This window comes from Lactuca saligna, chromosome 4 (assembly GCF_052625555.1).
Source record: "Lactuca saligna cultivar CGN05327 chromosome 4, ASM5262555v1, whole genome shotgun sequence".
Lineage (NCBI taxonomy): Eukaryota > Viridiplantae > Streptophyta > Magnoliopsida > Asterales > Asteraceae > Lactuca > Lactuca saligna.
In genome coordinates, this window is record NC_136420.1 from 183,591,286 (window position 1) to 183,663,374 (window position 72,089).

A 72,089-nucleotide genomic window follows, 5' to 3' on the forward strand; every position below is an offset into this window, starting at 1 on the left:
TTAGTCAGCGTTTCATACCAGGCCCTTGGAGCTTGTTTCAGACCATACACGACTTTATCCAAAATGTAACAGTGATCGGGATGCTTTTCATTCACGAATCCAGGAGGCTGCTCCACATACACAGTCTCTTCGAGATCTCCATTGAGAAATGCACACTTGACATCCATTTGAAAGACCTCAAAATTTTTGTGAGCAGCATAAGCAAGAAATATTCTCACTGATTCCACCTAGCTACCAGAGCAAAAGTCTCTTCATAGTCAATGCCTTCCTCCTGACAGTATCCTTTGACGACCAGACGAGCTTTGTTTCTGATAACATTCCCTTCCTTGTCGAGTTTGTTCCGAAAGACCCATCTGAGACCAACAACCAAGGCATGTGGAGGAGTTGGAATAAGACGCCAGACCTTGTTCCTTTCAAATTCATTCAGTTCGTCTTGCATTGCTTGAACCCAATCAGAGTGATCAAGAGCAGTTTTAACTGTCTTTGGTTCAACTTTGGATACGAATGAGTTAAACATGCAGAATTCGACTTTTGAGTACAAGGATGCTTGTTTTGCCTTGAGTTGTGATCGGGTCAGAACTGATTCTGAGATATTCCCGATAACTTGAGAGATAGGATGATTTCTGGTCCATTTGATGAGAGGAGGGAAGTTTAGATCAAAGGATGGATCCAATTCAGCATTTATCATTTCTTCTGGTTCGGACAGACTGTCGAATTCGGATGCCATATCAGCATGCTCCCCCTCAACATGTGATCTTGCAGGAATGTCTTGTAAATCTTGAGCTATAGTGGTTTCCTGAGGTGATGATCTTTCGGGTGTTGATGAACCTATGGTTGGAGAGGCTCTGACGTTTGGTGAGACACTCTCGGTTGGTGAAGCACTCTCGGTTGGTGAAGCACTCTCAGTTGGTGAATCACTCTCGGTTGGAGGTTGAGACCTTAGCTCCCCCTCAACTTGTGAACTTGGCTGGGATGCAGGTGGATCCTCCCCCTCTACTGATGCATTGTGTTGAGGAGGGTCTTGTGAACTCGATTCTTCTTCATTCAGTCTTCTTGCAGCATCGTCAATAAGTTGCTTCAAGTTATCTACCCTGTTGTCTACTGCACTAGCTTCAGAAAGAGTGGCCTTCTCTGGTTCATCAAAAAGCTCCATGAATTTCTTGAATAGATTAGCGATTGAGGCTGTGACTTGGCCAGTTTGAGGAAAGATTTCTCCAGCTGTGTCTTCGTTGGCCTTTAGCTTTTTAACATAGCTATCATCAAAAGTCACGTAGTAAGTTTCTTCGATCTTCTTTGAACGCTTGTTTAACACTCTGTATGCTTTAGAAGTAAGAGAATAACCCAGAAATATCCCTTCGTCAGCTTTGACATCAAACTTGTTGCGGTGTTCTTTGGAATTGAAAATGAAGCATCTGGAACCGAACACATGGAAAAACTTCACATTTGGCTTCCTGTTGTTGATGATCTCATAAGGAGTGAGAGTGAAGCGTTTGTTAAGATACGACATGTTCTGTGTAAAACAAGCAGCAGAAATAGCATCAGCCCAAAAATATAAAGGTAAGGAAGCAAAACTTAGCATTGTTCGGGCAGCTTCACATAAGGATCGGTTTCGTATTTCGACAATTCCATTCTGTTGAGGTGTGTAGGGAGCTGAGAAGTTGTGACCGATCCCCTTTTCTTCCAGGAATTCTTCAAATTCTTTATTTTTGAACTCCAACCCATTGTCACTTCTGATGTTGCGAACGACCTTCTTCAGCTGTACTTCAATCTGCTTGATGAACACTTTTAGCTTGTGAGTCGCTTCAGATTTAAGCTTCAGAAAGAACACCCATGTAAAACATGAAAAGTCATCAACAATAACAAGAATATACTTGCTACCACCAATGCTTTCTACAGAAGATGGACCACATAAATCAATATGAAGTAATTCCAGTGGTTCTACGACTTTAGTGTTTATTATGGATGGATGACTTTGACGACTCTGCTTTCCCATTTCACATGCAGCACACAGATGATCTCTGCGTTTTTGAGCAATGGGAGACCCCTCACATGACTTCCAGTGACAAGTTTGTTGATATCTTTGAAGTTGAGATGAGAGAGTCTTCTGTGCCACAGCCAGCTTTCGTCAGATGGTGCCTTGGATAACAAACAGATGGTTGGGTTTCCTTTGATTGGTTTGAGATTAAGGGGAAACATTTCACCTTTGCGCTCTGATTGGAGAATAACTTTGTTCATCTTTTTGTCGATAATTTCCGAACCTTCATCATCGAATGAGACTTTGAGACCAGTACCTCCAACAAGCTGAGATACACTGATAAGATTGTGTTGTAATCCCTCTACATATGCAACTTTCCTGATTGAGAAATCACCGTTTGTAATCATTTCGTAGCCTTTGATTGTTCCGAAGGAATTGTTCCCAAATTTGACATTACCACCATTGGAAAGAGATCTGAATTCCCTAAGTTCTTCCTTCCTCCCTGTCATGTGACGCGAGCAGCCACTATCAATGTACCATTCTTCGTCATACTGCTCGTCACTAATAACCTGCAAGAATTAAGCAGATTTAGGAACCCAGAGCTTTTTGGGTCCTCGTGAGTTGTTTGCGGGAATAGTAAGAGAGATGTCAACAACATATGTTCTTTTTATTAGTGTTGTATTATCTTTTCTTTTGATGGTGAAAACCTTGATTTTATTTGGATTTGATGGTTTCAGTATTGATTTTGATTCAGTATCTGAAACCTTCTGTTTCCATTTTTGATCAGCTGATGACTGAGATTTTTGAGAAGAAACAGAGTGGACTTGAGGACGAGAAGAGATAGAGGATTGTGAGGAGTTAGAAGAGTTAGAATGAGATGACTTAGAACGGTATGACTTCTTGATTGAAGATTCTGGGTGACTCTTTTGCTTTTGATTAACGGAAGGACCAACTTTAGAGTTTTGACCTCTTTTAATTCCCGAACCGAACCTGTGCTTTTGGTTGAAATCATTCTCTGAACCGAATCTATACGTTCGGTTGTTGTTGTGCTCTGAGCCGAACCTCTGTTTTTGGTTGTTGTTTTGCTCAGAACCGAACCTCTGCTTTCAGTTGTTGCTCTGCTCAGAACCGAACCTCTGCTTTCGGTTGTCGTCTCTCTCCGTCGATCCATCAGGATTTTTCGCTGGTTTTAAATTCCTGTCTTGATGTGAGAAATAGGCATTTTGCGATTGCCAAAACTGTTTTCTTTCGGAGAGATTTTTCCTGTATCTCTGATTCCTTTCCCGTTTTTGACTTCTCATCTGCTTCGGTTGATGATGGACGTTAGCTTTATGTTTTTGATTTTCATTGGTTGAACCACTCAGAACCGATGTTGTTTTGCTTGGAGATGCGACTTCTTTTGCAGGAATTTCTTTCTCTTGAGGGACATCTTTTGTTCCACTGGTACTTGCCATGTTGAAGCAATCAGGTTTATTTAAAGGTTCTGGAACGTATCTGCCTTTGCTTTTCCATGAAGTCCTTTCAGACAGACCTACTGTTTCATCAGCATTGTCAATGGGAGCCGACCAGAAGAACTCATCACAGCTGTCAGCATTGTCTTCGTTCACAATAGCTGTTAGTTCAGCAGTCTGATGTTCGGTTACACCTGTGACTTTGTATACCTGATTCGGAGTGGTCCTAACTTTTTGGTATACAACTGCCTTCTCTACAAGAATCGGGGACTTTTGTTGGGACAACCGAGCGAATTCCACAGAATTTTCTGAGATGAGATTTTTGTGGTTCTCGGGTTCATTTTTGACAAATTCTGAGCAATCAACTGTGTCCTCTACAGAAATTTCACTCATGTTATCGTCCTCATTAAGCTCAGATGCATTTTCAACATCAATTTTATTTTCCGAGCTTAAGTTGACATGCAGTGAGTCAAATTTTTGTGTAGTTTCGGTTCTAAGCTTCAGTTTATCATTTTCATCCAAAAGATTTTTGAGCATATTCTTGTGGTCCTTGGATTTTATGAAAGATTCAATTTTTTCCAGTCCATATAAATATGTTGGATTAACATCCTCAGACGAAATAATACTCTCACAATTAAATGCATCAGCATCAATTTCATCTTCCTTAAACTCAAGAAAGGGTAAAATCATGCGATGAATCTTTTTCCTTATTTCACAATTTAAATGAAGCTGAGTAATATTAGTATAAAGACGTTTGGCAATCAGACAAAAAACATTTCGCTGTTTCAAAAGCTTTAAATTATCTCTTTGCAAATAGATGTTTTCATCTTTTATTTTGATTAACTCTGACTCCTTCAGTTCGATCCACATCCGCCGTTCCTCACTCTTCGAAGACACCCTGCTTAATTGATCAGTTAGGTTAGAATTGGTGACCCGAGTTTGAGTTAAACTACTATCTAGATGAGAGATTCTTGAATTAACACTTTTTAATTCCTTTTCATATGAGCATTGTGGGACTTTAAATGAGACAAAGACTGATTGTACCTTCTTGATCAGTTCATCAAGTTCGCTGAATTGCTCGCTAAGTGGTTTGGCGGTAAAGCATAGATTCTGCTGTTCTTTTTCTTCATTCCCACCATCAGTGTTGTATCCTCTCATCTGAGAAACGTCGGACACCATCAAGCATCTTCCTCCACTGCTCTCTTCTTTCGCTACATAGGCCTTTCCATGTGAAGGCTTCCTCACTTCATCATCTTCAGAGTCGGTTAACGAAACCTCCACGCCACCGAACTCATCATCAGCTACCGAGCCCTGCACAATTAAAGCATTCATGGAAGGGTTAGCAGCAGATTTCTTCTTCCTTAACTCATCAAGCTTTTTCATCAACACAACTTCTTCATCATTTTCTTCATTCTTTTCTGCCATCTTTTTGAGGACGCAATCTTTTGCATAGTGGTTCTTTCCTCCACAATAATAGCAGCTCACTCCAGAATCTCCTTCACCCTTCTGTTCCTTCTTTGCTTCTTCAGCTTTCGGTTCATCTTTGACTTTTTCAGTGCTATAGCTTCCTTGCCAGTTTCGGTTCCTATTGGTGGGGAATCTTTTCTTGATGAATCTCTTAGGGTTTGACACCATCATAGCATAGTCTTCAGATGTGAGATCATAATCTTCCACGTTAAGATCTTCGTCCTCTATCACAGCTTTTCTTTTCGACAGGAGTGCTAATGAACCCAGACTTGAAACCATGGTTTTCTCCTGCAGCACGATCTTTTCCTGAGATTTTAGGATGCCCACCAGTTTCGCCAAAGAATAGGATTTGAATTGCTCGTGTGCTTTAACTGTGGACACAATTGCTCTCCACTCAGACCTGATTCCATTTAAAAAAGTAACCTTCTGTTCAATAAGCTTCCTTTCGATGTCATGTTTGATCATCTTGCTAAGAAGATGATTGAAGCGATCAAACGTTTGAGTCATTGTTTCTTCTGTTCCTTGCTTGAACTCACCAAACTCAGACAAGAGTAAGGTTTGAATGGAGTGTTCAAGGTCTTCATTTGTAGAGTACAATTCACGTAGCCTGTCCCATATCTCTTTAGCAGTTGTGCATGAACTTACCAGCCTAAAGGTATCGGATTGAAGAGCAAATCTAATCAATCTTAGCGCTTTGATATTGCACTGAAATTTAACTTTTTCATCTTGCGCTACATCTTTAACATCTTTCAGGAGATCATTATACTCCTTTTGAGTTTTAATAATCCTTGAAGTTGCTGAATGAGAAAACGGTCCAGAGATAATTGCTTCCCAGATGAGGTATCCATTATCCTCAGATCCTATGACATAATCTTCAAAGTGATTCGCCCAGACTTCATAATCATGGGTGTAGAGGATGGGAATCTTTGTCGTTGATCCAATGCTGTTTGAAATATTGATGGGATTGGATTGTGACTCGTCCATAATTGATCGAATAACCTGTTCAAAGATCAGACTTGTAATATATCGAATTAGGGCAAAGATAATAAATATTGAGATACGTCAATTATGAGATGACGGCTCAATAAATATCAATGAATGCGGAATAACCCTAATCGAAGCTTTTTCACAGAAAAGAAGTGTATGGATTACACAGCCTCCTGCTCTGATACCAATTGATGAGTTTAAAACAAACTTAAAGATCGATTAGATCTATGAAACAGGTAGATGAATGACTAAGTAAACAATTAACAATAAGCTAATGAATCAAAAGATGTTGAATGATTCAATAAACAATCCTCATAAGAGCTCGATAAAGAACGTCAACTGTAGAGGATTTTAGGGTTTACAATATTCAATGAGAGTGACGACCGTTACTATACGCATACATGCATGCATATATTTATAATGAAACCCTAACAGTTTTTCTAAGAAAAGGAAGGCTAATCAAGCTGAACACGGATTGACAAGCCCAATCCGGTTGTAAAACAAAAGGGCCCAAGACGCAACTCTATTATCTTCAACAGGCATTCATGATAAGTTGGATCGTTTGCTTGAAGATAGCAAGGCCTATAGTGGTCTGGTTCTTAAGGATTTTCTCGAGACTGCTATTGAACAATATACCTCATCCATTGAACAATCCATGCCTGCTATTGATACGTCTACTTCTTCCTGTAAAAAGGACCTTACATATGTTACTGAGGTTGTTCATACAACTCAGATTTTTCTGGACTCCTTGAAAAATCATGCCGATACTAATGCAGCGAAAATACAAGCCTCTGTGGATTTGTTTTTGAAATCCCTTCAGGAAGAAAGCACCAAGTTTGAAGCTACAAGATCCTCTCTTCAAACCGAGAACACTTCATTTTTATGTTTAGTGAATTCTCAGTTTTCCTCTCTTCAAGCTGAACTCACAACTGAAAGTGAACTAAAGGCAGATCTTGCTCAACAAGCCTCTACCATTGAAGTCTAGAAGGTGTAGTTAGCCCAAGCAGAGAAAGAAATTTCTTTATTGAAGACCGAAAGGGTTGTATTTCGGAGTTGTGTTGGTGATGTGAAGGACATGTTGCTCAATCTCCTTGGTGCTCATGATCCCATCCTGACTCTCACTATCAGAAATCATCTTACCTCCAAACTGATTCCTGCCCTTGCCATGCTCCATGAAATGAAGGGTGTTTCTAAGAGGTTCGTACCTCCAAAACAAGGGGGAGAAGGTGTTCGTGTTAATCAACCAAAAGTGGTTGTAAAGACAGAAACTGATCAACCGACAGTAACTGTGAAAATTGAAATAGAGACTGTACATCCAACCGAACTGAAGGATAATGTAGCTTCAAGTTCTGGTCCAAATGAGAAGGAAAAGCAGACTGCTGATGACAGTGATAGTGATGTTGGTGAAACTCTTGTTGAAGCTCTTCAAAGGAAGAAAAAGGAACAAGAGAAAGAAGAGGCGGAGGAGAGGGAAAGGAGAAACAAGGAAGAAGAAGATGCTTTGAATTGAAAAAAGTCCTTGTTTCCCTTGTGGACAAAGGAAGTACTTGTCAATCAGGCTATAGAGTTTCCATCTGTCTATTGGTTGGAACCTGTCGCTTCGTTTGACTGTGATAATTCAAAGGACTCACAGTTTGATATGTCGATTACAAGGAAGGCTTTCACATTCCATTGTTTTGATACAACTGTGGAGGTTCCTTTTCCTCATCCAAACATTGATCGTGAGCTTATTGATTTCTATCTCAAGTTTGGTCAACCTCAGTAGCTGACTTGGAGTGCATAGAAGATCATAACAGTCAAGGTTCTCAAACCCTCGCCTGCTGGGAGATTTATAAATGTCAATTTCAAGATCACTCGTGGTACAGCAAACACAGTGTCGACTATCTCTCTTGCAGATCTTCCTAATCTCAATCCCCATGATTGGATTTTGCTATACAACATTTTGCTCACTAATCTAACGGATTATGAGCCAATTCTTGAACACTTGAAGCGAATGTTGGCCTCTTACATTTATGAAGTTGCGACTATGGATCAGGAGATAGCAAAGGTTATGAATAAGAAGCCAACAGTCAAGCCTACACCGAAGCCAAGGGATGTGAACAAAATGAAGTTAGGTCAAACTGATTCAACACATCTCACTGTGATGTTTACCAAAGTAGAAGGTCATAGATTTATGTTTGCTCTTGTAGATAAACACTTCTTCTCTACTGATTGCTTGGAGCACATCATCAACATAATACATCAGTGCAAGAAAAATGCAGAGGCTGACAAGAAGAATTTCACAGATATGCTTCGGTGGTACATTACTTTTTGGTAACATATTTTGGCTATCATACCGAGAGTGTTTAAGACTGTGAAGAAGTCTTCTGTTGCTAAACAGAATTGATGTTTCGGCTCCAAAGACGCAAAGGGGGAGATTGTTAAGTCCATTTATGTTGCGTCTTGGGCCTTATGTTTTGTATCCGGATTAGGCCTGTCCATCCGTGATTTTCTAGATTAATTACTAGGGTTGTTATATATATATATATATATATATATATATATATATATATATGCATGCATGTATGCATTATATAGAGTTGATTTTTACGTTCTTATTTTTGTAACCCTAGAACACCTCTACAGTCGAAGTTCTTAGTCGAGCTCTTCTGAGGTGTAGAAGTATTAATCATACAACTCATTCAAAGCCATACTCATGTTCTTTATTTCATTCTTAATTATTAACTTGCTTAGAATCTATCGATCCTGATAAAACTTTGTTCTAACAGTATACAATTTTAAAAGCATACACATAGCAAGTTCCATATAATCAACAAGGCTCAAATGTAAGTATAACATGGCTAACATATTGGGGAACTACTTACTTGGCTCGACTAATCACGCGCGTTGCACTCTCATCTTTCACTTCTTTTTTAAAACCTTTTTAAGTTACTTTTGAAAACAATATTACCATTTCCTTAGTTTAAGTTCTAACACGCCCGAGAGTGTGCCCGAATCCCTCAAACCAAGGCTCTGATACCAACTTGTAACAACCCAAATTCTCAAAGAAAATTTTTCACTTTTAATTAATAAAACATAATTGCATAAAACATGAATCCCTGGCATAATTGTTTCAAATCAGCGATTCATTAGAACTTATTCAAATCATCAGAGTATCCCCAAACCCTAACTGTGAAAGAGAGAGATTGAGTGCACGCCGCGTCATCAAGCCTTTCCCTTGCCCTTGGGCTCAAATGTACCTGACACAAATCAACAACCTGTAAGCGAAATGCTTACTAAGTTCTCCAAATCATACCACGCACAAAACACATACCCATATCCTGCTAGCTATTTAAAGCTACACATATATCACGTAAGCCAAGCCATGCATACAACATATTAGGATGTTGTGGGCTCGTCCCCAGGGTCTTACTCCGGGATGCCATGGGCTCCCCTACATGGTCTTACACCTAAGTGTCATGGGATCTCCCATGGTCTTTGATAGGAAAGCCATGGGCTCTCCTCATGGTCTTACATCCAAGTGCCATGGGCTCTCCTATTGTCTTTCATACAAAACACACAATCATATAGCATATCAAACACAAAATAACTAACACATATATCAAGGTCACATAATGGGTCGGCCTTGGCGACTTAGACCTATTAGTATGGTGAGAAGACTCACCTTTGTCAGCCGAATACGAAAGCTACTTTCCTAAAAATCTGAAACCTCCTGAGTTGAATAATAATATTAATCAATATTAGGACCTTAGATTGGTCAAAGGAAAACCTAAACTCCAAACCCATCCATGAGGTCCAATCATCCTTCCCTTGCTATTGGGCCCAAGATCCAAGCCCAAAATTACTAATAGGCCTCTTGGCCCAATAAGGCCCAACCAAGAGATTTATGGCCCATAATAGATGAAATAGTCAATAATCCATAGAATACACTAGGACCAATAATCCCATGAGGTCCAAATAGTTCGAGGGCCCAAAACAGATTTGGCGCATCTGCATTGCGTACGCTCGGCATACCATCCTAGTATGTGCGACGTACTGGGATTTGGGAGTACGCACGGCGTACAATAGGTTACGCCCAGCGTACAACCAGATTAAGCACTTTCTCCATTAAATGCTTAATGCCCGATTCCTTTATGTCCAAAAGCTAGATCTGAGCTATTTAATACGTCCTAAGGCATAAAGTTGGCAACTTTATGCCTTTGCATGCTTCATAAACACCCAACACCCCCATTAAGACCTTCCCAAGTTTCTTAACCCATGTATGAGGCCAACTCTTCCACCAAGACTCCATTTTTGTGTTGAAACAGGACTAAGGGGCCTCAAATCTGCCATTTTTGTTCTCTAGAGTTGCTTAACTCCCAAGAAAAGGTCCAAACCAACAAAAAGGGACCAATCTAGAAACCCTAACTAGATCTAAATATTTGAGTGTAAAGATTCAAGATTTTTACCTCTAGGAACTTCTCAAAGTCAACCATAAGCAGATTCTTGAAGCCGAAGACACTCCAAGCTTCCTTGACCACTTCCTTCTTGTTGGATGAACACTAAAAGGACCACAATTTCACTTTCAAGGCTCAATATGTGCTCATAATGGATATTAGGGTTTTCAAAGGCGTTTGAAGATGAAGGAGGTTGTTAAGGGTGAGGCTAAAAGGAGTGAAGGGCGTTTATATAGGTCTCAAGTCCGAACATTAGGGTTTAAACATCCTGGCACGTACGCCCAGCGTACTCCCCGTACGCCCAACGTACGTGTTGTCCCTCCGCAATCCTCCTTGCCAAGTACGCTAAGCGTACTTATAAGTACGCCCAGCGTACTTAAGGGTCTCTTGTGACTTATTAATAATACTTCAAGGGTTACAAGGTCTACCTGATTTAGAGTGTTACATTCTAATAGAATATTACACTGTAAATATTCTAATTGGATTTTCAGAATGTTAGAATATTCTAGTATTTTACTAGATTTGTCAGATATGTAAAATATTCTAATATTCTACTAGAATATTCTAATATTCTACTAGAATATTTCACAAATATTTCAAAAAATCGGTAATTTATTTATTTATTTTTTAAAATTATTTTTGGATAAAAAAATGAAGAAAATAATATTTTAAAATAAAATTTTCGAAAATTTTCAATTATTTTTCATTTTAAAAGTGTTTTTTTTCTACAAGATAAGTGGCTAGGATTGTGTATCTCCGTCTTACAAAATATAATGGTATCATATGAACCTAACCCTATATATATATATATATATATATATATATATATATATATATATATATATATATATATATATATATATATATATATATAAGTTATAAAGGTTATAACTTAGAGTTTATACATGTACTTATGATAATTACTTTGAAACGTACCTCTTTATAAAAACGAGTACATTACACTCTTACGTACAAGGCAAACATACTCGGCTTTTATAAACTTTATGCAATTCATTATGCCTAGTAACTTATCTACATATAAGTTAGGGCTGAGAGCTATTCAAGTGCCATAGTTTAAGGGTGTTACAGTGAGGCATTATTCATTAGCTAAGTCTAAACACTTAGCCTACCCACACAACTATAATCGTTAATCTTTGGAGCGAGATACGTATGTATAGATCTATATGGTGTTGACATCCCCACATACGGTTGCTAGCTACAACCTCAACCGATCAATCGAAGCGGGTGATAAGTATGTACAATCGTTACTACGACATACAATGAAGCGTTGTAAGGGGTATATTCAGTCACATAGCTCAGTTATAGGACTCACTATAAACATAAACTAGAATCTCTCTCTCTCTCTATCTCTCCCTCTCTCTCTATCTATCTATCTATCTATCTATCTATCTCTCTCTCTCACTAAACAATCATATCAGACGACGGATTAGTCATGAATTTCAGGCAATCTATTTTACTAGTTTTGTTATGTCTGCCTACTTGTTTAAGGCAATTCATGTACTATACTATTATATGTAAGAACCGTGTATTCAAACATCAAGATGAAATACAAATGTTGTTTTGTTTATTGTTGTACTTGTACTATATATTCAGTTTACATGTGATCCATGAACTATGTCGCACAGCCCGGCATGTTGTACTTTTACTTTTCATTATTCTTTTATCTAATTTAACCATTGTATATTTTTTTCTCCTTGGCTTATCTATTTTACTTCAAATATAACTCTGATAATTTTTTTCTACTTGATTTTTCATATATGTATTTAAATTTGGTAGAAAAATTGTTTATAGTTTTTATACAATCTATGACTATTTTTATGTCTTTTAAAATCTTTAAGCTTATGTTAGTAAAACTGAAATTTAGAGTTTTTATTTATGTACAAGTTTTCATATTAAAATTAAAAAAAAAAAAAAAAAAAAATCTTTGATTCTCTGCTGGAGATCCCTGGTCCCCGTTGGCGGTGGGATGGGGATTCATTTATATTCCATGATGAGGATGGGGATTGCAATTGGAATAAGGATTTGGGGATGAGGATGGTGATTAGGGTCCCATGTATTCATCCCCCCCCCCCCCTCCCCTCTAATTTTAGTGTTTATGTTTCTAATTTATTAATATTAATTATACATAATGTAACACAAAAAAAAATATATGAAATTTACCAACAGTTTCGAAATTATGTAAAATATATTAGAATTGTTTATAATGTTTTTTATAATACTATTAAAATAATAAACATGTTGAAAAAAATAAAACAAATTTATGTTGAATAATATAACTTAAAGTAGGGGTGAGAAGTGGTTTGAAGAGAAGAGTGTAGTGTTGCGACACACAACACACGAGCAACAACTTTTAATTCAGAAGTCTTAATAACAAACAGTTGCAAAAAGCCAAGTGCGGTGCAGCCAGACAAGTGGTTTTTCGAAGAAAAAAAAAACAACAAACAACCCCTTAGAGCTTGCTCCAAATATGGTCAAAGGCCAGGAAGTCACAAGTTCTAATCCAAGGAGGAACAAAAAACCCTTTTTGGCCATGGAAGTTCACCCATGATGACTTCGCACTACTCGCAAAGCAAGAAATTGCCAGAGACTAGTTGGGTCGCAAAACGTATTGGAAACCTCAGCTCCTAGGAAGCCCAAAAAAAGACTCACATCGGGAAAATCAATGTTTTTTTTAATAAATCGTAAAATGTATGTATTTATACAATTAACCCTATCTCTAATATTCTTATTCTTCTTGTTAGGATCAAATCTAACGTTTCTGCCATAAACAATGGCTGTAAATTCAATGGTAGTCTTTAACGTGTTCGATGAAATGTTTCACAAAAGCGAAGGTTGATCCAAGAATTTTATTGCCAATAATGATTTTGTCAATTTTTCTTGCATTAACATAGGTTACTGAGTTGTAAAGAAATTAAATGAAGATTACCTTCTAATGAATCAAAGCTGGATTCGAATTTTGCTTGTATGGATGTCAATCTTCCTTCCAATTTTCCTAAGCAGTGGAGTTCAGATCTTGTCCCTATTGCTCGAACTTGCTTTGATACCAATTGATAAACAATTTGGATAGAATCTGCTTGTTTTATTGATGTTACTAACTTTCGCGAGGTAGTATCTCTCTTAAAAAAACTAAAACTATTTACAACTCCAAAATGCCCTTCTCTACTATACCTAACCTCTATTTATACCAGACTCAACCTTCTTTCTTAGCTAACATGCACCTAAAAACCTTCCAGTCCCTCCAACCCATTTATACAGAACTTCCCTCAAATCATCCACTTGACCTTTAATTGGTTGACTTAATTAGTTTACTTAATCTTTTTTTGACTCTTTGCCTATTTTAGTTTGATATAGGAAGCTTATCATATTCTAAGGGGATAATATCATTAAAAAACCTTAAGTTTGGCAGAAAATATCGGTTTTACCCTTCGACAGATTTTTGGTTCATTTATACCGCAAACTTGTCATTTTTTTGTCGATTTTGCCCTTGTTACCGGCAATAGCAGGTTTCCAGGTTACTATGAATTATTTTTTGCGAAAAAACCCTTAAGTTTACAAATATTTTGCAAAAAAAACCCTTCAGATTATAAACATATAAAACATAAATATATATTCAAAATTTTATAAAACTAAATAGTTTTCTACTGAAACATATTTTTAGCTTTATGTACGGTAAATTTTATATTTGTTCAATATAAATTTTTATATTTAAATTTTAAAAAAGATACCTAGTTTTATCAAAATTTAAATATATTTGTTAATTAATACTTAAAATTTTCCAAGCAACATTAAAAAAAGTCTGTTAGCTAATAATAATATGATATTAGTTACATTCAATTAATTTTTTTAAAAGAAAAATAAAAATATTTTATATGTTTAAAAGGTTTGTATTTCAGAAATAATAAACTATCATATTTTTATAAAAATAAATATATTTAGATAATAAATTAGACAAATATATTTATATTTTATATGTTTAAAATGTTTATATTTATTTTTGATGTTTAAAATCCTTATGATATTTTTATAAAAAAAATATATGATAATATTATAATGTATTTAAACATATAAAAAATATGATATGTTAGTGTTTATGAAATACAAACCTTTTAAACATATAACATATTTTTATTTCTTTTTAAAAAATTAATTAAATGTACATGATACCATATTATTCATATTAACTATTTTAACATAATTAATTATTAACTAACAAATGTTTTTTAATTTTTGTTTTGAAAAGCTGAAGTATTAATTAAGAAATATATTCAAATTTTATTAAAACTAGATAACTTTTTTAAAATTTAAATATAAAAAGTTTATATCAAACAAATATAAAAGTTACCGTATGCAAAGCTAAAAATATGTTTCAGTAGAAAACTATTTGGTTTTATCAAATTTTGAATATATATTTATATTTTATATGTTTAAAATGTTTATATTTATTTATGATGTTTAAAATTTTTATTATATTTTTATAAAAAAAAAATGTTTATAATCTTAAAGGTTTTTTTGCAAAATATTTGTAAACTTAAGGGTTTTTTCGCAAAAAATAATTAATAGTAACCTTGAAACCTGCTATTGCAGGTAACAAGGGCAAAACCGACAAAAAAATGATAAGTTTGCGGTATAAACGAACCAAAAATCTGCCGAAGGGTAAAACCGACATTTTCTGCCAAACTTAAGGTTTTTTATGATATTATCCCTAACCTGGAAACCTGCTATTGCAGGTAACAAGGGCAAAACCAACAAAAAAAAAAAAAGGCAAATTTGCGGTATAAACGAACTAAAAATCTATCGAAGGGTAAAGCCGACTTTTTCTACCAAACTTAAGGCTTTTTATGATATTATCCCTATTCTAAGCAATAACAAGATCATATTAGACGATCTAAAATAATATTTTGAATACTTCCAACATAACAAACTCCAAAAATTGCATCGTTTATATTTATCATTATAAATCTACAAAGGTAGATAGAATTCTAAAAATTTTAAAATTTCATTGTAAGCAAAAAAAAAAAAAAAAAAAAAAAAAAGTCCATTCGTGCACCTCTAATTCTAGGAGTTGCATAATAGACAATATAACATGAGTAAACATTGGGATAAGATTAAATCAACCTTTATATTACGTTGCATTTTTATTTTAACTAGTAAAAAATCGTGGGCTTCGCCCCGTGCTTTTTTTTTTTTTTTTTTTTTTGTTTTGTAACATCATGAAAACAAAAGTCATAAGTCATAGAAAGATTGTGTTTTTTAGAATGCAACTAATAAGAGATTAAAAGTGTAAAAATTTGGAAAGTGGTTTTGTAAAATAAAGGTCAACAAAAGTTACTAAGAGAATAAAAGTAAAAAGTGTAAAAATTTGGAAAGTGGTGCCACAAAATGATATTTCATTATTATGCTTTTTATATTAAAATTAAATACTTAAATTTATAGCAGTTGGTATAAGCCTTTAAAGTCAAAGGACCGAAGGAGACGAATATAAAAAGTTTTGTAGCCAATCTTCAATAACCACAAATCTACTGTTCCTAAGTTCAATGAACTTTTATATTATATATAATACCATTTCGACTTTATTTCATAATACAAGGCACACGTGTTTAGTTAGAGTACACACCAATGAAATTGGTGAAACGAGACCCCACATAGAGCTTTCCATTCCGTTCTTGAACCAAACTAACTGGCACATTAACATATTCTTTAGCAAACGACACCGTTTGCAACACCACCCCATTTGAATCGAACCGCATCCCTTCAGGTAGAATGACAGGCATTCTTGGAATATATCCAACCGAAATTCCAACCCAAAACTCACCTAATCTTTCTGCTCGCTTTATTTTATTAGGATTCCCTGTGGTATGTATCAAAACTTCCACCGTATTTGCTTTGGGCCCCACCAACCAATATTTAGAAATCCGATTAGCATTAATCTCAGGTACAAGAACAAATGTACCATCCGCACTCACGGCAGGACCACCACCGCCAGAGAGACCACTCAGCAAAACTGACACCTGTCTGGTAAATGGGTTGTAATGCAATAACCTCCCGCTTGAATCCGGTTGAAATCCTGGTTTGGTAATATCTCTGCACCATGTAACATTTGGCTCATATTCCATTGCAATATCATATTTTCATTTAATCTACAACATTTTACTGTTAAAATTTTACTTAATTATGGCCTTTTTGTGTTTGGATTAAAAAAAAAAGGGATTAGAATGCTATAATAAACAAATAAATGAGTATACATTGTTAATTTTTACAACAAAATTAAAGTTAAATTAGTTACCTAATATCATAAGTCAAACTACCATCACTGAAATAAACATTTCCTGTTAATAAGTCAATGTCTATGCCATTAGCATACTTAAATCCCCCCACAAGTTGAGTTGCGAGCCCGCCAGTGGGGCCCACAACTAGAAGTCCCTTAAATGCATCAGCTATGTAAAGAAGGCCGGTTATAGGGTGATAGCTAAGTGCAATTGGTCGTCCACATATTGGTCCTTTCTCTGGATCTGTTGTACCATCACAAAATTGTTTTGTCCTGAAAAAAAAATTCCATATAATATTAACAAAAAAAAATGTCACATACACAATGACCATGTGTTATACTTCAAGTGTCATAAGTTTAATAAATTATACATAATAATTTGAAAAATACCTTGTTGGTGAAGTGTATGCGAAGTCCACAAACCCGATGGTAGGGCCTGCCCATCTTAAAATCCTACCATCAGTGATGGTTGTGAAGGGCCCGTTGGCTAGAAGTCCACCAAATGTGACTGAGCTAGGGCCGGTGACACCCGGAGGTAACACTAACTTATTAAAGTTAGTAAATTGACTAGAAACATAGGTTTTAAAAGCACAAAGAAATATGACCAAAATGGAAAGCATGTGGTATTGCATTCGTGGAGAAGCCATATTTGGATATATGAAGGGAGCAATGAAAGAGTATTGCACAAAGCTTCTATTTATATACGAAAGATATGCATAATTAGCCGTCGTGTTCATTGGGAATGGGTGTCATAACGGCCAGCATGTGATGTATTCGCTAGTCGCCACCATATTGAGAATAAAATACTTTCTAATTTAAGGAAAAACCCAAAAAAATTATCTTATAAAATTTACTTATGGGTTCATATTTAAAATAAGTTTTTTATATAAAGATTAGAAGTCCGGAAACAAACGGATGTGTTCCATAAAACCTTAAGGTTGAGTTTGGCATTTATAAGCTAGCTTATTGCAATTTAATGTTTGGTGAGAGCATAAAAACATTTAATAATAGCTTATAAACTAACATATAGACTAACTCGTTAACATATAAGCTAAATGTTCGTTTTTCAGCTTATATCTCACTAGGCCCAAGCCTCAACTTGTAGTGTTTTTAAAGTTTTTTCTCTTTCAAATTATGTGTAACATACAACGCAAATTATGAAAATCTTAAAGCTACTTAAATAATGCACTAAAAGATATAACATGAATTCTAAAGTTAATTATACATAATAAAAAGAAAATTCCACAAAAATCACTACCATTACACAAAAATTTGATTTTATACTGTGTTACTATATTAACTAGGGTGTTTGCATCGCGGTTTAGACTCAAAACCGCTAACAACACTGCATCTGCGGTTTGAGCTTTTCGGAAACTGCAAACCGCACCGTGAAGATTTTAAACCGCATTATACGTTTGATTAACACTAATATCATGTGACTTGCATATAAACTTCTACATGATTAAATTAATTAATTAGCACCATTAGAATTAGTTTGATCATTAAACATGTAAAACTACATAACGATTATTGGATTCGTTGTTACTCTTATCAAATGACCAGTGTATCTTGCTTATCTTTGCTATAGCATGTAAAATATAATTCTACTAAAAAAATCATTGTTATCTTTAGATATAAACTCATATTAAAATTGTTAAACAGGAAGCATTACTATTGACCATTTTACTAGAGATGATATAATGACATCAAACCAAGCCTTACATCTCATTAACAATAAACAATGGAACTTGAATTGGAGTGATGAATGGTTAGTTTCAGTTTGTTTCCATTAAGAACTTTTAGATCAGAATTCACATCTTCTACTTCAGCCTCTAAAGCAATATTCGCCATTTTACCTTTTTTCAAATCAAATTGGATCCATAACCAGTTATATATAGTTTCAACTTTTTAGGTCTGAAATCAGTTTTAATGGGTAATTAAATTTTACATAAAAAGTTGATTTCCTTGTTTAAAGAGAAGATAGCTTACCATATTATACTCGCATCAAGTGTTGAAACCTGGAAGAAAACCTTCAATTTCTTGTGAGTCTGCATTCGAGAGGCCTACAATTATTATTATTATGATTATTATTACTAATATTATTATATAATAGAAGTCAGAACACCATTTCCATTTCCATTTCACTACCAAAAAACATATAATAGAATTTACATTACCATTTCCACCAATTATCCTTAACAAATCCTCATTCCATAAACGCACTTTCTGATGTTCACTTTCATCTTCCTTTTCTGTCTTTAGCTTCTCCACTTTCATGCGTAATTCTATTGCAAGTTTTTGTAGCTCTGCAACAACCAATAAATATATTTAATGATTTGTAATGTTGTTGCATTTTATTTTAAATCTTCCAAGAAAAATTACGGGACAATTTACAGAAGAAGCAAGGACATTGGAATGCATCATTCTCAGATAGCTTTGTTAATTCACTAATTAAAGCTGCTTGATGGTTGTTAATAGCAGATTGTCTTTCCAATGCTTGTATCTCTCTCTTCAATTGAACAGACTCCTGTTCAGCCTTTTTACAAAACACAAAACTTATTATTTATCAAACATAACAAGGAACAATATAGATTAACATAAGTAATTGCATACTACCATGGTTTTAATTGTATTACCAAAGTAAGTTTTGTTCTCAAGGAATCCAAGTGTGCATCAAGATCAGGGTTACTAACAGCATCCACATCCATTACATCACTACCAGATTCCTCATCCTGAAGACATATATGATACAACAGATCAGATATTGTATTGAACTTTAAAAAAAAAAATGTTTAAATGGATCAGATTTTTGGAATATGTTGCTCCAATTACATAATATGAGGTAAATCCTATCCATATAAATCAAATAATTGCTAACGCAAAGGCAAGCAATAACAGAAGTCTATACTCTACCTAGATACCCTTACCTATACAAATTGTAAATCGTTTTTCTCCTAAGTGGAAGCATGAAATGTTTTCAAACTAAGTCGAGCTTCTAAGTTTTTTCATCACCATGCAGATTGTATCTTCACAAAGATATGGGCTATTGAAATGTTCATATTACTGTTTAAACAAACCACGTAAGTTATTAAATGCGACGTAGCAATGATTTAGAAGAACGAGTCAAGAGACGCACATCTTTTGGCAGTGAAAATCCTTCTGGAACCACAGACAAACGTAGGAAACAATAATTCTCCCACATAGTCAAGCGCTTGTCCATGGAAGATTGAATTGTGTTTCGGATATAATCCAAACCCAAATTGACAATCAGAATGGTACAAAACCGTTTAGCCAAATAATCAACAGCCTGTGAGCTTAAATTCATATGCACCAACAGTTGCGGAGGCGAAAACCAAAGACAAAAGGGAGTTGGAAAACAAAAACAAATGGTAGAGCTTGGTTAAATCCTCCGCCATATGTAACATCCGGATATCCAAGTATGGGAATTTGAGTAATTTATATTGGGGAATGAGGAGACTCGGCGAGTACACGCCTCAACTCGTCGAGTAGGATCGCGTTTTGGGGACCAGTTTAATGAAGGGACTTGACGAGTCGGCGCTGTCAAGGAAAACCCTAATTGTCCGGGTTTGGGATCTATCTAAAGCCCCTTATGGCTTTCAGTGGCGGCCACCTACACCTTTGAGAGACTCCTATCGAACCAGAGAGCTGAGAGAGTGAACAAGAGCCATTTTGGAGCATTCTTGAGGTGGTTGTGCAATGGAGTAGTCATTTCCAGCAAAGGGAGGTCAAGGGGGTGTCGATTCAGAGCTTCTGAGCTTTCATCTTCACCATAGAGGTATCAAATCGTTCTCCCTTTTCTGTTTTGGGTAAGATTGGTGATTTTAGGGTTTTCTAGCTTCTTTTATGGCTTGATTGTGGAGTATAGTGTCCCATTGAGTGTGAAGCCATAGATCTGGACCCAAAGAGGTCTAGAGAGTCCCTTCCATCCTGCTTTATGCATTCTATTTGGAGTTTTAAGCTAGGGTTGTTATGTAATGAAGGGTTTCACCCAAATGAGCTTGTAGAACCTTGCATGAGTGCCCAAGGTTCGACCTTTTCATGGTTATTGGCTTTGAGGGAGTTAGATCTATGGTTTGGTGAAGCAGATTTGACCTCAGAAGGTCAGATGAAGGATGGGAGCAACTCGCCGATCCCATGGGCAGACTCGACAAGTCGAGTCAGGGTTGCCCCGCGATTCGTTGCCGAGTAACTCGACGAGTGGAGAGGGAACTCGTCGTGTCTAAGAGGTTTAAAAAGGATTTAGAGAACCCGCATGGACTCGCCGAGTCACTCTTGTGTACTCGCCAAGTCTGGTCAGTGTTGACCGTTGACTTGAGTTGTCTCATGTTGACTTTAGGAGTTTTGGTCAACAGAGGTAATAGAGGTCAGGGAGGGGTAAAATGGTCTTTTACCCATTACCTGACTAGAGAGAGAAAGAGTAATCGCCGGTTAATTAGAGTTGGGACTTCGAGTATTAATTAGAGATATTTGCCTTATGTGTTAGGCGGTGGCGAGTCCGAGGTTCGCATGTGCAGATAATTGCTTTCTGATTGTCAGGTAAGTCTTCTCACTATACTTTACCTTGAGTAGGTAACCAGAGTTATGTGACAGAGTATTTCTATGCTATGTATGTTATGTGTTGTACTGCATTATTTCTATGTGATTTATGTTGTGCATGTTTACAGAGTTAGGACCGGAAGGTTCCCAGAGTTAGAACCGGAAGGTTCACATAATTAGAACCAAAAGGTTCACAGAGTAGGGTCCAAGGACCCACAAAGTTATAGCCTCGAGTGGCTAATATGTGTTATGTGTGGTATTTTGGGGAACTCACTAAGCTCCGTGCTTATAGTGTTTTGTATTATGTGTTTTAGGTTTCTCTCAGGATCACGGGACGGCACCGGCTCGATTGTACACACCAGAGAAAGAGTCACGTTTTGAGGATCCTGGTTTATTATGCAAGTGAAAATGGAGTTATGTTTTGTAATTCGATTACGATTGGGATTTTAAGAAAAGTGTTTTTAAGAATTAAACAATTATTTTTAAATGAAAAATTGTTTTGAAATTACGGTGTTACAAGTTGGTATCAGAGCCTTGGTTTGATGGATTCGGATGCACCTTCGGGTAAATCTGGACTGAAACTGAGGATTTAAGACAATTTTTTCAAAAAGAAATGTGTTTTTATAAAGCGAATAAGAGTTTCAAAGAGAAAGCAAAAAGAGCAGTGTGTACAATCAGCTAGAGCCCGAACGGTGATTTCCCAAAACACCCTTATTTTGTGTTATGAGATATTTGTGATACATTTTATGAGATATTATGCATGCTAGAGGCAGACTAGGCAATTCATATTTTAGGACTAGAGTGGCCTGATTTGTGATGAATTAGCCTAGGGTTGCTGATATATGTGATGTGCTTTCGAGTACGTGCTGAGGGAGAGTGTCCAGGTGGAAAAAAAATTTAGGGGATTCGAGTAAGGGAGTAATAGGGAAGAGGTATCTATATGAGCATATGAGGAGCTTGCTGAGAGGGTAGCCAGATGCCCACGTGGGGTGGAGTTGTTAGAGTTCAGTGATAGCCATCACGTGTGAGGAAAGCGAGTGGATAATAACCTAAGGAGGTTTTTCGTGCTGAAGGGGACGCTTCAATTCCCGAATGCTGATTGCTTCGTGCTTTGTGGAGCTCTCAATGATGGGAGTCAGCTACTAAGTGAATATGACGATATTCAGGAGGTAGATGGCTGGCATCATTAGGAGCTCTCTAGCAGCTGATGGCAGAAAAGTGTGGGAATCTAGGAAGAGCCTAGGGAGTAACCTTAGCCAGATGAGTGTGCTGGCAGAGTAGAGAATTTTGCTGGGGAGCGAGCACGCGCGACGGGATTGGTGAACGAGAAGGTGGAGCAGCTACTTAGGAGCTCCGGGATAGTCCGTGTGGAAAGTATGGTTAGATGTGGTAGGTAGTATGGGCCCGTACTACTGAAAGCAGAGGACCCATACTTGATATAGGGAGTATTTTGAAGGTTCTAATGAGCGGATTGAGGAGTGATGTTATGGTTCGAGTACCATACATGGGAGTGGATTGAGGAGTGATGTTATGGTTCGAGTATCATACATCGGAGCGGATTAAGGAGTTATGTTATGGTTCGAGTACCACACATCGAATCGGATTGAGGAGCGATGTTATGGTTCGAGTACCATACATTGGAGCGGATTGAGGAGTGATGTTATGGTTCGGGTACCATACATCAGAGCGGATGGAGGAGTAATGGTTATGGTTCGAGTACCATACATCGGAACAGATGGAGGAGTGATGCTATGGTTCGGGTACCATACACCGGAGCATATTGAGAAGAGATGTCATGGGATGAGTACCATGGTTCATAGTGAATGATGCTTGTGGTTCTCTGGTTATCCAGTCATGATTGAGTTCGAAGATGCGTCCCTTGAGAGGGGGGTCGAGAGCCTTTTAGAGTATTTTGGTAGGGAGTCAGAGGGTGGGGAGAATTTCGGTCTGAGTTGAGCAATCAGTCGATAGAGGAGATGTCACCTTCTATGACCTGGGTGGTGTTATTTATGTTCGTGTGCGAAACATGAGAGGCATGATGTTTAAGTTTTGGGTTTGGGGGGGGGGGGGGGGGGAGGGGGGTAAACCCTGCAGATTGTCATTGATGATGATTTTCCACCAGAGTATCAGGTAGCATGTGTGCCGCGAGGCAGTGATTTATCATGAGCAGATAGTCAGTTGGGACTGAGTTAGTCGAGGACCACGTTACTGATGGGTTTTCTACAAACAATCCTATGTGTACATGCAACCCTAGCATTGGATCTATGTTTTCACTATTAGATACACAACATTATGAACACATAATAAAACCCTAAAGATGATTGCTATTTTTCGAAATTAACCAAGAAGGTTAGACTACATACCTCTTGTTGTTATATTGTAATAACAACTTGAATCTTCAAACCCTAAGTCTTGAAAGCAAGCACCACAAGTGTAGTGCCCCTAATGGCTCACAAACACCAAGAGCAATTGGAGAGGCTATAGAGAAAGAAGGAGAGGTATAAATTTCGTCCCTAAGAAGCCTTGGGAAGGTATGGATGAATTCATGAGCCAAAGGGGTGTTTATATAGGTGTAGAGATAGGGTTTCAGTCCTTATCCTTATCTAGTTGCTTTCCCACCAAGCAAACCATAAGATAAGCCTTGAATCCTTATCATGGACAAATTCTAAGGCCTTATCACCTTAAATTCGTCCAACCTATCCTTAGGATAATCCTTACCCTATTTTGTAACTATCACATAATTACAATTCAGCCCCTCTAGTTTAATTAATTACATTTGATCACAAAATTAATTTTTAATTAATTATTGACCAATATTAATTAAACAAATATGATTTCTCCTTTAATATATTATTCTTATAACATATTAATAAATCATAATAACCTCTCTCTCTCTCTCTTTATTATTTCTCCAGTTAAGTTGCTTTGGTGAAGGCAACCCAAAAGGACCATGCACAATCGGGTCAAGTACTTACCAATTATTGTTACAAGCTTAAACACTAATCCAACAGTCTCCCACTTGGATAAGTCTAGTAACTATAAATGTAAGTACACCTCGATTTGCAATCGTAGCTCTCAAAGACATTATCAAACTCTGATCTTATCAGTAACCTGTCCTTCAGATAAGGGATCATATATTCCTCCATTCTAGATATCGTATAGACACGAGACATGGATTAAAATCATTCTCTCAGTCTATGTGTTGTTTCTCGATTTCCAATTTACGATGACCGACTAATTGAACAAATCAAATTAGCCCTAACCCGGCCGAGCATTTACGTTTGTCATCACTAAATCATCGAGGAGCCCACAGATATCGCTTTTATCCCACTCTGGGTAAAAGGAACGGATAAACTTCGACTTAATGTTTTCTTGCACTCATTCACCAAATCACACACAACATTAAGTTTTATAACACCGAGTTACTGGTGCATTTACATATTATCAATGTGCAACCGATTCGCAAGATACAACTCACACATCTTGGTTTCAAGAATACAAGATATTATCGTCTCACCAATCGCTCATGATAAAATCCATGAAGCGATCCAAGTGAACGTGGGTTTAATCCAATGCTCAAAATCATATTCATAAGCACTCATGAACGATGTAGCAAACCTTTGCTATGTCTAATACGCTTTAGACAATCTACAACCAATTCATGACAGTCTTCATTCATACCTACTTCCAATGTATGATTAACTGTGGTCCGTTTGAATAATTCAATTATTCTTAATAAACTCAATTATTCTGGAAGTCAAAACATGAAAAGTGAAACACAAAGGTAATACTAATCCTATATGGTCCCAAACCCTTGAGTATAAATAAAACACCTTTATTTAATCACCATATTGATTACTCATTATCCCTTGTTTAACGTTTCAGATAATCAACTTTATAACTCGAATTATAACCACAATTATCCCATGCTCCAAGTATGCACACTTTGGTTTTCTATGGTTTATCACTTCGTGAAATAGATCAAGTGAACACATTTTCAATCATTCTCATTTCACAAATCCCAATTCTTTATCATAAGCACAAGAATATCAAATTCTTGTCACTTATATAATATGTCAAATTCTAATATTTTATGCAATGATCCTCTTGTGAAGTTACGGCACAAAATCACAAAGATGCGGCCATCGAAATCACAAGGTACTCTATCAAAATAGTTACAAAACTATTCTATAGATGTGATGTCTCTCACTCAAAGTACATTCTTTGAACATCCTTTTGCATAAAATTTTCTAATTTAGACATAAATTCTTAATTTCCAACTCCCATTTATGGAAACATTTCCATATTTACTATATGACAACTCATTCTTAACAGAATCTTATCTATTCATAATGATGTCGATATGGTCCATTCAATGTCATACTTCCAACTACTCACAAGCGACCAATTCTCAGCGAGCTTTGAATCGTCCTTTGATAGTTGTTTAATTATCTTTAGTCAAAACCAATTCTTGTCCTTTTTCTCTCTTAATGCGATAGACATTTGGAAAATTTTAGAATGGTCAAATATTATAGCATTTGCAATCGATCCTATACCCGAAGCATATGGGACACAATGCATAATGTCTTACATGAAGATACGATACTCTTTTAATCTTCTGCCATAACATTTTATGTGTCACGTTCTTACAATTCAAACTATGAAGAGGGATACCGTAATCATAATCAAAATTTAAGAACACACTATGTATCCTTTGACTAAATTTATTAAAATTTCTCAATCTAAGCTTTAGATTATGAAACGAAGTACAATATTCTCTCCCTTAATTATAGCAAAACAACTTTTCAACTCTTACGACATTGCAAAGTACAACACTTGTTATCTATAATTAATTTTGCTAACTTGCAATACTTACCATAATAATCATGCTCCCACTTACATGATGATTATTTCTTTACCAGCATAACACTTATGCTCCCACTAGCTTTGACATGTATTCAGAAATCAGCTGAACTTCTAGAAAACAATTTCTTAAGTTCATATTTCTAGATGCTTCGATAAGAATCTTATCTAAGCTTCTTAAACTCATACACCTTTCCTTGGACAGCTCATATGTATATGTCTAAATGATTCTAGGACTCATATCAATAAGTTTAAGATGTTCAGACCTATTTTCCATTTCCCACAATTCGAACTATGAAGAGGTATGCCGTAATCAAAGTTGAATTTGAGAAACCCAAATCATATAATGTTATCTTCAAAATCTCTCTTAGTGAAAGTGTTTCCTTACAATCATTCTTATGAATGAAAGAAACCTTATGACACTTAGATTTTGTGGTGTAATCATTCTCATCCATGTGAATTTGTCATAACCATAATCACAAGATAATGTTAGTGACAAATCCAAACTCTTATGGATAGAACTTGCTCTTCTTAATTTCTTGCCATGAAGGGTCCCACCATTACTTCCAAGTTATGTAGCAGCTCACCCCTTCATTTCAATATACTTTCCATTGAACAAGGTGCCTTGCCCCTATACAATCCATTGAGAACTTGTAGAACTCACTTGCATAATTAACTCAATTCGGAATGGAACAGAAACAAAATAGTGTCAACATGATAGGTCGTAAACCTCAAGTCGTGTGCTAGTGTTGTATTATAAGGTCTATTCTTGATTTGTTCTTGAAACCTTTCAAGACCATTAAGACTCCCACTGACTCCTTGACATATAAGATTCCTTTGTTAAGAAACATTTCTTGACAAACAAATATTCAAGAGTTAGTGCAGCCTTTATCAAGACAAAACTCTTCACATAATTGGTCCTAGTTGGTCTTTGTCTTATCCAAAACATCACAACTTACCAATTTCAAATGTGCAAGAACAAGAAAAACCCTTTTTCTAAACTTCACATTTGACGAATGTTATAAACCTTCTTAAGACTTATCACCTAATTCACAATCTTGGAGTATAACTCTAAGACTTGACATTGGAAGGAAGCATGATTGACTTCTTGATTTAACCATTTTCACAATTCTCGTCTCCTCTTCTTAGACATACAAATTGTACTAAGAATCACTTAGAGGATCAATTGAGATATGGTTCTTAATCATTAAGTCCATAAAAGGTACTCTCCCTTCTTCTTAGAACGGAGAAACTTTTATCTTTCTGCCTACTTGATTCTTCTTATTCGTTTTGCTATTGATTGAAACTCTTTTAATCAATTCAGAATTATACTCAATCTTATTATAACCATATTTACTAAACTTTAGTAAATCATGAAAAATATCTTGTCACTCTTGTGGTGGACTTGATCAACACACAACTTTGTGTACTTGATCTCATAGTCCTTCACTTGACACTTTGTCAAAGACTAGTCTAAATTTCCCAAATTTGATAGTTTTTCATTCATCATGCAATACTTGTTGCACGATTCCAAGTTCCCATCCACTTGAAACTTGGGCGATGAGAAACTCTCCCTATTTGGTAAACTTTTGACGCTTCCACAAGTAATCTAATTAAGAATCAAATCCATATTGCTAATAGTAGAAGTACACAAACATCAATTTTCATATATGCCATTGCAAGGATAATCAAATAAGATAAAATCCAAAATTTATTTTATTCATCAAAGCAGCGGAAAACATGTCCTTAAAACGCAAAATTCAAATGAAAAACTATGTATTCAAATACTCCTAACAAATCTATCATAACTTCCTAAGCTCAAAATCTGATCTTCGAATCCATGCGATCGTAATCCATTTCTTCGTGATCAGACTCATCTTACTATTCCATCAACTTTCCTTTCTTTTCTTTGATCCTGCAAAACATGCAAATGTAATCTTATCACATTATGTATAAAGAATAGGAATTTAATGGAGTTAGATAGTGGATTTTGTACCTGAAGCAAAGCCACACTTCTTGACTCTTCCATCTCTTAGACTTTTTGGTTCCTTTGGGCAGCTTCGTATCCATTTCCCTTTCCCTTGGAAGCAAAAACATGTGGCCTCTCCTAGAGCGTCCACGGAAGCATGGTTGGTTGAATTTCCCAACAAATATGCTCCATTGCTTTGCCAAATCATTTATGATTCAGCAGCAATGAGCATGTAAGTTAGGTCAATGAGGTTTTCGTCATGATCCATCATATAATACTTTCTTTTGAACTCATTATATGATTCAGGAAGTGACTGCAGAACCCAGTTCACAGCCAACTTATCTGGGAAATGACGCACCCAACATTATCAACCTATCGATGTGTGATTTCATTCCTAGAATGTGAGCACACACGGGTTTACCATCTTCATGTTTCATTTCCAATAGGGATTTAGTGACATTGAACCTTTCAATTCTTCGATCTTGTGGGTTAGGGAGAATAATTGGAGGAGGTGGAGGAAGTGAAGCCTGATTTCTTGTTCCTCGATCGAATCGTGGAATATCATCTTCATGTGGAAAGCTTGTTCCATGGAATTTGGGAAGACCATAGCTTTCGTACTTTGACATCTACAAAACGGGAGAAAACAAATTCAAGTTAGTTGATTGATTGAGTCCTTAATAAATCACCCAAATGAGATATTAAGGCTAGGACCCAACACAATACGCCACAACCTAGAAAAGGGATGTCGTAATCTAGTTGCAGAATATTTGAAGGTAAGTGAATGACGATTCACTAATTTTCCACCATGAAAAACGAAAAAGAAATTTAAGTTTTAAATTTATGAAAACTCCTAGATTCTTTGAGATTCATTGAACATTTCAATGGCATGTTTAAATCTCGATATGCCCCTCTAGTTTGTGACTGGGATGCCGAGGATCACAAAGCGGGTGTGAATAACCATGCAAACTTACATGGTGCCCCCACATGTTACAGTCATCTATTCGATGTGCCGGTAAACCACACACGCTCGACCGAACTATGACAAACATTGAGTCACCCTTTGCTACCTTCGCTTAGAACCATTTTAGTGTGTCGGTAAACCACACACGCTCCACTAACGTCTTCGCAAGGGTACAAAGTGTAATTTCATGGAATTGCATCAATTCACTTTGCCTAAGTAACTAAGATTGGGAATTTGTAAAACATTTAGTTACTTTTGTACTTCATTATACTTATAATGGAAGGTTTTGTCCTATCCTACCCGTTCGGCTAACGACCATCCACTAGTCAAGAGTGCGGTGGGTAAGAGTGGATACCCATTCAATCGCCATTTTATAGGCAATTTCCTTAAACACTCCTTATAGACCAGCTTCGTGAATGAGGCCTACTAACGGTAAGACTGACTTTTTCTTATACATATATATAATGTCAGACTTTTAATGTTATATATAGTATAGGGTGTGTTTTACACTTTTAAAATACTAGGTGGTCAAATATAACAATTATACTTTTAATTGTAAACCAAAACTTTTATGGATTTATTAAACTTCTTTTAATTATACACCTTAATTAATTAATAAAACCATAAGGGTTTGATTTGAACTTTTCAAAACAGTACTAGGGTTTTAGAATTTAACATTCCTAAATTAAACTTTTAATCAACTTTTAAATTCCAAAACTTGAGGGCAAGTTTTGAAACATTAGGGTTTAGAATTTAAATATGCATCAAAATTAAACTTTTAATCAAAATTTAAATTCCAAAACTTGAGGGCAAGTTTTGAAACTTTTCAAAACAATTTAGTTTTAATTTCTCTTAAAAAAATTTCGAATTTATGACATGTAAATTAAAATTTTAAATATTAAAACTCTTGATTTAATAATTATCTTGAATTAGACTATTAATTTAATTATTAAATCATAAGGGATTATCTAAATCATGAGGATAATTACCATTTATACATTTAAGATATCCTAATCCCTTAATTATCTCTCTAGATTTCAAAATTATGGTTAGGATAATGCAAAATCTATAATTACCATATATAACAATTAGAAGATAATTACAAGATATGGGATAATCCAAATCCCTAAAATTTAGGATCTTATCTTGGGGAGGAGGCTAATTTCAAAAATCAAGGGATTAAAACAAACCCTAGATTTCGAAATTTAAGGGTTTAAGGAAAGGATTTGAAGATCTTATTCAAACTCTTGCAAATTAGGGTTTGTAGACCCTAATCTCGAAAATTATAGCCTCCTAGGGTTTATTGGCAATAAACCCTAATATGTCAAGTTCATACAATTGAATAAACTAATTGAAAACAAAATAACCAATGGCTCTGATACCACTGATGGGTTTTATACAAACAATCCTATGTGTACATGCAACCCTAGCATTGGATCTATGTTTTCACTATTAGATACACAACATTATGAACACATAATAAAACCCTAAAGATGATTGCTATTTTTCGAAATTAACCAAGAAGGTTAGATTACATACCTCTTGTTGTTATATTGTAATAACAACTTGAATCTTCAAACCCTAAGTCTTGAAAGCAAGCACCACAAGTGTAGTGCCTCTAATGGCTCACAAACACCAAGAGCAATTGGAGAGGCTATAGAGAAAGAATGAGAGGTATAAAATTCATCCCTAAGAAGCCTTGGGAAGGTATGGACGAATTCATGAGCCAAAGGGGTGTTTATATAGGTGTAGAGATAGGGTTTCAATCCTTATCCTTATCTAGTTGCTTTCCTACCAAGCAAACCATAAGATAAGCCTTGAATCCTTATCATGGACGAATTTTAAGGCCTTATCACCTTAAATTCATTCAACCTATCCTTAGGATAATCCTTACTCTATTTTGTAACAATCACATAATTACAATTCAGCCCCTTCAGTTTAATTAATTACATTTGATCACAAAATTAATTCTTAATTAATTATTGACCAATATTAATTAAAAAAATATGATTTCTCCTTTAATATATTATTCTTATAACATATTAATAAATCATAATAACCTCTCTCTCTCTATTATTTCTCCAGTCAAGTTGCTTTGGTGAAGGCAACCCAAAAGGACCATGCACAATCGGGTCAAGTGCTTACCAATTATTGTTACAAGCTTAGACACTAATCCAACAGTTACACGTATTTGAGTATAGTAGGGCGTATTGTAGTGGTATCAGTGGGGAGTCCAATCGAGTTTATCAGTGCAGTGGTTTTTCTATCTATGTTGGGTATTGAATATGGGAGTGGGTCCCTGTTCTTGGGATGATCCATGTGTTGGAACATTGGTTGATGAGTCGAGGTGGGGGAGTATGATGATTTCATGGTTCAGTCTATGAGCCAGTGATGTTATTGGACAGTTGAGTTGTTTGGTATTGGATTGGTGCGAGACTTGGAACGACTAGAGGCAGTCGTGACGAGAAGTTTTTGAGGATTTCATCTGAGGTTCAGAGTATATGAGATCGATTGATTTCCTTAAAGGGGATTATCGGGCGTTGTGTAGCACTTTCCAGGGGCAGGTGCGATTTTACTAGTGAAAATAGTTTATGGGATGGCTGTGTGCCAATTAGTGATGGTTCGAACCCTGAGTATGAGGGAGAACCAGGTACTGTATAGAAGAAAGCAGAGATTTGTCAATAATGGTTATAAGTGGGGTATAGAGATCTGCAGTAAGAATTCATGATACCAGAGTTATTGGTGATCGAGGAAAGGGTCAGAGTGAGCTAGTGCAGGAAGTACTTGTTTGAGAAGGATGAATGTCTCCACGGCAGGTGGTCAATGGTCAGGAACCTGGTAGTGGTCAGTATCATTGCAAGTAGGTAGAGAATGATTGAGCAGCCAACTCCCGGGTCGGTATGCGTATTCTTGCTTGGATTTTGAGTGGTAGGAAAAAAGGGTTTCGGAGAATTATCAGCGTATTCCATAGCGTTAGCGTTTTCTCGTGTTCCAATTGAGTAATTAGATACATCGAAGTTGCGCATTAGGAAAAATGAAGATCTAATTATGGGGTTCAGAGGAAATGTATTATTGTATCTATATGATGCTTGGGGCAGGAGATCAATGGTTGTGGTAGGATCTTGTGATGTTCTGTAAGGGTGTTCCGAGGTATCCGGGTTATTCCAGAATCTTGAGTTGAGACGACTTGTGGTGTATCAAGTATCTATGGTTCCAGTGGGAGCCTTGGGAGTTGTCATCAGGAAGGATTATTTAAGAATGTGGATTTTCTGAAGAAAGAGGTATTTTATTATGAAGATTGTCATCATAATTTATGATGCACAATTGGGGAAAGTGTGTGTAGATAACTATGATAGTCCGCGGAGCATGAGCTAGTGGACATAGTGTAGTGTGGTATGAGATTTAGATTATGGGGTAATGGGAGCGAGTGTTGTGATACTACGGGGAGCCGTAGTATTCACTAGTCAAAGAGTGTTGTGATGCTACGGGGGGCTGTAGTATTCACTAGTCGGAGAGTGTTGTGATGCTACGGGGAGTTGTAGTATTCACTAGTCAGAGAGTGTTGTGATGCTACGGGGATCTGGAGTATTCACTAGTTAGAGGATGTTGTGATGCTACGGGAAGCTGTAGTATTCACTAGTCAGAGGATGTTTTGATGCTACGGGGAGCTGTAGTATTCACTGGTTAGAGGGTGTTGTGATGCTATGGGGAGCTGTAGTATTCACTGGTTGGAGGGTGTTGTGATGCTACGGGGAGCCGTAGTACTCACTGTTCAAAAGCTTTTGGTGATGTTGAGGAGCCGTAGTATTCTAGGCGGCAAGAGAGTGTGATGATGAAGTGTTCTCCGATCAGAGTATGATGCAGAGGAGTTTTAGGCTCGAGTAGCCTAGTATCGAGTTATTGGAGCTTGGTGGTTAGGCGAGGGGCGAGACGGGGGTCTCCTTCTCTCTCAGGAATTATTATATTTTGAGTTGATTTGAGTTGTGTTTGTCGCAGCATGAGGAAATTGGGAAATGGTATCCGCGCGTGGCATAGGGTGAGTCATGAGACCAATGTTTTTGGGACGCGAGGTTTCAACTTTAGGTCGGACCCAAACTCTCGAGTTGAGTTTGGCTTTGATAGTGGGAGGATAACGAGATGAGATTCTAGACTTCTTAGGTAAACTCTCGGATGGGAGGTATTGTTATCGTCAGATAATTTTACCTGTATAGGTCAGTACTCGGGTACAAGAGATATCGCGAAATGCACAGGAGATGTGCATAGCTAACGTCCAAGGTCAGGGTTGAGTTGATCTTTGGTTGGGTTGCAGTCCTTGTATGAGTTAATGAGAATTTTGTGACTAGTGTGCCATTGGGTTGAGATAGTTGATGCGAGGAGGGACTCAATGAGACATTTTGGATCATGATTATGGGTAACCGTGGAGGTTTAAATTTTTTTTTTAGCTGAGGTTAGACCTCGTGTGGTGTTAAAAGAGATATGGAATTTAGAGCGAAGGCTTATGAATGAGATGTTGAGGACACTTCTGAGCAAGCATCGTTATGCTTCTGTGTCTGAGGGCAGAGTGTCGAGATTTTGTTCGGATGGTTTCTGATAGCAGTTTTAGAAGATGTGCCCCGATGGAGTGTGAACCCTTTTAATCGGAGGGGTGGGCTTCGCCAGTTATGGCATGATCAGTTTGGAGGAGAGATAGTCGGTTGTTGGATATGGTCGTATAAGAATCGGAAAACCAGTGAGAAAGCAAGGTTGTTATTCGAGGAGTAACTATCATGGTGATCGCTCGAGTAGGCGGTCTGGAGGCGGTTCAGGCCACTAGAGTTTCCGGTTATTGGGAAGGCATATTTCTAGCAGCGAAAGTGTTGGTTTGGACTTTGTTTTGGGAGGTTCCATGTGATTTTGGAAGTCTCTAGAGAAAGATATATGGGCGGTATGAGGATCATTTCGATGGTGCCTTTCGGGTTAATGATTTAAGTTTTGGGTGGTTCAGGAGTGATTTCGGGGACAAAATCTAATTCAAGTGGGGGAGAATTGTAACATCCGGATATCCAAGTATGGGAATTTGAGTAATTTATATTGGGGAATGAGGAGACTCAGCGAGTACACGCCTCAACTCGTCGAGTAGGATCGCGTTTTGGGGACCAGTTTAATGAAGGGACTCGACGAGTCGGGTATTTGGACTCGCCAAGTCGGCGCTGTCAAGGAAAACCCTAATTGTCCGGGTTTGGGATCTATTTAAAGGCCTTTATGGCTTTCAGTGGCGGCCACCTACACCTTTGAGAGACTCCTATCGAACCAGAGAGCTGAGAGCGTGAAGAAGAGCCATTTTGGAGTATTCTTGAGGTGGTTGTGCAATGGAGTAGTCATTTCCAACAAAGGGAGGTCAAGGGGTGTCGATTCAGAGCTTCTGAGCTTACATCTTCACCATAGAGGTATCAAATCGTTCTCCCTTTTCTGTTTTGGGTAAGATTGGTGATTTTAGGGTTTTCTAGCTTCTTTTATGGCTTGATTTGTGGAGTATAGTTTCCCATTGAGTGTGAAGCCATAGATCTGGACCCAAAGAGGTCCATAGAGTCCCTTCCATCCTGCTTTATGCATTCTATTTGGAGTTTTAAGCTAGGGTTGTTATGTAATGAAGGGTTTCACCCAAATGAGCTTGTAGAACCTTGCATGAGTGCCCAAGGTTCGACCTTTTCGTGGTTATTGGCTTTGAGGGAGTTAGATCTATGGTTTGGTGAAGCAGATCTGACCTCGGAAGGTCAGATGAGGGATGGGAGCAACTCGCCGATCCCATAGGCAGACTCGACGAGTCGAGTCGGGGTTGCCCCGCGATTCGTTTCCAAGTAACTCTACGAGTGGAGAGGGAACTCGTCGTGTCTAAGAGGTTTAAAAAGGATTTAGAGAACCCGCATGGACTCGCCGAGTCACTCTTGTGTACTCGCCGAGTCTGGTCAGTGTTGACCGTTGACTTGAGTTGTCTCATGTTGACTTTGGGAATTTTGGTCAACAGAGGTAATAGAGGTCAGGGAGGGGTAAAATGGTCTTTTACGCATTACCTGACTAGAGAGGGAAAGAGTAATCGCCGGTTAATTAGAGTTGGGACTTCGAGTATTAATTAGAGATATTTGCCTTATGTGTTAGGCGGTAGCGAGTCCGAGGTTCGCATGTTCAGATAATTGCTTTCTGATTGTCAGGTGAGTCTTCTCACTATACTTTACCTTGAGTAGGTAACCAGAGTTATGTGACAGAGTATTTCTATGCTATGTATGTTATGTGTTGTACTGCATTATTTCTATGTGATTTATGTTGTGCATGTTTACAAAGTTAGGACCGGAAGGTTCCTAGAGTTAGAACCAGAAGGTTCACAGAGTTAGAACCAGAAGGTTCGCAGAGTAGGGTCCACGGACCCACAGAGTTATAGCCTCGAGTGGCTAATATGTGTTATGTGTGGTATTTTGGGGAACCCACTAAGCTTCGTGCTTATAGTGTTTTATGTTATGTGTTTCAGGTTTCTCTCAGGATCACGGGACGGCACCGGCTCGATTGTACACACCAGAGAAAGAGTCACGTTTTGAGGATCCTGATTTATTATGCAAGTGAAAATGGAGTTGTGTTTTGTAATTCGATTACGATTGGGATTTTAAGAAGGGTGTTGCTAATAAGACACCCTTTAGACACCTTATAATCATTTTTATAAAAAGTCAACCTATAATCAACTAGTTGTAATCATCTTGGGAAAACAATACAATTTCAACCAATAAAAATATTTCAAACATTAATTAGGGTTGTCTAAATGGCAAAATAGGGTGTCCTTTTAGCCAACCCCTTTTAAGAAAAGTGTTTTTAAAAATTAAACAATTATTTTTAAATGAAAAATTGTTTTGAAATTACGGTGTTACACCATATCTGAACCATCGACCTTAAGTTGAATTGACGCCTTCCTGTAAGAACACTGTTAGCCTTTTGCATAGTGAATCGTTACTATCAGGAAATGATGATAGAAACTGACTGGTGAAGATGATTGAAGGCACTATCAATCAATTCATCGATGATGTTTAGAGCGGCGTTGATGAAAAGCTGTGGTTTGAGGTTCAACGGAGCAAAAATCGCCTCGCTCTCACTGCGCTCCATCTCCGGTCTCTCTTCTCTTTGTCTGGATCTGCAAGAAAACCAGGTTTCGAATTTCCCGCTTGATAAAATCAAAATTTTTGAGGTTTTCTCTGTTATGCTAATCTAGAACAAAACGAATTTTGAAGGGTCCGAAATGGAAATTTGATTTTGATGAATAAATAAATCATTGTATTAAGATTTACTAGTATTTTTTGTTATATCATTTCTATTTATATAAAAAATCTTGTTACATTCGTTGTTTCAATATATTTTTTATTTGTAATTGATTTATTTTATCTATTTTAAATTAATAAAAAAAAATTATGTATTAAATTACAACATTAAAAGATAAGCACACAATGGTCATAAAAATTGAATCGGGGCAAGATTGAACTAAATTGAAACTAATTGTATTCGGATCAGTTCTTCGTTTCTGTGGTTTAAAAATAAATAAATAAATAGCCTATTTTCGTTATGGTTCTTGTTTTTAGACAATCTTTTTTTTATATTCGATTAAACTAGTATTAATATTTGGTTACTATTCAATTTGGGACTCTATGCAAGATTGTATCATCACTTAAGAGCATCTTCATTCCACTCTCATTCTCTATTTTTTCTCCAATTTTCTCTTCCATTCTTCTCCAACCCTCTCCTATTTATTCCCCCATTTTGGGGATATGAATAGTATTACACCAAATATGGTGGTATACTATTCATTTTTTCCAAAATAGGGATGAACTTTGCGTTGTCGGTTTTAGTCTCTCTGTTTATATATTTATACATTTCTAGTTCGTTTTTACCTACTAATTATAATTTAAATAAAATATTTAATAATTATAATATTTTGTTATATATTAAATATATTAATTAATTATAAATATAAAATTTATTTTTTTCATCAAATTCATATAAAAAAATTAAATACATATTGAAATTTTAAAAAATGATAACGTATTTTACAAAAACTTATAATTAAAATATATATTACAAATACGATAGATGTTGAATTGACGACAGACGAAAACAGTCAATTCCAACAATTTCTTGCTCGATATAAACGTATTAAAGATAAAGAATCACACTCCAGTCTACGAAATTCGTTAGTTGATCATTTGTGGGAAATTTATTCCAACGCATAAATATATTATCTATACATGTATAATATTTATTTAAAAGTGTGTATGTGTAATACTTTTATAAATTTGTGTATAATATTTATTTCTAAGTGTATTATAAATATAATATTGTTTATTTAATATTATTGTAATGAAAAAAGTATATAATATATATTTGTTAAAACTAAATTAATAGAGATGTGTGTTTGCAAATATATGTAAGTTGGAATAACAGAATATACTTGGAATAAATTTTTTGAGAATAAATTTTTTGAGGTTAAAAATGGGAGGAAAATGGAGTAGGGTTGAAGATAAAACATTTTTTACCCTATTTTTTACTTCATTTTTAGAGGAAAAAATAGAGATGGGTTTGAGATTGTCTAATGTTGGAAACTAAGATTTATCACATTTTGAAATTTAAATGTTTAATGAAATCATTGTATAATTAGGGGTTGTTTCATAGTGTTTATTTAAAACAAATTTTTTTAAGCATTTATTAATTACATATGTTTACATTATCGGTACCAAAATATAATAAACTAATATATTAGTGTTTGATAAAATCATGTTTAATTAAAAAGTAAATTATCAAAAATTCTTTATTCAAGTCAATAATATAAGTAACTAACTTACCAAAAATAACTCTAAGTAACTAACTAAAAATTTCTTACATAAGCAATAAATATGTTTAATGTTATTTTCATTCAAACACTTAAAATAGTTTAGTTTCTTGTAAGCAATAAATATGCTTAATGTTATTTTTATTCAAACACTTAAAAAACCAATAAAACCCAATTCAGTTGGGAAAATTCAGTTGGGAAAAAGGTGTTGGGTTTATAAATATTGAGAGAATAGGGGTAGTTCGACTCCCATTGATGGTCACTCATGGGAATTTTCCTTTAGAATCCCATTAAAAATGGTAAGGGTTTGTCCTATAAAAGAGCTTGAACCCAGATTTCAGCTGTCCAAAAAAAAATCAAACCAAAATAAGTCTATAAACATTTTTAATAAAAACTCACAAATCACAATAATTCAAATAAAAAATCAAAAAAACACCCTTTAGTACAACTACAAAAGAAACAAGATGCTCACACTAATTAGACATATTTCAAAATGAAAACTGATCCAGATACGATCTCAATGTTGACAACTTTGACTATTTTATAAATACATATATCTCAAGCTTCTTATGTTGTTCAAGATTTGTTCTTATGAAATAGTATTTTGTCTTTAATTATCAATTTATCTTCATACACGCGTCTAACTAATTTCTATATATCACAAAGAACATACTTGAATTACCTAAAACCAAAACGTATCAAAACAAAAATCACACTGGTTTAAGTTTAAGTTTCCATATTTATATTTTTCAGATCCAATTCATTTCAAACAATAACCAAATGTGCATTTTTTTTTCCACCTCAAAAGGGACCATTTATTGTTTTACTCAAAAAAAAATCCCCTTTTCAGACATTACATAAACATTCCCAAAACACCAACAAAATAGAAAAGAAAAAGATAATCTTTATTCAAAACACAACAATGGCTTCTTATTAGTTTCTCAGAAATGGTGTACCTAAGCAACAAAAAAGAAACAAAATAACCATTCTTCCTTCTCTATGGTGATCTGAATGCTTCTCCTGCATATCGCACATTTCCAAGCTCCTCCTCTATACGCAAAAGCTGCATCATTTCATAACAAGTTATAAAAAATAAAATATTACCTAATCTAATAAGCTATATACAAGTGTTTACTTAGCTAAAAAGCCTGAATAAAAGTTTGAGTAAATTACACGAATGGTCCCTGTGGTTTGGGGTAATTTGTATGTTTGGTCCCTAACTTATTTTATTAACTCGGAAAGTCCCTACTATTTGTTTTTGTTACACGCTTGGATGCAAACGCGTAACAAAAACAAAACAAAAAAAAAGTTAGGGACCAAACGTGAAAATTACCCTAAACCATAGGGACCATTCGTGTAATTTACTCTAAAAGTTACAAATTTAGTAAGAAATTCAACTTGTAAAAAAAATGTTGTCACCTGATTATACTTGGCCAATCGCTCGCTTCTGCAAGGAGCTCCAGTTTTGATCTAAAACAAGTGCAATGAGTACACAATATTAGGTGATAGAAAAAAAAAAAAAAAAAAATCATAGCACACTGAAATAACACAAGGCTAGAAATAAAGTGACACCTGTCCACTAGCTAAGCCAACCGAAAGATCTGCAATAAAGTTATCCTCCGTTTCACCACTACGGTGGCTAACCATGACACCCCACCCTGCAGCTTTTGAGTCAAGAGCAGCTTGGATTGACTCAGTCACACTTCCTATTTGATTCACCTGAAATGAATGTTCAATTTGTCAAAACTCACACTTGATAATGTAAACTCAAGAACTATAAAGGGTAGAGTGTGAAGTGTGAACATTACATGTGATTACCTTTAATAGCAAAGCATTGCAAGCTTTTTTCTGAATGCCTTCGACTATTCGTTTAGGATTTGTGACCAATAAATCATCACCAACAATTTGGATGTCAACTGAAGATTGTAATGCAGTCCATGAGCTCCAATCATCTTGGTCAAAAGGGTCTTCGATTGATACAATTGGGAAATCTCTTACAAATTCTCTGTATAAATCACCAAGACTTGGAGCTGACAAAACATGAGCTCCATCGTTTGGTTGTTTCTTGAAATTCAAATCATATTTCCCATCTTTTGTCAAAAACTCTGATGCTGCAACATCCATTCCTATCTTTATCTGAAAAGTTTCTTCTTTTAATGTCAGATCAGGTTGTACTGTGTTTGATATACATTGGACAGAGACAGATGTGTACCTTGCCAGTGTATCCAGCTTTTTCAATTGCATCAATGAGCAACACGAGCCCTTCCCTATTGTCCTGAACATTGGGAGCAAATCCTCCTTCATCTCCAACGTTGCATGCATCTTGTCCATATTTTGCTTGGATGATTCCCTTAAGTTTGTGATAAACTGTAGTGAGAAAAAGGTTAGAAAGGTAGTTATTAAGAGTGTTTATCGACTATTATAAAAGATTGGAATGTTAATTGTAGAGTTGAAAACTTGAAAATATATGCTAACAGCTAACCTTCACTGCCCATTTGCAGAGCCTCGGCAAAAGAGGATGCACCTACAGGAAGGATCATGAATTCTTGCATGGCTAAGTTATTTCCGGCATGGCTGCCTCCATTGATGACGTTGAAAGCTGGAACTGGCATAACGAGTTCTTTTGTTCCTGATATCTCTTGAATGTGTTTGTAGAGGGGAATGCCTTTGGCTCCTGCACCAGCTCTGCATACACTTAGGGAGACTCCAAGTATGGCATTAGCTCCAAGCTTGGATTTGTTTGGAGTTCCATCGATCTCTAGCATAATGGCGTCAAAATCAGCTTGATTCCTATGTGTGGAAGGAAGGATCAAGTGTCAGCAATGGAGATCTATTGCCAGTAATGAATCTAACTATTCAATCACAGAATACGAATATAATGAACTCAAGGGGAAAGCTAACACAGCTATGGTTAATTAGTAGATTAACAGCAATACTGATAACAAATGTATATGAGAAATATCTGACCTGACATCAACACCGATGATCTTCGGACCTAAAATTTCATTGATGTTCTTAACAGCGTTAAGAACTCCTTTCCCACCATAGACACTCTTATCACCGTCTCTGAGCTCCAACGCCTCGTAAATCCCAGTGGACGCACCACTCGGGACGGCCGATCGGTAAAGATCGTCAGTTACGAGATCAACCTCCACCGTCGGATTCCCTCTGCTGTCGATGATTTGTCTCGCCTTCACCGATTTCACAGTTGATGATTTCTTCGAGGCAGTAGACGGCGACTGAGCAACCGCAATGGAGCTCCGAACAACCAACGGCCTCGAAGATTTTCGGGAGGAGGTTGGTAGGGAAAGCACAGGAATTATTGCTGAGGATGATGGAAGTTTAGAGGAGAAGAAGGGTTTTGAGAGCGAGGTGGTAGGAGCTGTTAAGGCCATTGTAATTCAGGAAACAACCTAGAGAACAATGGAATTGGAGAAATGAGCTTTAAAAAGATGTGTATATAAATGGAAGGTTTTATTGGAATGTCCGCCGTAGGTAGCGGCGAAAGCAGAGACGTTTTGGTGTTTGGTGGTGGTTGGTGGAAGCAACGACGTGAAATACCAGAAGTAATTTGGAAAGACAACTGCTACTGTATTGAAGCAGACCGAAACCTGACCAAACTGCTGAGGTGGGGATCTTAGGGCTTTAGGTGGGGCCCATGAACAAGACTGAGGGGTAAGCCTCCGTTTAGTTGGGCTTTTATCATAGATAGCAGGGGCGTTGGGATTATTTTTTGAAATTGAAATGTGGTTTTAGAAAGGCTTAACCAATTTTGGTATTTGTCCACGGTTAGATAATTATGTTTTTTCGTTTATATTTGATCAATGAACTTGTTTGATCTCTTCAAAATAGGGTAATATGATTGGTAATTTCGGTAATATTACCCTATTATGAACAAATCAAACAAATTTACTGATCAGATCTGTACAAAAAAGCATGGTTACATAAATATGGATAAAAATCAAAGTTTCTTACCCGTTTTGGTAAGATTGGACAAAAACCATCTCAGAGACTGTGCACTGGGATCAATCTTCGATAGTCAATGAACAGTTAGGTTAGGCTTGGTTTAACCCAGTTCAATCTTGACTAGTCATGGGCTAGGTTGTGTTGTTAGGTCTTTAAAACACATACAACCTAGCCCTTTAAGCATATACAACCTTACCCCTAACTAGTTAGGTCTAAATTGGTTAGCCCAAGACTTGATTGTTTCCTCATACATAAAGACCGAACAATCCAATTTCATGTCACATCAATGGATCTTATGATTATTTGCACTTATCATAAAAACATGGTTACCTTAATGTGAACAAAAACCAAAGTTCATTATCTTTCTAGGTCGTTAACCCTTTTAGAAAAATCTAATGTTTTTTTTTTCATTTGACATATTTTTATTTAATTTGTCAAATGTTATTTTATGATTATTTTGATCTAATATTTTTCATATGTCATTTTGTAAGGTTTTTTTTTTTTAAATTACACAAAATATTTTAATGTAATAATTGCAAGAAATATAGTAATAAATGGATATCAACATTATTAATGAACTTACATTTGAATTTCAAAATTCTCAAAATTAAAGTTTATTAGTCTATTTGTTTATTTATTTAAATTATTTGTTTAAATTTAAAAGATAAAAAACATTTCAATTATAACAATTCATTATTTTTCTTATTTTCTTATAAATTCAAAGTTCTCAAATGTTTAGACATTTATATTTAATTTTTTTTAATTAATTCACGTAATACATGGGACTCACAACTAGTGTTTATTAATTCATAGTGGTGGTAAAATGAGTGTTTATAAAAATTGTTTGAATTAACTTTTATGGTGATAAAAATCCATAAGTTAAAAATTGTTTGGCTAAAAATCTATTTTTTTGAAGTTATCATGGGTGAAAAGCTAAAAGGAGATTAAAAAAAGTCAAGTTTTACATGCTTTAAACAACTTTTTGAAGACTTCTTATAACTAATGGAAAAGTCATTTTGAAAAGTGTTTTTGACATTGTTGTTAGGGGCAAAACCCTGAATTTTACTTAGGATCTCGGATCTTAAAGAAACTTTAAGATCCTAATATTTGTTATTATTATTTACTAACATAATTAACGGGTATACTTCTAGTTTTTTTCTCAAATGTGCAGAAATTGTCAACATAAGTGATAAGACTCATTCTTAACGAAGAAACGTTTTCATTAGGCTTAACACTCGGAAATACCAAGTCAAACCAACATGTTCATACTTATTCAAGAGGATCCTGGAAATATTAGACTTTTAGTTACTTAGATTAGACTATAAATACACATGTATTATGTACACTACACACAACTAGACTTACTGCAACATTTGTACTCGTATACTTACCTTCATTTCTGTAACTCATATTTCAATTAATACAATTAAACAAGACATGTGATTATTATCACCTCCCAAGGATTTATGTCGGAGATCCTAACAAAGATTTCCTTGTAAACCACTAATACGATCTTGTTCTCAATTTGATACTTATTTCACTATAACACCACAGCCTCACATTCACTTTGGTTGATATTCATTTGATTTATTTTTTACCAAAACAATTTGGCGCCCACCGTGGAGTCGTGGTCTTCATAATCCTCGAAATCATGTCTACACAACTGACTGTCACACCCCCAAATCAGAACGGCGGAAACGTTCGGGGGCGGAGGACGTCATATTCAGTATCATAACAGTTCATAGAAAGGAAAGTACACACCACCATATATATTAAAGTTTCCAAGATGTTTACATAGTTGTATTCATTACATGTTCAAAAGATAAATACATAAACATCATTCAAAAGAAGTAATTAACGCCAACGCGTTAATCCCAAAAGTTGATCCCCAAACCTGCTTAGCGGTTCCCTGAGAATACAAGTTATTTCAAAGAAAAAGTGTCAACAATTAAGTTGGTGAGTTCATAAGTAGTTTAGAAAAATTGGATGTCATTCCAAAATGGGTGTATGTTTTCCAGAAAACGCAGCATTTCAAATGCAAAGAGTTGTGATTTGTTGTGTTGAATGTGAAGGTATTAGATCCAGAAAATCCTATATTTTCCCTAATGGTTGAGATACGAGTTGTTGTGTTTTCCAAGAAAAACCCTTATTTTCTTATAAAAATATGAAATGCATATGAATGTTCGTGTTATAAGTTGTAAATAATTGCACCAGGAAAATCCCTTATTTTCCTATTAGTTGTTTGGTTTGTATGCAAGAGAAACCCTTATTTTCCTAACATAAATGGCAGTTTCTAAGACCGAAAATTTGCAAGAAACCGACGTTCTCAAAAGTTGTGTCATAGTTTTATATAATAAAACTATACGAAGATCGCATTTGTTAGATGAAGAATAGTTTTAATAGCTACTCGTTCATAAAAGCATAATACCATAATAATTGTATATCCGATGAGTTTTATAACCATACTAAACATAATATGCCTGTAACGACGTTCTTCAGGCGTCGCAGCGTTATGACAACTGTCACCCCAAAAGACAGACTGTAGCTAACAGTCAGGGCGCGGGATCATGACTTCCCGTATAGATCTATACACATTTGACACGTTCTCCGAACGGGAGATCTGGTTATAGACAGGACTTGCAGCATTACTTTCTAATAAAGAAAAGTAACGTTTGAAGATATACACGTCTCATGGATTCTCAACTAAGCCTGTATTAAAGTGATAGTTTTGTATGAAAAGTTTATCCCTTTTTACAATGTTTGACAAAGCAAAATCATAAGTTTTTAGAATGTATAAACCGACTTAACAATGAAGGGTACTTTGAAATCATTATATACTTTGTATAAGTCTAATGCACACAAAGTATGACAAGAGTTTTCCATAATAGAAATAAGTTCCAAGTAATTTATTCGATAAAATAAGTGAAGTGAAACTTTATAAAATACACGATAATAACCGTATGTTTACTTGTATTCCCCCCTAAAAGAGTATAAAAGCATTTAAATGTATTTAAAGTGTGTTTGAAAGGGGTATGAACTCACTTGAAAGCTTGAAGATAGCAAGATGGAAAACCTTGCAGAGTTTCGTCTCGGGAAATGGATTTTTCTTGGAAATCTTGGGATTCCTCGGGAGTAAAATCGACCTTCGGGACTTGCACAAAATGACCAGGGCTTCGAGGTAGTGTGAGCACGGAAAACGAGGTAAAACACAAGAAAAAGGAGAGAGAATGGGCCATTTTCCCGGGAACCCTCGCATGCTATTTATAGGGGGGCCTAAGAGGCCTCGTACGCAGCGCGTACGCGTACGTCATGCGTGACCGAAGCCTCGACTACCTCGGCCTCGGATGGGACGGCTCAGGCAATCGGGTCGGATGGGACGGCGGGTCGGACGGGCGGGTCGGATGCCTCGCATAGGGCGACGTGGACGGTTTGAGGCCAAGTTCCTCGGGTACGCGGGGCGTACAGGGGTACGCAGCGCGTACCTCGGATGAGGACGCTGACTCCCCTTCGGATAATACCGAAGTTTTAATAAAAATTATATATAAATTAATTATCAAACTTCGAAAATTCATATCTCCTTCATACGAACTCCGTTTTTGACGTTCTTTATATCCCCGCGAAGGTGAGACTACGATCTACAAATTTCATTTAGATTCCGTTGGCAAATTCCGGAATTATTTTTATTATTTATTTATTAAAATGGCGTGATTAAGGAATTTCTTTAAAAATTCATAACTTATTCATACGATGTCCGATTTGAGCGTTCTTTTTGTGCATGTTTGTAGTTTAACGATATCTACGACTTTCATTTAGACACCTAAGGTCGAAAAGTGTTTTATTGAAACTTTGCGTTTTTACGCAACTTCGTATTGACGGTTTTTGTCGGAAAACTTAGAATGATCATAACTTCTTCGTTATAACTCGGATTTTTGTGTTATTTATATGTTTGGAAACCTTAAGACGATAACTACCACATAGTGTACTCCAAATAGAGTTTTTAAATACTTCATTTTTCGATGATATTCTAATTTCTTTCTCAAAGAGGTTACAGGACTCGATTTTTACTGACTTGAAATAACGGGTTGTTACATCATCCCCCCGTTAGAGGGAATTTCGTCCCGAAATTTTAATACAAAAGAAGAGTCTTAGGGGCTGGGGAAGAGATGTGGATACTTCTGTTGCATTTGATTTTCTCGTTCCCACGTGAACTCAGGTCCCCTCTTAGCATTCCATCGGACCTTTACTATTGGAATGTGACTCTGTTTAGTTCGTTTAACTTCCCTATCCATGATCTCGACGGGTTCTTCCATAAAGTGAAGATTTTCATTTAGTTCGATCTCATCGAGTGGAATTACAAGTGTTTCGTCGGACAAACACTTCTTCAGGTTTGATACGTGGAATACTGGATGTACTTTGTTAAGCTCTATTGGAAGTCGGAGTTTGTAGGCTACTGGACCAACCCTTGAAATGATTTCGAAGGGTCCAATGTACCTAGGATTTAGCTTCCCACGCTTTCCAAAGCGTATCATGCCCTTCCAGGGTGAGACCTTCAGTAGTACCCGATCGCCAATCTGAAATTCCAAGGGTTTACATCTTTTGTCGGCATAGCTCTTTTGCCTATCCCTCGAGGATTTCAGTCGTTCTCGTATTTGCACGATCTTTTCAGTAGTTTCTCTGATGATCTCTAGACCAGTGAGGGTGCTATCAGGGACTAGACCTCTTGCTAGTTGTGTGTCGCCCACTTCCGTCCAGCACAGAGGTGATCTGCACTTACGGCCGTAAAGGGCTTCAAATGGAGCAGTATTGATACTAGTATGATAACTATTGTTATAAGAGAACTCAACCAAAGGTAAGTGAACATCCCATGCTTTACCAAAGTCGATTACACATGCTCGCAACATGTCTTCCAAGGTTTGGATCGTTCTTTCGCTCTGTCCGTCAGTTTGGGGGTGATAGGCTGTACTCATGTCCAATCTTGTTCCCATGGATTTTTGCAATGATTACCAGAATCTAGACGTGAATCTGTTGTCTCTATCCGAGATGATAGACATTGGCACTCCATGGAGTCGTACGATCTCTCGGATGTAGATTCTCGATAGCTTTTCCATTTTATCAGTTTCCTTGATTGGTAGGAAATGAGCGGACTTGGTTAATCTATCGACGATTACCCAAATAGTATCTTGGCCACCCTGAGTTTTGGGCAGTTTCGTTACGAAGTCCATGGAAATCTGCTCCCATTTCCACTTAGGAATTTCAGGTTGCTGGAGTAGTCCTGAGGGTTTCTGGTGTTCTATTTTGATCTTGGCGCAAGTCAAACACTTGCTCACATATGTAGCAATCTCTGCTTTCATGTTTGGCCACCAGTAGAGTTGTTTGAGATCTTGATACATCTTGTCTGACCCAGGGTGTACGGAGTATGGAGTCTTGTGTGCCTCGCTCATAACTACCTCTCTAAGTCCACCAAACTTGGGCGTCCATATTCGGTTCATGAGGTAGCGTGCTCCATCACTCTTGATTTCTAAATTCTTGTCCATTCCCCTAAGGGCCTCACTTATCACGTTTTCGGGTTTCAGGGCCTCTATTTGAGCTTCCTTGACTTGTGTCGACAGGTGTGAATGGATTGACATGGCTAATGACTTCACTCTTCGGCCAGAGTACTCCTTACGACTAAGGGCATCTGCCACGACGTTAGCCTTTCCTGGATGATAGTGAATCTCACATTCGTAGTCGTTGAGCAATTCGACCCAACGTTGCTGTCTCATGTTCAACTCCTTCTGGTCGAAGATGTGTTGTAGGCTCTTGTGGTCTGTAAAGATAGTGCATTTGGTACCATATAGGTAGTGTCTCCAGATTTTAAGAGCGAAGACCACCGCCCCAAGTTCTAAATCATGAGTGGTGTAATTGACCTCATGCGTTTTCAGTTGTCGTGAGGCATATGCCATAACCTTTCCCCTCTGCATTAGTACACAGCCCAGCCCTTGCTTCGAAGCGTCGCAATACACCACAAAATCTTCGGTCCCTTCTGGGAGAGAAAGGATGGGCGCACTGCAAAGGGCCTGTTTCAAAGTCTGAAATGCAGCATTTTGCTTTTCTCCCTAATTGTAGGTCACACCTTTCTGGGTTAAGGTGGTAAGAGGCTTTACGATGCTGGGGAAATTCTGGATGAACCTTCGGTAATAACCAGCAAGACCTAGAAATTGGCGAATTTCTATTGGTGTAGTTGGCGCAGACCAGTTTTTGATAGCCTTGATTTTTGATGGATCCACGTGAATTCCTTCCTTGCTGACCACGTGACCGAGGAAGTCCACCTTTCTAATCCAAAATTCACATTTTGAGAATTTTGCATACAGTCTCTCAGTCCGCAACGTCTCTAAAACTTGCCTCAGATGTTGACCATGCTCTTCTTTATTCTTTGAATAAATGAGTATGTCGTCTATGAATACTATGACGAATTTATCCAAGAATGGACGACATACCCGATTCATTAGATCCATGAATACGGCCGGGGCATTGGTTAGTCCGAACGGCATCACTACGAACTCGTAATGTCCGTATCGTGTTCGGAAGGCCGTCTTGGGAATATCATTCTCCAGGACTCGCAGCTGGTGATATCCCGACCTCAGATCGATCTTGGAGAAGTAGTTGGCTCCTTGGAGTTGGTCGAATAAGTCATCGATTCGGGGTAGGGGTATCGGTTCTTGATGGTAAGTTTGTTGAGTTCTCGGTAGTCGATGCACATTCTGAATGATCCATCCTTCTTTTTCACGAACAGTACGGGTGCTCCCCATGGCGAGAAGCTCGGCCTGATGAATCCTTTTCCAAGTAGTTCATTCAGTTGGCTGGATAGCTCTTGCATCTCTGTCGGGGCTAATCGATAGGGTGCTTTGGCTACTGGGGTAGCTCCAGGAACCAGATCGATTCGGAACTCAACTTGTCTCGCGGGTGGTATTCCCGGAAGGTCCTCGGGAAAAACGTCGGGAAAATCGCGTACGTCGGGCACACTCTTGATGTCTTGGACTTCGCGTTTCACATCTACAACATGTGTCAAGAGCGCGTGACACTCCTTGCGTAGGCATTTCCGAGCTTGGATACTTGAGATGATACGAAGAGTGGTACTTGGTTTGTCGCCCAAGACAATGAAAGTTTCTCCGGTTGGCAGATTAAGGCGAACGGCCTTATCGTAACATAGAATGTCCACATGATGAGAACTCAGCCAATCCATGCCAATGATGACATCGAAACTCTTAATCGAGACTGGCATGAGGTTGATTGAAAAGGGATTACCGTTTAAAGTTAAGGTGCAGTTTAAGTATATCTCCCTAGTGCCTTCGGTTTTCCCGTTGGCCATTTCTACTATGAATGGTTCACTTAATGATTGTGGTATTGATTTTAGCAGGCCTTTAAAGTCGTGACTCACTAAACTCCTTTCCGCTCCACTATCAAACAAAATGCATGCATACGAGTTATCGAGAAGAAACGTACCCGTAACAACAGTAGGGTCCGCAATGGCTTCATCTTGTCCCATTGCGAAAACTCGGCCCCTTCCGCCGGTATTCCGGTTGTTTGCCTTTGGGCAGTCCCTGCGGTAGTGCCCCGTGTCTCCGCACTCAAAGCAGGCGCGGCTTACCCCGGTATTAGTGGTGGGGACGGATGGTTGGGTTGGCCCTTTGCAATAGCGGGCTGTATGTCCCTTCTTATTACACTTGGTGCATTGAAGATCATGGCAAGGACCATGGTGGTGGAAGCTGCATCGGTTGCACTTAGGAAGTTTCCCATTATATGAGCTTGTGGGGGCAGGGTTCACAGGTACAGTCATAGCGTGGGTCGCTATTACTTGTTGTTTCTTGGGGTTTTCCTGGAGAGTTTGTCCCCTCCTTTTGTTCCAAGGCCTACTCTGGCCCTGAGCCTCCCTAGGTGGGTTTGCGGTTGTTGAAATGATACTGGGTTTTACTCCGTGGTCGATGAGTCGCTGAGCCAGGCGTTTAGCGCTGTTGTAGGTAACAGGGCCGGAAGCTAGGACATGCCCTTGAATCTGGGGTGACAACCCCCAAATGTACCTTTCAACCTTCTTTGATTCTGGGTTGACCATGGTAGGGCACAGTGCAGCAAGGTCGTTGAACCTAGCTGTGTAGGTGACTAGGTCAGACCCAGTCATTTTTAGATTCTAGAGCTCCTGCTCAAGCTTTTGCACTTCGCCCCTTGGGCAGTATTCTTCCAGTAGTAGAACCTTTAGATCGTCCCAACTCATGGCGTTGGCGATAGTGAGCGTCACTGAATTCACATGGCTTTTCCACCAAGTGAGGGCTCGATCCACGAAAGTGCAAGCAGCGAACTTGACTTTGCTTGCTTCTAGGCATGAGCAGATCTCGAAGACCGTTTCGGTCTTCTCGAACCATTGCATAAGTGCAATGACTCCCCCAGTTCCATTAAAAGTTTTTGGCTTAGCGTTAGAGAACTCCTTGTAGGTACATTCTCTTCCTTGGCCATGACCAGTGCCATGATTTGGATGATTCGTGCTGCTTCCCGCCCCTCCATTTCCGTGGGAGTTTATTTGCGAGAGGGCTGCAGTTACTGCTGCTGTGATGGCAGCCTGGACCATGGCTGGATCATAAGCTGGTGGTGGAGGTGGCGGTGGTGTCGTGCCCGGCTTGGGCCTTAGGTTTGGACGAGGAGGCATCGTGCTGCCAAAAGAAAAAATGGAAAAATTTATAAGTTTTTTGGCAGTTCAGAGTTGAATGATATTGAGTTAACTTCTAATAGTCCTAAGAAGTTGGGTTTGACTGACGCAATGTTTTGAGCTTGAAAGTAAAGTTTGAGTAGATGTACCCATGAATTGAACGAATTGCGCATGATTAACAATAACAAGAAAAGGGGTATACCCTTATATATATTAAACATATAGTTGTGTTACAGCGGGGTCTAGACAAAAGTTCTTGTCCTTTCTAAAGGCCTCCGATTACAGAATAATTTAAAGAAAATAATACTTTTATCCGAAGTCCTAATTTATAACAAAATTTGAGAGTCGGGCAAGTACTACTTGCGGCGCGCTTTGCGTTTGGAGCTCGACTCCATGTCGGACTGCTTCGACTCCATGAGGCGTCTATCAAACATAGCTTGTTGTTCTCTTAATTCTGCGAAGGCCGCATTTGCTTGTGCTTGAAATGCTTCGGCGCGAATGTGGATGTCGTTCTGCAACAACTCCAGGCGGTTGATATCGACCGTGTGGATTTGTACTTCCACATTGACCTCTCGGATTCAGTTGGCTTGCACTCCGGATTGATAGCACTGGTTGGCGAGTTTGCCAACCATGACCGGAAGTGCTCGGTCGGCTAATCCTCCGCCTCTCACATCATAGAAGTCTCGGCACATGCCGTAGGGAGGGCGTAAGGTTTGTTGTTGGCTCCAATAATGGAGGTGACTTCCCCACATTGGAGTGGGTCCTTGGAAATTCCTCACGTGGACGGGAGATTGTGGGATTGGTGGATTTATAATTTCTGGCTCCGAATCCATGCCAGAGTCATCCCCTCCCTCCAACTCTATAGGCTCTTCGTCTTCTTCAGGATCTTCTTCGATCCACCCTCCATTACCTTGGTTGGGGTAGTAGGGGTCATTTTACCAAAACAATTTGGCGCCCACCGTGGACTCGTGGTCTTCATAATCCTCGAAATCATGTCTACACAACTGACTGTCACACCCCCAAACCAGAATGGCGGAAACGTTCGGGGGCGGAGGACGTCATATTCAATATCATAACAGTTCATAGAAAGGAAAGAACACAACACCATATATATTAAAGTTTCCAAGATGTTTACATAGTTGTATTCATTACATGTTCAAAAGATAAATACATAAACATCATTCAAAAGAAGTAATTAACGCCAACGCGTTAATCCCAAAAGTTGATCCCCAAACCTGCTTAGCGGTTCCCTGAGAATACAAGTTATTTCAAAGAAAAAGTGTCAACAATTAAGTTGGTGAGTTCATAAGTAGTTTAGAAAAATTGGATGCCATTCCAAAATGGGTGTATGTTTTCCAGAAAACGCAGCATTTCAAATGCAAAGAGTTGTGATTTGTTGTGTTGAAAGTGAAGGTATTAGATCCAGAAAATCCCATATTTTCCCTAATGGTTGAGATACGAGTTGTTGTGTTTTCCAAGAAAAACCCTTATTTTCTTATAAAAATATGAAATGCATATGAATGTTCGTGTTATAAGTTGTAAATAATTGCACCAGGAAAATCCCTTATTTTCCTATTAGTTGTTTGGTTTGTATGCAAGAGAAACCCTTATTTTCCTAACATAAATGGCAGTCTCTAAGACCGAAAATTTGCAAGAAACCGACGTTCTCAAAAGTTGTGTCATAGTTTTATATAATAAAACTATACGAAGATCGCATTTGTTAGATGAAGAATAGTTTTAATAGCTACTCGTTCATAAAAGCATAATACCATAATAATTGTATATCCGATGAGTTTTATAACCATACTAAACATAATATGCCTGTAACGACGTTCTTCAGGCGTCGCAGCGTTATGACAACTGTCACCCCAAAAGACGGACTGTAGCTAACAGTCAGGGCGCGGGATCATGACTTCCCGTATAGATCTATACACATTTGACACGTTCTCCGAACGGGTGATCTGGTTATAGACAGGACTTGCAGCATTACTTTCTAATAAAGAAAAGTAACGTTTGAAGATATACACGTCTCATGGATTCTCAACTAAGCCTGTATTAAAGTGATAGTTTTGTATGCAAAGTTTATCCCTTTTTACAATGTTTGACAAAGCAAAATCATAAGTTTTTAGAATGTATAAACCGACTTAACAATGAAGGGTACTTTGAAATCATTATATACTTTGTATAAGTCTAATGCACACAAAGTATGACAAGAGTTTTCCATAATAGAAATAAGTTCCAAGTAATTTATTCGATAAAATAAGTGAAGTGAAACTTTATAAAATACACGATAATAACCGTATGTTTACTTGTATTCCCCCCTAAAAGAGTATAAAAGCATTTAAATGTATTTAAAGTGTGTTTGAAAGGGGTATGAACTCACTTGAAAGCTTGAAGATAGCAAGATGGAAAACCGGGCAGAGTTTCGTCTCGGGAAATGGATTTTTCTCGGAAATCTCGGGATTCCTCGGGAGTAAAATCGACCTTCAGGACTTGCACAAATTGACCAGGGCTTCGGGGTAGTGCGAGCACGGAAAACGAGGTAAAACGCAAGAAAAAGGAGAGAGAATGGGCCATTTTCCCGGGAACCCTCGCATGCTATTTATAGGGGGCCTGAGAGGCCTCATACGCAGCGCGTACGCGTACGTCATGCGTGACCGAAGCCTCGACTGCCTCGGCCTCGGATGGGACGGCTCAGGCAGTCGGGTCGGATGGGACGGCGGGTCGGACGGGCGGGTCGGATGCCTTGCATAGGGCGACGTGGACGGTTTGAGGCCAAGTTCCTCGGGTACGCGGGGCTTACAGGGGTACGCAGCGCGTACCTCGGATGAGGACGCTGACTCCCCTTCGGATAATACCGAAGTTTTAATAAAAATTATATATAAATTAATTATCAAACTTCGAAAATTCATATCTCCTTCATACGAACTCCGTTTTTGACGTTATTTATATCCCCGCGAAGGTGAGACTACGATCTACAACTTTCATTTAGATTCCGTTGGCAAATTCCGGAATTATTTTTATTATTTATTTATTAAAATGACGTGATTAAGGAATTTCTTTAAAAATTCATAGCTTATTCATACGATGTTCGATTTGAGCGTTCTTTTTGTGCATGTTTGTAGTTTAACGATATCTACGACTTTCATTTAGACACCTAAGGTCGGAAAGTGTTTTATTGAAACTTTGCGTTTTTACGCAACTTCGTATTGCCGGTTTTTGTCGGAAAACTTAGAATGATCATAACTTCTTCGTTATAACTCGGATTTTTGTGTTATTTATATGTTTGGAAACCTTAAGACGATAACTACCACATAGTGTACTCCAAATAGAGTTTTTGAATACTTCATTTTTCAATGATATTCTAATTCCTTTCTCAAAGAGGTTACAGGACTCGATTTTTCCTGACGTGAAATAACGGGTTGTTACACTAACCCTTTCTTCTTCCTTTGTTCCTTCGAAAAATCTTCCACCCCCTCCGAGCGGACTCCCTGGTGAAGGCAAAACTTTTGATGTATTGAAGAAGAACTCTCCTCCAGTTGTTCCAGGATCCCTAGGATCCCAACATCCTCATGCCTCGATCTCTAGTAATGAACTTTTCTTCGTGATGAAGATGTTGATGCATCAGGTGGCTCGGTAATAGGAAGACAATAGAACATTGCTTAAGGAAGTGGAAAGGATAAAGGTGGAGATCTATAAACCCAGAGAGGCAACACCCTCAATCTTGAACACTTGCAACCAAGCATCCTGAATTTCGACAATACATGATCCCTAGGGAAACGTCTGAAATCGATAGCTCCAGCATCCATTGCTACCCCCAACCAAGGGAGAAATCCTAAACACCCAAACTCCTATAACCAGTGGCAGAACTAGAAACTTCTGCAAGGGGTAGCACAAAAAAATTCACAATAAAAGATAGTAAGATAAATTTCTTTAATTATGATTTCATTATAAATAACAAACTAGCACAAAAGTCTTACATAATTACATTTTAAAGTTGACATTGATTTAATGGGCTAACTTTTAACTGATTAATGGGCTAACTTATTGGACATTTGAACTTTTATTTTGAATGTAATTGGATGTTTGAAGTTGGGTCTAGGAGCTATATCATATTTATTATTCACCTGCATTATATATATAAAAAAAATTAGCATTTCTATAAGATAATTGAGGGGTAGCACCTGGTACCCCTACCAACTAAGTAAATTTGCCACTGCCTATAACCGAGGATCTTGATGAAACCTTCAATACCCTAATAACATAAATACTGGTAACTTCTTTGACAATAACACTTTTGATATTAATTTTGTGGATCTTGATGTAGGAATAAGTCCAGTCATGACCAATGAACTCCAACAACTAAGATGGATGATCTCAAACGTACCAGGGGTGGTCCAAACTATACCGGAAGTATCCTTTACCAGTTTCAGGATCTCAAGATTTATCCCCTTAATACCAGGGATGATCTCATTCCCATTCCATCACACTTAACAGAAGCATGTTTATGCAAGGGCTTCGGCTCGAATATTACATGATCAGCCTTAAAAGGACTACTTAATGTTATTCCCTACTCTATTACCTCATTTTCTCACTTATTTAATCTACTCACTAATCAGTTTTCTTATGGCAGAATATTTGAAAGGATCACTAGTGATCTCTACCGGGTGGTCCAGGATCCCAAATGTCACACCCCCAAACCAAGGATGGCTGAAACGTCTGGGGGTGGAGGACTTCATGTAGAGTATCACAACAACGAGTATAATAGTGCTCAAAGTAAATACAACCATCACAAATATAATTGAAAGAGTTACATCAAAGTATATGTTTACATGATTCACATCAATTACATTATCATACAAAATGAACTGTTTGACGAATTATCGTCCCAACCTCAAAACGTTGTTGATTTCGTGTTTCATTGAATTCCTGAGAATACAAGTAGTTTTGAAAAAGTGTCATCACAAAGGTTGGTGAGTTCATTAGAGATTTCATTAGAGAAGTAAACCGTTTTCCTTGTAAAAGCGTTAGAATCTGTATCCAGAAAATCCGATATTTTCTTTAAAATCTGTGTAACAGAGTCTTATAACCGAAGACCAAAATGTATAAGTAACCTCTCTTACTAATAGAAAATGATATGTGTTTGAATCGACATAAACGCGCTTGAATTAAATGAAATCCCCGTAAATTCTTATGTTTGTTAATACTTTATGTATATGTAGTCCTAAATCCCAGGACTGAGAAATAACAAGTATTGGCCATACTTAAAGATGTAAATGTGGTTTCAAATGATGTGTAGTCATAAATACCAAAACTGAAAGTGTACAGTAATATATGTACTTATTGACATAAAAAGTGATTTTAAATTGACATAAAACTCATTTAGGTTTTATAAAAATCCCGTAAACTTTATGTATTGTTATCTCCCTATGTGAGTCATTATAACCATACTATGACTGAATGAACCTGCCACAACGTTTCTCATGCGTCGCGAAACTGAAATGGCATTTGTCACCCGTAGACCTGCAGGTTCCACTGTAGCTAGCAGCAAGGTGTGGGGTGTCAAACCCAATATAGATCTATAAACAACTATCACGTTCTCCCTCCAGGAGACTCTGATTATAACTACTAGGAATTAGATCCCGCACTCGGATATACGGAAAGAGATTGTCTCACAATTTAGGTTAACAAGTTTACGTGTGGTGTGCGTGAGTGTAAAACCTTTTTGTATGAATGTACCCTTTTTGTACGAGTGTGTTATGTGATGAATCATAAACTATACCTATTATAGTTTATCCAAAACATTTGTAATATATAAGAACTCTTTTATGAAAATGCATTAGTGTCATGAATCCATTAAACTATGCTTATTATAGCTTAATATACGTGTTCTAAATGAATGAATAATCTTATCATGAATGACTAAGTTTCAGTTTATGATGATAAAATAACAAGGAAACACATTCAATAATTACAACTTATGGTATTACGCTTTGCTCAACATAATACAAAGCGTTATGAAATTTATATGTTGTTAACTAAATTTAACCTTTCTGCGTTGTTTTAGAAAAGTCATAGAAAAATCATACGAAGTTGAAAACTAAATTCGTAAATTCTGAGAGTTCTCAAAATGTGTCTAGTTTACTCATGATTTTTAATGATCTCCAACTTGGGTGAAAAAGTCCATAATCCCAGACTGGTCCGGTTTGGTGTTTGAAATGATAAGCAGTTTTGTAAAAATCACCATAAATTGTAGAAAAATCGCATGGGGATGTGCAAGTAGTCATTTTAAAGCTAAGAACTTGAACTACTTGGACTTTGTACAGTTTTGAAAACAAAAATGTTTAAGTTTCCCAAAACAGTCCGTGAATGGAGTTGAACTTTTCTGATGAAGGATGTTAGAAAAGTTTAGTTATGTTCTTGGTGTTTTAACTCGTATTCCCCCCCCCCCTCCCCTGAAAACTTGAGAAAACATGAAAATGTAGGGGTATGAACTCACCTTGAGTGATTTCAGAAGATGGATGATGGAGAAAAGAAGTGTTCAACTCAAGAACACTTGGGAGGTGCTTGAAGATTTGAGGAGCTAACAACAAATATGACGATATTTGTGTAAGAAATCAATGATTTTAGTAAAATGATGTGTAAAAATCACAAGGGGATGTTAATACTTACCAAAAGTTGAAGAAAAGTTTGGAGTATAGCCTTGAATCTCGAATTTTTAGAGAGAGGAAGTGAGAGAGAAGATATGTTTGATCTTTGGTGGAAGAATGAGAAAATGAGAGAAGTGTGAGGAGAGAGGAGACTTTTCTAGCCTTTGACCAATTGTGAGGTTGGAAAAAGGTGGGAAAAGTACAATGAAGTGACTAGGTAAGGGCTGATGGTGAATAGTGACATGGAGTGGGTATGGGAGTGGTTGCTTGTATCATAAGGTAAAGCAAAGTCAGCACTCCACCTCAATTATTCACCCACTAGATTTTGTTATTTAAATAAGGATTTTAATGAAAACATGATTAAATTATGAATATTTAGTGTCTTTTATATTAAAATATGATTTTTGAAGAAAATCCCGCATTAAAATCACGAAAAACGGGTTCAAAATGTGAAAAATATTGAAAATGGGCCAAAAATGTCAAAATTTCGAAGTCTGGCCGGAGGTTCGGTCCTCTGATGCTTGGAACCGAGAGGAGAACAGAAGGACCGAGAGAGGGAAGGGAACCGAGAGTATAGAAGGAAGGATCGAGAGAGGGAAGGGAACCGAGAGTAGAGAAGGAAGGACCGAGAGAGGGAAGCAGGGACCGAGAGTGCCGGAGAAGGAGGAACCGAAAGTGAGGTTCGGCTGAAGACTTTCGCAGGCGAGAAGGGAGCCGAAGGCGAGGCTCGGTTCAGGTGGTTTCGGCTTGCAGGAGGTCTCGGCTCCAGGGTTTCGGTTCTTTCTTGGTTTCAGCTTTTAGTTTCGGTCTCGGTCTCAGCTTCTAAGGGGTTTCGGTTCCTAAGAGGGTTTCGGTTCCTTGAGAGGGTTTCGGCTCCTTAAGTCCGTTTTTCTCGTTTTTACCTCGTTTTAAGCCGTTTTTGACCCGGTTAAGGGTCGGGATTGCCCGAAAGACTATAAAAAGTTTAAGGAACTTTTTAGAGAGATTTGGGAGAGATTTCTCATACAAAGAGAGATTTGGGAGAGATTTCACATTCTTGGAGAGATTTCTCATACAAAGAGAGTTTTGGGAGAGATTTCACATACTTAGAGAGATTTGGGAGAGATTTCACATTCTTGGAGAGATTTCTCATACAAAGAGAGTTTTGGGAGAGATTTCACATACTTAGAGAGATTTCACATTCTTGGAGAGATTTCTCATACAAAGAGAGTTTTGGGAGAGATTTCACATACTTAGAGAGATTTGGGAGAGATTTGACATACGTAGAGAGATTTGGGAGAGATTCTAAATAGAGAAAGATAGAGTGAAAACGATTGAGAGAGGTTTCGTGTGTGGCATTTGTGAGTGTCCGGCTTTGCCACGCAAGGTCCGTAAACCCTATTAAGCCTTGTTTAAGGATCTTACACACTCCCAATGAGTATGCAACATTGTTTTATCGGTTTGGCTCGCCACGTACCACAGTTTTAGGTTAAGGAGATCTAGATGTTCGCACTTTTTGATTTATGATCTCTCATTAGAATAACGAGTTGTTTAGTATTTACCTAACATAAACTCTAGTACCCACGGGCAAAATGAGTCGAATGGTTTGACTTGTTGACTTTGACTTGACCGGTAATTGACGGTTGTCACATCATCCCCCCGTTAGAGGGAATTTCGTCCCGAAATTTGAACTTAGGCGAGGAGTAGGCATGAATAATTGAGCCAAGAAGTGGGTACACTCAACTGATTCCCGCGCTCCCAAGTGACTCCAGGTCCTTGGTTAGTATTCCAGTGAACTTTCACTAATGGGAAGCGGCGTTGCTGTGTTCGCTTGAGCTTTCGGTCCATGGTCACTACGGTTCTTCCATGAAGGTGAGGCTCTTGTGGAACTCGATCTCATCGAGGGGGATTACAAGAGTCTCATCGGATAGATACTTCTGTAAGTTAGGGACGTGTCGGGTAAAATGTACTTTACCAAGCTCGCGGGAGTAGATTAAAGTAGCGAGTTACAGGGTTGATTCTGACAAGAATCTCAAAAGGCATAATTATCTGGGGTATTGGCTTTCCATGCTTTCCGAAGCGTACTAAGCCTTCCCAGAGTGAGGCTTCCAGAGGAATTTGGTTTCTTCATCTGGAGTTCTAAAGGTTTCTCCTTCTTTCTTTTCTTCTCGGTCAAGGGTTGCTCCCTTCAGGGTCAAAGTTGGGAGGGGGTTCCGTATTTTACGAGAAGTTCCAAAGGAACTAAGACGGTAGGTTAGCGAGACCTAGAATTTTAGCGTATTCCTGCTAACGCCTTTGGTGCTGACTGTTTCTCAATGGTTTTGATCAATTGAAAGGGCCTTTAAGAATTTCCACCTTGATAATAATGTGTCTTAGGAATTGGACTCCTCAATTCCAAAACTCGTATCTAGAGAACTTCGGGTAATGGTTCTCTGATCGTATTGCTTCCGTGGTTTGTTGTAGCTGCTCTCCTTGGTTTCCTTCTTACTATGAGGGTAGATAAGCAAGTCATTTATAATGACAATGACGAAGTAATCCTAGTAAGAATGGCATATCCTATTTATTACGTTCATGAATTCTACGAGTGGGTTGGTCCTATCCAAGGGGTATCACTACGAACTTGCAGTGTCCGCATCGAAATTGGAGGATTTTCCTTGGACATCCTTCTTCAATACTCGCGACTGGTGATATTCAGATCTCAGATCCAATTCCTGAAGGGTACCTCGTTCCTTGCGGTTGGTCAGCCTATTCGTCCATGCGAGGTAGATAGTAAAGGTTTCTACTGGAGATATTGTCGGGGCCTCTGAAGTCGATGGAATTACGAGCAATTTGCCTTTCTATTTGAAGAATAAGACTAGAGCTTTCCAGGGTGAAAAGCTTGGTTCTTCAATTTCATTGTTGAGTAGTTCGACAGGTTTGACCTGACAGTTCTTGTAGCTCGGTAGGAAGCATGTGGATTTGGTTTACGCGAATAGGCCTTTTCGGATGGTAGGACATTCACTCGTCCTCCTGGGCGACCTTGGCCCGAAGTTCATGGCAGGACTCACACCTAGTTGTATCTGTCCCAAGCTTCCATGCTTGAACCTTGTCTGTTGTATGCATGACATTCCCAAAAGGTCTCCTGTAAATACTTGTGATAAGGTTTCAGGAAGTATAACACTCCTCTGGTGTGTGTTTTGGAGTTTCATAGCGAGAGATGACCGAGAGGTCCGTGCTGGATGTTTATGAGAGACGAAGGTTTCGATATTCGGGGGGTTAGGCGAAGGGTCCTTTTGTAGTCGTTAAATCGGGAAGATGAGGGCTATATCAATCAAAATTGGATAACGACAACAATATCTTTTTAGATAACATGAGATAAGTTGTATTCGTATGAAGAGATCATTAGAGTGATAGAGTGTCTTGTGTTTCTTTTCCGTGTGTTCCATTTTGTTTGATGTTATGATTATTGTAGATGATTCATACCACAGTGTCTAGCACTGGTAGTGGGTGTGTTTCGATATCCAGTAATGATACTTGATATCATGATCCCTGACAGGTCTCCTTACGATCGAGCGGTATATGAACGTCATATGTAAGTTGATGTTAGTGAAATCGTCGAGTGGGTGACCCCACTCAACCCCTAATACTAGACATGGAATAGGAGTCAGGATGGAATTATTTGTTTCAAGACTTTAGTATTTTAATTCTAATTATCCCCGATGTATGGACAAGGTCATCACAACTTACAGGTAATGATCCTAAGGTTATATATGAATGTCTTTGGTTTGATTTGTATGAGAGAGAGAGTATTTTAACTACTTTTTAGAAAGACGGTTACTTTAGTAAGCGTACCAAATTCATTATAAACATATAGTACTTATACGTTCTTGTCGTTGGAAACATTACAAAAGTCTTAACATGGTTCCCTTGCTGCTCCTGTTGGTGTATTCATCACACTCCTCCTGCTCCTTCGTCATTCTTCTCAGTTGGACATTCTCTCTTGAAGTGTCCCGTTTCACCGCATAGGTAGCATACTGGGTCTACCTTGGTGCAGGTGATTAAAGGGAGGTACTGGTCGGGGCCTTACAGAAACGGACGGTATACTCTTTCCTGTTGCAGTTTTTACAGTGCATCTCCCAGCAAGCCCCATACCGATGAAAGCCACATTGGTTGCACTTTGGGAGTGATCCCTCATATGTTCTGGTCGGTGTTTGGGTGGCAGACCCCGTGGCTAGTGTCGAGGCATGTGTCGTGACTGCTGTTGTAATGGTAGGGGTGGTCATAGGTTGTTGTCTTTTAGTGGATCTTTGAGATTAGTGGTGCTCTTTCATGTTCCAAAACTTTCTCTTCTTGTTCGTAGGTTTGTGGCCTGAGGTATTTTCGTTGGTAGACACCCATTGGTGTTCCTGATTGTTACCACAATTTGTATTGTTAGTATCGCTTCCACCCCTACTGACGTTGTTAGCATTGAATTGCACCATGACAGCTGCCATGGATGTCGTGACTGCAGCCTGGAAAACAGTAGCGTCTATCTGCAGTGTTGGGGCCATGCTAGTTGGTTAGTTGTCTCTAGGAGAAGACATAGCTCTGTTTCATGACGAAAAACAACTTCATTAGTGGAAATGATTATCTTGAGTGCATCCTTACAATTTATATTTACGCATATAAATTTTTGCACATTACTGTACTATTCCTAGTGTTTCCGCTAACGCTCCTGAGATGGAGTTATGGCAGTAGGTAGGAGTAGGTTTCATATGGGCGTTAGGCTTTACTCATCTTAGAATCATGTTTGTCCGAACACACTTGGATGAGGAGTTTTGATGGGACCCGGTGTATTAGCGCCTGAACGTTCGCACTCCATAGGTCTATGAAGAAGAAACTTCTCAACAAAATGTTTTAAAGGTGAGACGATAATGAGTTTTTAGAATGGCTGTATGTCACGAGTTTTCTAACTAAGTTTATCTCATATCAATTTGTAACGTAATTCGGTTGTTGAGGGTGTTCTGAAAACAATTTATAACGAGGTTCTTTATATGGTAAACTCATGTATTTTAGTAGTTCTGTATCCAAGTGAAACATTATTCTTGACCCAAGCTAGGTCCTTATCATGACCTATTGAAGTATGCTTAGTTATATAATTAAGGCTAAATAGACCTTTGGGTCTGTTAGGTACATCCTAAGCCCATCTTTTTAATATGACTCTAGAAATCATGGTTTCAGTGAAAATTTTGACATCAATGCAGGTCTACCTCACATTTGTGCATGGACAAGTTTTGATAGTAACTAGATCTCTCGATTAGTATGACCACTTAATTTGCAGTGTCGTGCTTTTACCTATAATAGAGTAGTACCAACGCATACTCATGAACCTAATTTACCAGGTCTGGTGAGCGGTATGAACTCTACTCACGATGATCTATCCCTTGTGATGCTTGAGGCTAGGTCGATGCATCTTGTAGCTTTGCCAATCGATGCTTGGCTGCAATCATCATTCCTTTGAATTCCGTGTGTCTATCCTGTCACTCTCTTTCCTCATCATGAGCGGAGATAAGGTCCTAAAAAGAGAGTTGGTCTCGGGAATAGTAGTCTAATTCTGAGTCACGGGTACATGAGATGGTAGGGTCCGTAGTAGCGCGCATTTTTCTGAACTCGGATTGTAGTCTTCCTGTTTTAATCCCCGATGTTCGCGATCCGCCGGTATAACGCCCGGGTTTTAGGGCTAAGCATTTTTGTCAATGTAATAGTCTAGGTCAACTCTTGTAAGTCTTTTCGAAGTAATAAAGATGAAATATTGAGTATTATGTGATGTTATGTGTGTTTATGTGTTTATTATTTAATTATAAATGTATAATTAATAAAGAATAAAAATGAGCGTCAAAATTAAATTGTGAGATAATCCCAATATCTCTACATAAAGTTGTAGAATATGTCTCAAGGTTTCCGTACATATAAAGAATGCCGAAATCCGAGCTATAACGAAGAAGTTATGGCCCGCCGAAGTTTTACGGCAAAACCGACACGGCACCGGGAGACGTAAATACTGAATTTACGATAGAAGACTTTTTAGCCTTAGCAATATAAACAAAAGTCGTAGAATATGTTAAACTAAGAACATCGATAAAAAGAACGCCCAAATCTAACTTCGTATGAAGAAGTTATGATTTTTCTAAGATTCGGCTTAGCAGTGCACGACCCAAAACTCGAATTTTAGTTCGAGCGGTTTTTGGCTTACGTGACCTAAATGAGAGTTGAATATCTCATTAATAGGAACTCAACGGTAAAAAGACAGACGAAAACGGAGTCCGTATGAAGGAGTTATGAACTCTTCGCGGTCATTTAACAGTCTAAACGCCTCCTACTGTTAAATTTGAGATCGGTCGAGAATTAGCCGACGGAGTCTAAACGAAAGTTGTAGATATTGATTTTACCTACGCGTGGATATAAAGAACATCAAAAACGGAGCTCGATGCGAAAGTTATGATTTTTCTAAGTTTGAGGGCTGATACGTGATAGGGGTGACGTGGCACCACCAGAATTGGACACGTGGCACCACCAGAAGGCCACCACATGGACCAACTCGGCGAGTAGGTCCCCCCTACTCGGCGAGTCCATCAGATTTCTCCCCTATAAATAGAGGTGCCGGGTTCCCTCATTTCCTCACCCCTCACCCCTCTTCTTTCTCTCTCTACACTCTCTCTCTCTAAGCTCCCTAACCCCCCTAAAAGCCTAGGTAAACCCCCTAGCACCCTAAGGAAGCCCCGAGGATCCCGGAGTCCCGAGAAAAGAGCCTTTTGGCTCGGGAACGCTACTCCAGCGAAGCCCGGTTTTCGAGAAAAACCCGCTGTAAGTGAGTTGTACCTATCCTATCTTTAGTTTAGCTTATGTTTTAATATAGGAATGTTATTAGGTTCTTAAAATAATTATTTGGGCTATTATTATGAGTTATATTGATTGTTATTAACTCTTATATAATAATAATAATAATAGTCAGATAATTAATTTATCGCGGTTATCATTAGACTAAACCCTAGTGGTATCAATACTAGGTTTTATCAAAGGAAAATCATTGTGAGAGTATCGAAGCGCTGTCCGAGTGCTGAGTCACCACCTAATCAGGTGAGTGCATAGTTACTTTCAACTTACACATAGATATGAAGTATTTTATATAAATTACGTGCTATGTGTGCATATTATCTGAATACTTGCTATCTATGCTAGATGAACGTTGTTATACATGTTTTCAATGATTTAAACTGTATATGTATTTTATATCTACGAAAATGTTGGGGTAAAACATGGGTAGATGTAATAGATGATGTGTGATAAAATGATGAGAGGCCTCGATGTAGTTGTTGTTGATCCAGTCATCTAGCGGAGTATAGATGACGACCACAGACTCTTCTAGACAGTCCAGTGGAACACTAGCAGGCTCACAACCTGTAGGTGTTTATTTGAACTGTGTGCTCACCAGATGTACTCCATCCCCCACATGGTTGCCTATTAGGGCATTTATTGCTGAGGAATCCCCTTAGCAGTAGTGTCCATCCCGATGATGATCCTTAGGCTAGGTCCCTTATGATAGATGTTTAGGGACGTAAAGTGAGGATAACGGGAACGGGTAATCAGGTTATTGTTGATTGATGAAATTAATAAACTTATTTATTGTGGGTTGAAAACCCTATGTGCTCACCAGGCTCCCAAGCCTGACCCACTCAGTTTTATGTATTACAGGTAGTGGCGCATGAGCATAGGTGTGATGTTTTGGACGAGGGATTACGGATATAGGCCTGTAGATATGAAATAATGTAGTAAGGCTTATATTGTACTGTTTATACTTTTGATCTGTACGAACATGACATCTCGAGTCTTTTAATGAAATACATTTCTATGGAAATGCTTTTGATAAATCTTTATCATATTATTGTTTAGGGACAAATTCCGCAACCCTTTTATTAAAAGATAACTCTAATTTTGAAATAAAGTATAAACAAAACCAGTCTTTTCTGGCCGTGATTTTAGGGATGTCACAGCCGGGAGAGTTCTGTCAGTCGGTCCCCCGTGGTTGAGGTCATAGCACCCTCGTTGGTCTCCACATGGTGGTTGTTGTCATTGTTTTCGACATTCAACCCTCGATCACGATTGCCCAACAGAGCACAGGTTCGATATAGTCGAAACGGTTCGCGGAACCCTTGCTATGCATGGAGGATCGATTACCTCCGGTTCCGCTTCTGATTCTCCTCATAACCATTCACCATTCCTCGATTTCGGATTAGGAAAGTAAGAGTCGTCCGGTAAGTAGGATCTTGCTATTCTGTACTTGCGAGAATAGGGGCGGAAAAGATAATTACTAGGCGTCTAACTCTATAATTAATTACTTATAGGGGTGATCCTTATCAGTTACTTCTATAATGACATAGTGCATACTAATCACATATAACAAGATACAATAGACCTTCGAATAAGTGATCCCACCCTAGGTCCACATCCAAACAAGGAAAAGGAAGTAAGGTAATGACCACAAACTCTAAGTCTATGATTTCTAAGTTAAATATAACCTTAAAGTATCCACTTAGGGACTATAGACTTATTATTAAGGATCTATTTAGTTTTCATATAAGTTATGATATTACAAAATACGCCTATAGTATTTTAAACTCATGTTCTGTTGTAATGTTCTCATTGTAGTAGTGTTGGTAAGTTTTTAGACTTGTTGCCATATCACAACTATTCTTGGGAATGTGCTAATCACTCCTCGGACCAGCATAGTTGATCAGGCTATGCCACTCCCAAGACTGACCATACATACCCGAGCTTAGCTGTGATATTCAACAATCGTTACTTTTGTTTTGTTCTAGAATGATGCTAACCTTAGTATGCGTGCATGTATGTATACTTTTAACAAGAAACTATTTATTTCTAAAAGTATAGTTGTTTTGAAAACTTTAAATCAGAGAACTTAGTCCCAATGCATTTATAGTTTGTATATCTTATGTGGTTCGATATACTTAGTTCACTATAAACAATGCTCTGATATCAATCTGTCACACCCCCAAACCAAGGATGGCGGAAACATCCGGGGGTGGAGGACTTCATGTAGAGTATCACAACAACGAGTATAATAGTGCTCAAAGTAAATACAACCATCACAAATATAATTGAAAGAGTTACATCAAAGTATATGTTTACATGATTCACATCAATTACATTATCATACAAAATGAACTATTTGACGAATTATCATCCCATCCTCATAACGTTGTTGATTTCGTGTTTCATTGAATTCCTGAGAATACAAGTAGTTTTGAAAAAGTGTCATCACAAAGGTTGGTGAGTTCATTAGATATTTCATTAGAGAAGTAAACCGTTTTCCTTGTAAAAGCGTTAGAATCTGTATCCAGAAAATCCGATATTTTCTTTAAAATCTGTGTAATAGAGTCTTATAACCGAAGACCAAAATGTATAAGTAACCTCTCTTACTAATAGAAAATGATATGTGTTTGAATCGACATAAACGTGCTTGAATTAAATGAAATCCCCATAAATTCTTATGTTTGTTAATACTTTATGTATATGTAGTCCTAAATCTCATGACCGAGAAATAACAAGTATTGGCCATACTTAAAGATATAAATGTGGTTTCAAATGATGTGTAGTCATAAATACCAAAACTGAAAGTGTACAGTAATATATGTACTTATTGACATAAAAAGTGATTTTAAATCGACATAAAACTCATTTAGGTTTTATAAAAATCCCGTAAAATTTATGTATTGTTATCTCCCTATGTGAGTCATTATAACCATACTATGACTGAATGAACCTGCCACGACGTTTCTCATGCGTCGCGAAACTGAAATGGCATTTGTCACCCGTAGACCTGCAGGTCCCACTGTAGCTAGCAGCAAGGTGTGGGGTGTCAAACCCAATATAGATCTATAAACAACTATCACGTTCTCCCTCCAGGAGACTCTGATTATAACTACTAGGAATTAGATCCCGCACTCGGACGTACGGAAAGAGATTGTCTCACAATTTAGGTTAACAAGTTTACGTGTGGTGTGCGTGAGTGTAAAACCATTTTGTATGAATGTACCCTTTTTGTACGAGTGTGTTATGTGATGAATCATAAACTATACCTATTATAGTTTATCCAAAACGTTTGTAATATATAAGAACTCTTTTATGAAAATGCATTAGTGTTATGAATCCATTAAACTATGCTTATTATAGCTTAATATACGTGTTCTAAATGAATGAATAATCTTATCATGAATGACTAAGTTTCAGTTTATGATGATAAAATAACAAGGAAACACATTCAATAATTACAACTTATGGTATTACGCTTTGCTCAACATAATACAAAGCGTTATGAAATTTATATGTTGTTAACTAAATTTAACCTTTCTGCGTTGTTTTAGAAAAGTCATAGAAAAATCATACGAAGTTGAAAACTAAATTCGTAAATTCTGAGAGTTCTCAAAATCTGTCTAGTTTACTCATGATTTTTAATGATCTCCAACTTGGGTGAAAAAGTCCATAATCCCAGACTGGTCCGGTTTGGTGTTTGAAATGATAAGCAGTTTTGTAAAAATCACCATAAATTGTAGAAAAATCGCATGGGGATGTGCAAGTAGTCATTTTAAAGCTAAGAACTTGAACTACTTGGACTTTGTACAGTTTTGAAAACAAAAATGTTTAAGTTTCCCAAAACAGTCCGTGAATGGAGTTGAACTTTTCTGATGAAGGATGTTAGAAAAGTTTAGTTATGTTCTTGGTGTTTTAACTCGTATTCCCCCCCCCCCCCTCCCCTGAAAACTTGAGAAAACATGAAAATGTAGGGGTATGAACTCACCTTGAGTGATTTCAGAAGATGGATGATGGAGAAAAGAAGTGTTCAACTCAAGAACACTTGGGAGGTGCTTGAAGATTTGAGGAGCTAACAACAAATATGACGATATTTGTGTAAGAACTCAATGATTTTAGTAAAATGATGTGTAAAAATCACAAGGGGATGTTAATACTTACCAAAAGTTGAAGAAAAGTTTGGAGTATAGCCTTGAATCTCGAATTTTTAGAGAGAGGAAGTGAGAGAGAAGATATGTTTGATCTTTGGTGGAAGAATGAGAAAATGAGAGAAGTGTGAGGAGAGAGGAGACTTTTCTAGCCTTTGACCAATTGTGAGGTTGGAAAAAGGTGGGAAAAGTACAATGAAGTGACTAGGTAAGGGCTGATGGTGAATAGTGACATGGAGTGGGTATGGGAGTGGTTGCTTGTGTCATAAGGTAAAGCAAAGTCAGCACTCCACCTCAATTATTCACCCACTAGATTTTGTTATTTAAATAAGGATTTTAATGAAAATATGATTAAATTATGAATATTTAGTGTCTTTTATATTAAAATATGATTTTTGGAGAAAATCCCACGTTAAAATCACGAAAAACGGGCTCAAAATGGGAAAAATATTGAAAATGGGCCAAAAATGTCAAAATTTCGAAGTCTGGCCGGAGGTTCGGTCCTCTGATGCTTGGAACCGAGAGGAGAACAGAAGGACCGAGAGAGGGAAGGGAACCGAAAGTAGAGAAGGAAGGATCGAGAGAGGGAAGGGAACCGAGAGTAGAGAAGGAAGGACCGAGAGAGGGAAGCAGGGACCGAGAGTACCGGAGAAGGAGGAACCGAAAGTGAGGTTCGGCTGAAGACTTTCACAGGCGAGAAGGGAGCCGAAGGCGAGGCTCGGTTCAGGTGGTTTCGGCTTGCAGGAGGTCTCGGCTCCAGGGTTTCGGTTCTTTCTTGGTTTCAGCTTTTAGTCTCGGTCTCGGTCTCAGCTTCTAAGGGGTTTCGGTTCCTGAGAGGGTTTCGGTTCCTTGAGAGGGTTTCGGCTCCTTAAGTCCGTTTTTCTCGTTTTTACCCCGTTTTAAGCCGTTTTTGACCCGGTTAAGAGTCGGGATTGCCCGAAAGACTATAAAAAGTTTAAGGAATTTTTTAGAGAGATTTGGGAGAGATTTCACATTCTTGGAGAGATTTCTCATACAAAGAGAGATTTGGGAGAGATTTCACATTCTGGAGAGATTTCTCATACAAAGAGAGTTTTGGGAGAGATTTCACATACTTAGAGAGATTTGGGAGAGATTTCACATTCTTGGAGAGATTTCTCATACAAAGAGAGTTTTGGGAGAGATTTCACATACTTAGAGAGATTTCACATTCTTGGAGAGATTTCTCATACAAAGAGAGTTTTGGGAGAGATTTCACATACTTAGAGAGATTTGGGATAGATTTGACATACGTGGAGAGATTTGGGAGAGATTCTAAATAGAGAAAGATAGAGTGAAAACGATTGAGAGAAGTTTCGTGTGTGTGGCATTTGTGAGTGTCCGGCTTCGCCACGCAAGGTCCGTAAACCCTATTAAGCCTTGTTTAAGGATCTTACACACTCCTGATGAGTATGCAACATTGTTTTATCGGTTTGGCTCGCCACGTACCACAGTTTTAGGTTAAGGAGGTCTAGATGTTCGCACTTTTTGATTTATGATCTCTCATTAGAATAGCGAGTTGTTTAGTATTTACCTAACATAAACTTTAGTACCCACGAGCAAAATGAGTCGAACGGTTTGACTTGTTGACTTTGACTTGACCAGAAATTGACGGTTGTCACACCAAAGAATACTTAAGGGACTTTATAAGCAGGTTTGGCAAGGAAGCATTGAACATACCAAACATTGATATGGCCACTGCCGTTGAGGCCTTTAAGATGTGCAAAAATAAGGATTATTCATTCTACGAAGACCTTGTGATGACTTCATGCAAATGAATGGATGAAGTCAGAAGTAGAGCACTAAGATTCATCATATTGGAAGAAGACAATGAAATATAAAAGTTGGCCAACAATCGGATTACTATGACAACCCTAACAGGAAGCCGAATCCTCAGCCCAAAGATCCTATATGTAACGCCCCAAAAATTTAGACCAAAAATTTCGTTTTTAAATTAATAAAACTGTAATCCCAAAACATTGTGATGAAACCAATGTGGAAAAAAGTGTATCAATACATCATAAAATATCAGAGTAAATCATAAATGCATATTAACGTGGTGTGTGCTCTAAAATCATCCCGAGCTCTTCCCTTTTGAACCAGAAGTACCTGAAACATAAACTGAAAATCGTAAGCACGAAGCGTAGTGAGTGATGCGTAAAATAATATGCACTAGTTAATCATACTAATGTAACTAATTATTTCCTAAGGCAGTGTACCTTGTTGAAGATAGTATAGCACAATAGACAGGTACTGAACACATGGAACAAGATTATTTGCTAATTCTTATCTACTACTAACTAAATTACTAATAAATTTAGAAAAATGGTTTTCTCTAGTTTTGCAAATTTAGAAACTTAATTTACCAAACTAACTAATTATCAATTATAAAGCAAATATTAAACTAAAGCAAAAAAGCACAAAAAAACGAATTAAACCAAGGAAATTGAGAGACTTTCGTTTAGCTTCGGATTTACTTTCTATTATGGTTGATTTATGGAAGTGCAATGGATTTTTGTTTCATTGCTTACCGATTCCTAAGATGACTAGGTTAATTTTCACTAATCCTAATCTTTTAGCAAACAAGCTCATTTATATGGTGATCAGGCGAATAAACTAAGAAGTTTACTAGTGTTAAGTTTGAGTTAATTTAGACTTATAACGAATTGATTAACTTTGTTTATTAGCTCATTTCAATACATGATCAGTCGTCATATATTAGTTCCTACGATTATTTAACCGTTTTTTTTATTTAACCCTAGGTTTGTTCAAAACTCTAGTCTTATAATTTTGCAATTCACAAAATCATAAGATTCAAATTTAATTAAGAAATATGGTCATACAAACTTAATTAAATTCAACAATAAATAGAGAAAGTAGTTATCATAAGCACGGAAGGTTCTTTAATACACTAAATCAACAAATAACCAATAAAACTAAATCCAAACCATAAATCTAACCATGAATAGTCAAACAACCCTACATTAAATGAAAGTCATAGGGTTTTAGCTCATGATTTCAACGATCAAACACATAAAAATGAAATTCAATGTAGTTGACATGATTAAACCTAAGTAGAAAGCCATAGTTTAGAGGTGTATTGCCTTAATGCTCCCAATTCCAAAGTTATAATCTAATTCTTCACTTACAAGCTTCAAATAAGATATTTTGCCTTCAAAAATCGATAATTGCTTCCAGCCAAAGTTCCAATTTCGGAGGACAATGGCATGTACTTATAGTTTCCTAAGAAACAGATCACCAAGACATGGTAAGGTCACCACGTCGTGGTCTTCGTTGTTATCCCATATTACGCAATTCTCCTTAATCTATCAGGAAAGTCCAAATTTCCACGTAGTGGTAGGTTCACCACGACATGGAGAGTGCATTTTTTTCTTCAATTTAAAGGCTTCTTTCATAATCCTAGCTTCCAACTTCCAGCTTCCAGCTTCCTTTTTTCTCCAAGCATGTCATTTACCCCTACAACACATTACATAGCAAATTAAGTACCTTTTGCTCTATAAAGGTCATAAAAATAATTAGAAAGGTTAAGATGTGATGTAGAATTATATGTATAGATATGCACATATCAGTGAGTTCCCCATAATACAACATACCAAACACATCATCATATATTACACCCCCCGCCCAACATCGAGCCCCAACCGATATATAGATTTGTCAGTCATCGGGTCCCGCCCGATATACATATAACATATAGACGTATAATTAGGCAACACATGCGATAATCACAAAGATAATAGCATACAAAATAGTCATCGGGCCTTGCCCGGTAAGCATACAAATGCATAACACGTGAAAGAGTCATGCAGACAAATATCATCTTAACATGATAAACCATGGATCGATATTGGTGTTGGATTAGGTGTCTAAGCCCATAACTATAATTGGTATTTACTTGACCCGATTGTAGCTGGTCCTTTTGGGTTTCCTTCACCAACGCAATTTGATAGGATGGACTTTTTGAGAAGAGGTTATTTGTGGTTTATTAATATA

General features: G+C 37.5%; 2 protein-coding genes and 1 pseudogene across 2 annotated transcripts; all 3 read right to left on the minus strand.

The window, feature by feature from the left end:
- Positions 1 to 15,934: 15,934 nt before the first annotated feature.
- LOC145040374 (protein STRICTOSIDINE SYNTHASE-LIKE 11-like) lies at positions 15,935 to 17,249 on the minus strand. Its single transcript, XM_078988311.1, has 3 exons — positions 16,993 to 17,249; positions 16,621 to 16,875; positions 15,935 to 16,418 (listed from the first exon to the last, which is right to left on the minus strand). Exons 1-3 carry the CDS (start codon positions 17,247 to 17,249, stop codon positions 15,935 to 15,937), a joined length of 996 nt encoding a protein of 331 aa, XP_078844437.1.
- A 1,081-nt stretch (positions 17,250 to 18,330) lies between these two features.
- On the minus strand, positions 18,331 to 36,077 carry LOC145040375 (protein MIS12 homolog; annotated as a pseudogene).
- A 2,600-nt stretch (positions 36,078 to 38,677) lies between these two features.
- On the minus strand, positions 38,678 to 41,402 carry LOC145043148 (enolase 1, chloroplastic-like). Its single transcript, XM_078991711.1, has 7 exons — positions 40,759 to 41,402; positions 40,274 to 40,581; positions 40,004 to 40,158; positions 39,610 to 39,927; positions 39,364 to 39,510; positions 39,211 to 39,261; positions 38,678 to 38,854 (listed from the first exon to the last, which is right to left on the minus strand). Exons 1-7 carry the CDS (start codon positions 41,184 to 41,186, stop codon positions 38,789 to 38,791), a joined length of 1,473 nt encoding a protein of 490 aa, XP_078847837.1. The 5' UTR covers positions 41,187 to 41,402; the 3' UTR covers positions 38,678 to 38,788.
- Positions 41,403 to 72,089: the final 30,687 nt, after the last annotated feature.

Excerpts from the sequence above, each read along its gene's own strand:
- LOC145040374 (XM_078988311.1), bottom strand. The coding sequence starts at position 17,249 with ATGGCTTCTCCACGAATGCAATACCACATGCTTTCCATTTTGGTCATA. Across the intron at positions 16,876-16,992 it reads GCATACACTTCACCAACAAG|GACAAAACAATTTTGTGATG; the intron begins GTATTTTTCAAA and ends TTTTTTTTTCAG. Across the intron at positions 16,419-16,620 it reads AGTTTGACTTATGATATTAG|AGATATTACCAAACCAGGAT; the intron begins GTAACTAATTTA and ends TACATGGTGCAG.
- LOC145043148 (XM_078991711.1), bottom strand. The coding sequence starts at position 41,186 with ATGGCCTTAACAGCTCCTACCACCTCGCTCTCAAAACCCTTCTTCTCC. Across the intron at positions 39,928-40,003 it reads AAGCTGGATACACTGGCAAG|ATAAAGATAGGAATGGATGT; the intron begins GTACACATCTGT and ends GAAACTTTTCAG. Across the intron at positions 38,855-39,210 it reads GATTGGCCAAGTATAATCAG|CTTTTGCGTATAGAGGAGGA; the intron begins GTGACAACATTT and ends GAAATGATGCAG.